Consider the following 72,089-nt stretch of genomic DNA (forward strand, 5'->3'; position numbering starts at 1 on the left):
ACTCTACTCCGTCACCCTCTTTTCATTCTCTGCATGAGGCAGCAGTGGCTTTTGTGTGTGTGTGTGTGTGTGTGTGTGTGTGTGAGAGGAAGATCAGCCCTGTGTTAACATCTGCCAACCCTCCTCTTTTTTTTTGCTGAGGAAGACTGGCCCTGGGCTAACATCCGTGCCCATCTTCCTCCACTTTATAAGGGATGCCGCCGCAGCACGGCTTGCCAAGCCGTGCATCGGTGTGCGCCCGAGATCCAAACTGGCGAACTCCAGGCCGTCGCGGCAGAGCATGCGCACTTAACCGCTTGTGCCACCGGGCCGGCCCAACTCTCTGGCTTTTTAAATGATCCTTCTGTTGCCTGCCTGCCCACCACCACCAGAGTGGAAGCGCCCTGAGGGCAAGACCTTGCCTGTCTTGTCTTCCACTCTACCCCAGTGCCTAGAAGAGAGTCTCACACACAGGAGGGCTCAGGAATGCTCAGTGAATGAACGAGTTCCTGATCATTTGACAGTTGATACTTCTTCAGCCTGAAAACCAGTCCCCAGGATCCTTTTCTCTCTTTGGGACACTTCACATACTGTGAACAAATGGCCCACTACCTGTTCTGTTCACTCCTGGCTGCTGCTACAAATGGTATTACCTGGAATTGATTCAGCAAAGTGATGCTATTGAGGAGTGGTGTGAAAATAGAGGATGAAGGGATGGCTTCAGCTGCCCCAGAAATACTCTCTCCCAGTGGTAGAGATACCCACTGGCTTTCTGACTGATCAGGCCAGACCTTTGGCAAAAGTGGTAATAGTGGCTGGGCACATTTTCCTACCTTATTCCTGCTTGCTCTGTTGTTTTTCAAAGCCTAGGAGTGGAATGGTCATGCTCCTTGCTCAGCTAACCCCTCTGATGGCTAGTTAGTGATAATTCTTGCACAGGTTGGCAAACTGTTGATGGATACTTCTTGTTTCCAGCACCATTGTGACTTTATATCTTTTGTTTGTTTGTTTGTTTAAATGGACATTTAACTATGAAGTTTGGGGAAAGACAAAATGGTGCCACCACAGCCCAAAAGTCCACAGGCACTGCTGTCAATCAAACAAAGGTGATTTTGACATAGTTTTGTATTCAGCTCATATTAAAAATTGGCTGTAGAGAATTGTGTTTTAATATATTCATTCTGTCTTTTCCTTATTTAGTAAACATGACTTTTATAAGAAATGTGCTAATAACATATACCTAGTAGGTAAAATAATAGTTGAAAATTGTTATCAATTGTCCTCCCAAGTCAAGGGCATTTGATATGAACCTCAGTCTTCTCAATTATGGCATGAAAATAATAATAATAGTTTCTAACTCAAAGGTTGTTGTAGAGATCAAATGAGATAATCAGTATAAAACTCTGAATAGAGACTATGACACAAAGTAAGTCTTGGTTAATGTTCTCTAAGATTAAGGTTGATATTATTTTTATTTTCTCTATCCTTAATGTATTGTGTACAAAACGGCAAGAACCATGAGAGCAATATTTATTAAGAGAAAGTTGTTGTTATTTTTAAAACTAAGCTTCTATTATCCCTCATGGTACCTGAGTATGACTAAGGGTGGGTACATTTCTGCCTATGGGTGTGAAGCAATGGAGAATGGACAGAGGTATCTCAGAGGGCAGGCCAGCTAATGGGTCAAGGTGAGCCCATAGAGGGCACTGCCTTCGTGGGTCACCATAACCCAGATTAATCCTTAGCAGATTTACACAGTCATAAAGGGTTGATTTTGTTGGTCCATGGAATTTTGGTCAGACACTCTCAAGGGAAAGAAACCAAAGGTAGGAAGTACCCAACTTTTTGAGTGCGTATTACTTGCAAATTCATCCACTACACACTTTATAAATGCTGTTTCATTTAATTCTAACAAAACTCTTTAAAGTAGGAAGTGGGGAAAATTCCAATAGAGAGTTCCAATAACTTGTCCAGGGTAATAAGTGACCTAATCGGCATTTGAACTCAGGTATGTATGATTTTAAACCCTTGTTCTTTCTATTACACCACACAGTCTCCCTCAGAAACTGACGTATACGAAGCAACTTCACTTAGTTAAGAGACTGGTATATAAACCAGAATGACAATGCATTATTTCACAGTGGGGTATTTAACCTTTCCAGTGAATGGAATACTTAAATTTGCAGTTTAGGACATTCACCTGTGACAACAAATTACTTGTGAAGTAAAATTTCTAATCAGAAGGGAATCTACCTAGTCTGGAGGAATAATTCTTCTAGGCTACCGAGTTTATTGAATTCTGCCTGACCCATGGGCCTCTCCAAATCTTTCTCTAGGTGTTGGGTGTTCCTCTTCAGACAGGTTGGCTATCACTCTGACCAGCCAAGGTCTAGGGAAGGCGGCGTTAGGCACTGAGGCAAATACTTTCTTCCCATGCTCTTCCTCCTTTCCTCTGGTGCCAGGGGGGTCTGCTCACTGTGCCCTTTTGCTGAACTGGGAGGGATAAGATCTGCTTGAGCTGGGATTTGCAGTAGAAGGGACAGACCTAGTAATTTAGCTTGCTCTGGTCAGTGGCCGCTGTGGCCTCTGCATCCTCCACTTGGTCTAGCCTGGCTCACAAGAGTTCTACAGAAGTACCTGGGGGCCAAAGCCCCAGCTCCATAATGGTGATGGTTTGCTTGGTTCTGTCTTCTGAGCTTGCTCCTCTATGGATTCTTGACAGTGAGAGGGGAGTAAAATCTGGGTGTTCCTGGATCTTGGTCAAAGTGACAACACGTGACTTTAATCTCACAGTTGTCCCCAACATCCTTTATACATCTGCCAGATTCCATAATTTTCCCCTCTGCAGGACATGGTTAGATAAACACTGCCAAATCCTTGGTCTTAGATTCCCTAACTAAATTCCACATAAACCAACCTTCTTCTGCTAAAACAATTTGTCTTCAGACAAAATGATATCATTCCAGTGATCTTTCACATCAACCCCATTCTGACAGCACCTTGATGAGATGGCGTTCCAATGGCAACCTTGCTTTTAATAAGACTTCGTGATTTCTCCAGTTTTTCAGCCCTGAACACACAGACCCTCTCTTTCCACGGCTTAAATCTCTAAATAGTTCATTTATCCATTTACCATGTATTGGCATTATTCTTTCAAAAACAGAGCTTAACCTTATTTCCAAATTTGGAGGCAACTAAGTTTAGCCTATTTATGTCTGACTTCTTTAAGTATATTTGTTACTAACAGACATGTGGATTCTTCTAAATGGAAATTTTATTAGCAAACTTATTTTTGAACAGAATGATTGTACTGAATGATTATATATGGTAAGAATCTAGGGAAAACTTTATCTCCACTCCAGGAGCAACCACTGCAAATACCACAATAAACTCGGTCATTCTTGTATTATCTGAACTATCTGAATTATGTGAACAAAATTGTTTCCTCCTCTTCCTAACCTTTGACCCAGGAAACACAAAGTTCTTATGACTGAACTGGGAAAGTAAAGGGTTTTGGAAGAGTAAGACAGACCAGAATCACATGGTCTCATGTTATTATCCAAGGCCTATCAACATAATAATATAATTTCCATACAAAGTTAAACTGAAAAGTGTCCTCCAATGTTCAATTTCTACACACTTAAACACACCAGAATACTGAACTTTAGTTGTTCTGAGTAGACAAAATAAAAATCATTTTCAATTTATTGAACTGAAAAAGCAGGGACAGTATTCCTAAAACCTGTAGGCTTTCTCATTCAGGCTATTTTCCTTCCTCATTAAATGGCAACATCTACGAAGGAGTGCATAGATCCACAGGCAGGAGAATAATTCTATATTTCTGATAGAAGGGGCCGATGGTTCATGGCTTAGGGAAGAACATTCAGTTTGGAAATGCTCTGTATTAGGGTCACTCAAAAGGGAGACATCTGAAGTGAAAATCTCAAAGGTGCTGCTCCAGTGTGGCTTGAACTGGTCTCAAGTTTACGTGTCAATACACCTCAGCAACTTTGGGTTGAGAATTTACGATGATAAATCAAATGGCTTCCCCTCCTCTTCTTCTTCCTCTTCCCTCTCACCCTCTCCTTCCTCTCTCCTTGTCTTCCCCTTCCTCCTCCTCCTCCTATTCTTCCTCCTCTTCCTCTTCCTCTTCCTCTCCTTCTCCTTCTCCTTCTCCTCTTCTTCTTCTTCCTCTTCTTCTGCTTCTTCTTATTCAGTTCTCTTTGCTATTTGGCACATTGATACTTTGAGCTAGAATTTATAGGATTGCTATAATCGCGATATTTGTTGATATTAGGTGGGACACGAAAGGATCTAAGCAATGTCCTTACTGCCAAGCTGTCAGGAGTATTGGGACACATAGGAAATCTTTGCAGTGCTATTGGTTGCTTTTTATGTAGTGTGAGTCATGACAATAAGAACGTGTGTGTGGTTGCTGATTTGGGAGAAAATTACGAAAGCTGTTGTGATGCAAGGTTTAACCAAAAGGAAACTTCATAAAGTCATACACATTTGTTGGTCTTGAAGCATCATTTTACTTTTACTCCCATGATGCTAATGTGCACCATAGGTCATTAAAATTTTCTTAGATGGTGCAAGACAGACCAATACGTGTCTTCACTTTATTATCCCTGAGCCCTCAGAGAGGCCAGAGCTACTAAGGAAAAGTCACTTAACACTTTAGAATCAAAAAGTTCTGCAGAGGCTGGCCCTATGGCATAGTGGTTAAGTTCGGTGTGTTCCGCTTCAGCAGCCCAGGTTCTCAGGCCCAGATCCTGGGCACGGATCTGCATCAGTCATCAACCACGCTGTGGCAGTGACCCACATATAAAGAAGAGGAAGATTGGCATAGATGTTAGCTCAGAGCTAATCTTCCTCAGCAAAAAAACCAAAAAGGTTCTGCAAAAGCAAAGAGCCTTGCTAAAAAGACACTAAATTGCGACTGCTGATCACACCTGCCCATCAACTAATGTGATCACAGAATGTTTCGCAAATAACATTTATCTTAGTCTTTTTCTCATCGAGTTTTCAATTTAGTTTTTACACTACTTTATTTTTCCTGGAAAAGAATTCTGCATTTTATAATGGAATTTAATGGGAAACTTAGCTTTGCTAAGATATACTTATTCCATAAGATAGGACAGATGTACCATGATTCCACAATAAAGGTACCATTACTGCCACTGGGAGTAAAACAAAACCAAGACACACTAAATTTTATATATATATATCTCCAACTACCCACATGTCTAGCCCAAAAGTATACTGTTAATCTAACAGGTTTGTGTATTTAGTTAACTGAGAACTTTCCAATAGTTTAGGCTGGTGCCTCGTGGTTGAGAAACTAAAATCAGTGTTTTCCAACCTCTTTCCAGACTGAGAAAACTAAGCAACTAGGCTGAGAGGTTACTAAATAATGTACTTTAGGTTTGAAAAACCATTTCACAAGATAACCCTTTGATTTATTGTTTGTATATTTTGATAATTTTCTTTATCAAAACTATAGAGCTCAAATGAAAATGACAATGATAGCAGTCATGGTTTAGTAAGAATACCTATTTTGCCATCAAAAATGATCCTGATGAAGGGTACTGGCCCCATGGCATAGTACCTGAGTTTGGCATGCTCCGCTTTGGTGGCCAGAGTTCGCGGGTTCAGATCCTAAGCACAGACCTACGCCACTCATCAAGCCATGCTGTGGTGGCATCCCGCATACAAAAATAGAGGAAGATTGGCACAGATGTTAGCTCAGGGCCAATCTTCTTAACCAAAAAAATATATATATATATATTTCAGTTGTTATTATCTTAGCATAGTTCTCAAAAGAAAAGATTATCGATGCTAGAATGTCCATATATAAATGTAAGTTTGTCTTTTAAATAGATGTTTACCAACAAAGCCTTTAGATCTCATAAATTGTTCACAAGACTTTGGCTAAGGAGGCCCATTCTTTCCTCCAACTGAAGGCGTTTTGAGTCAACAAGGAAGGCAAGGACACTGGCGCTTTCAGGAGATGGATCTATAAGATCCATCCAAGATCTACTTACTTGGAAAAATTGAAAAACACCCTTGTGTGGTACAGGCAGATAACAGGCAAAGTGATTTAAAATAACAAGGAAACATTGAGAGGGTGGAGTTAGTAAAGGGAATCCAAGAAGTGGTGAGTATTAAGTTTTCAAATAGTGTGGAACTAAGATCACTTCATGGTTAATGTCCTCAGAAATCTAAATGTTTTCCCCTTTTAAAAATATTTAAATAATTTTTGAATGTGTTCCAATTTTAGGAAATGCAGCATTAACTCAATTAGCAAAGCTTCTTGTAAGAAAGTCACCCTGATAATAGAGCAACTGGAGGCAGAAAGGCCAGGCCCCTTTGACTCCACATGGGCCAGTGGGAGAGGGAGGGATGGCTCTGTCCCAGGGCTGGGCGTTCAGAGTTGAAGGCAGAGGGTGGACAACGCCCCAGTGCTTGCGTGGATCCTGGCAATTTTCCTTGGGAGAGGTGGAAATAAATTGCTCAGATGTAGCGTAAAGAGTTAGAGACACATGAGGCAGAGTATCCCACAGAGTGGTACCCAAAGCCTAGTTCAGGCCTGTTGTCAGGAATCCACATCTGCAGATACGTGAGACACTGGGCCTCCCTTTCATTAATTGGGGCAGATCCCTGGCCTATTCAAGAGCCCTCTTCTTTTTGACTATGATGCCACTAGTGAGTTTTTATGCAAGACTGGTGACTAAGGAAACCCTCCTGCCACCCCGAGGTAACCCAGGCTTCACTTCTCAGGCTCTTGGGGCAGTTGGGAAAGACAGAGCAGTGCCAAGTGTCTAAGCAGGGAAGGGAGTCAGGGGCCTGATCTAGAGGCCTTTGGACACCGTGCCAAGGAGCCTCCGCTTTCCTTTCAGGCAGTGGGGAACCACAGGGGCAGGGAACCATCAGGTGTGGATTGAGGTCCCACCAGATGTAAAATCCTTCTGGAAGGGAGATATGGCTTAACTACTAACATGGGCCAACTGAAAAATGAAAGGGCACGCACTTCACATGACCTGAATAAAATAAGTGGAGTTCCTTTCCTTCCTCCTTTGAGTGGGGGTGTGTATTGGGGTGGGCAAAGACAAAGATCCAGGGCTAAGGGGAGATGTGCAGTTTGGAAAGGAGTGGGGCCATCCTGTGGGTGGAGAGATAGGAAGCAGGGCAAACAGTGTCCCAAAGACTTGGTCAGGCTGCACCACCTCGAAGGCAGCTGTGACAGGATCCGTCCTCTGTGCATTCCAAGTGCTGGCCTTGGCTGGGCTTCCCTCTGCTCTGTGACTCCAGGAACTGGCAGGGCGTGGGCACTGGAGGTAACAGGATTCAAGACTGGCTTATGACTGACTGACTGACTGACTGACTGACTGACTGACTGACTGAATAAACAGAGGACGGCTTCTAGAAGAAAAGGCCAGGACAAGGACAGAGGGTATAAAGATGTTGTGAAGGCCAACAATGTTAAGAGGCTGGACCTGGGTGGTGGCTAAGGGGATGGATAAGAGGCAGCAGCTTTAAGAACTATTCTCATGGACTCAGGACACTGATTGTCTGTGAGGACTGAAGGAGAAAAATAGGTCAAAAAGATCTCCGAGGCTTCCGACCCTGGCAACTGGACTTTCAGAGGAAGAGCAAGCTTTTGAGAGAGGATAATGAATTTGGTTTAGACCAGGTGAAGCACTTTAGATAAGAGCTTTAACTCCCTTATAGCCAAGATAATCCATATTCATTACAAAAGCAAATATATCAAAGAAAACTCTGAAATGCAATTAAATCAGTTTATTGAAATAATATTAACTGTGAGTAATACAGATTGTTTTCAGTGTAAGATAAGTGTCACACATTTCTCCTGGTAATAGACGATAGATGGATAGATAGATAGATACATAGATATAGAGAGACAGCCAGATGCCACACAAGAGTAGAAGAATCCAGAATAATAAATTTTATTACTGCGAGTCTCCCTGGAGATCAGCAAACCCAATCGCATTTAACAGATGAGGAAGTAAGGACCAGAGAGACTAGCGTTCTCTACTCTACCGATGTGCAGGGCACTGACCACGTGCCGGGCACTTACTTGGTGCTGGGCGCATGAAGGTAAGCGGAACACAGACCCGTACTCAAGGCGCTCACAGCCAGGCCAGTGAGTACAGGCAGTTGACACCCAGCCTAGGAGGCACTGTGTGAACAGCATGCTCAAGCTGCAAGGTGCGCCCCGTCCAGGCTTGGAAGCAGCTCTCTGAAGGCCATGCGTGAGCTGGCCTGGGGAGGAGGGATGGGAGTCGGATAGACAGGGAGCTTGTGACACAGGGCCGAGGAAGGCCGAGGCGAGGGAAAGCCCAGTGCATTTAGTTAATCAAAGGAGTTCCAGTACAAGAGAATTCTAGTCCTGCATTTCAGAGACAAAGTCTCCTGACTCCCAGTTCAGTGCTATTTTTAGAATACTCCCTGTCTCTAGCTCTATGACATGTATGTGATGATTCAGCACATAGATCAATATTCTTGCATAGAAAAAAGGAAGCATATATGGCTCGTGCTTACCCAGGTAGAGACATTAACATTTTCCAAACCCTCTTGTTTAACATGTCTTTTTAGAGGAATTTTACTTTGTATTATAGTTTTTCATTTCCTCCCACCTGGGTCATGCCATACAGCTCTTAAGTCAGGAAGGGATTTTAAGGGATCACTTTGTCAGCAGCCAAGGGAGCATGGGGTGGGGGCAGGAACATCAGTAATAAAATACTCGTCCTTGCCAAGGCGAACTGCTCCTCTGACCCCAACTCCCGTGTGTGCCACTGCGCACGAAGAAAGCTCGCACCCAAATAGGCTACACAAACGTCTGAAGCCCCACGTTAGCCATCTCCCCAGTTCATATTACCACCTATTCCATTCTATTCCCTTCTGTAAACATAGCTTAAGTAGTCAAAATCACATATACAAAAAAACCCACATCAATGTTTATCCTCCTAAAATTATGATATTTATCTCCAATGAAGATTCGCATCTCCTCAAGTCCCAAATCCCTTTTGCGCTGAGACCACTGGCATCTGGTGTCCGTTGCTGTCACCTCTGCGTTCACAGGCTTACCAGGAGCAGTCCTCGCTCATCCTCTCCAGCTGGGCTGTCTGGCACGTGCTCGGGGGGGTAAACACCGAGGGATCTTTAATGCCCAGCTGTACGTCGAAAAACCGCGTGGACAATATCACACTGTAATTTTTGGTGAAGGTTTCCTGGACGGGATAACAATCCTTGACTGTATAAATTCCAATCCAGGTTTCATCTACAAGAGGAAGGGAAGTTGACTTTTTAATATAGATGACTGGCAAAATGCCCGTATTTTTTTTTACAGTGGTAAAACATACATAAAATTTACTATTTTAACCATTCTTAAGTACAGTTCAGTGGCATTAAGAACATTCACATTGTTATGAAACCATCACCACCGTCCCTCTCCAGAACTTTTCCATCTTCCCCAATTGAAACTCTGTGCCCATTAAACACTAACTACCCATTCCTCCCTCCCTCAGCCCCTGGCAAACACCCTTGTACTTTCTGTCTCTATGAATTTGATGACTCTAACTGCCTCTTATAAGTGGAATCATACAGTATTTGTCCTTTAGTGATTGGCTTATTTCACTTAGTATAATGTCCTCAAGGTTCATCCATGTTGTAATATACATCAAAATTTCCTTCCTTTTTAAGGCTGACTAATATTCCATTGTACGTATATGGCACACTTTGTTTACCTGTTTATCTGCTGATGGACACTTGGGTTGTTCCCGCCTTCTGACTATTATGAACAATGCTGCTATGTACACAGATGTACAGATATCTGCTTGAGCCCTTACTTTCACTTCTCTGGGGTATATGCCCAGAAGTGGAATTGCTGGGTCATACAGTAATTTTATGCTTAATTTGGGTGGGGGAAGGGCAATATCATTTTCCACAGCATAACGGCCTGTGTTTTTGAAACAGTTTTGGGGTAGGCATATTGGCAACACAGCAGAGAAGAGCTTCACATCGTATAAAAGCAGACACAACAATGGGAGTAGATCCTGTCACTGAGACTTTGGGAATTGATGGGGGGGAAGGAAAAGGAGGCACCTGATTCTAACGTGTGCCTTAGACAAACACCTTCTATGCCACTGACCCCGGGGTATCATCAAACGTGGGAGCCAAGGCTAGGCCCGTAACAGCCACAGTGGCGGAGAGGTACAGGTGGAGCCGGAAGGCTGAGGTGTTTCAAATATGATGCTTAATCCTGGCGCTACACAACCAGCAGAGTACACGTGGAGATTTTGAAGGGGTTAAACATTTCGATTAAGCTGATAAATTTCCCTAACAACTACCTTCCGTAATGGACTTGAACATTTTTTCCCATTGTGCTTCCTGAGATGCATCACTCGAATACTTTCTTGCACCCTTACATGATCTAGCTGACTTTCTGTCGGACCACTCCTGGACGGTGATCTGCTCCTGGGGCCCCCCTATGGAGTACTGGTCCTCAAAGGTGGAGTTCTGAGGAATATCTAGAGGATCCCAGGGCTCCGTCAGGATGATCTTGGAGCACTGCTTGGTGGCTTGTTCAATCTGAAACATCACTCCATCCTTATAGAGCAAAATGTATTCAAATAACCTGAAAGACAGATGAGAAGAGAATAGTTCAGGACTTTAAATTATAGCCATCATGACTTTTAACTGCATAAAGGCCAGAGACCTTTGATATAAATCACTCTTAAAATAGAAAAAAATCATTTTGCTTGTTAAGCAATCATTTACTTACTCCTAAACACTAGACACATGAGCAACCTGAATATGAAATAATTAAAATTCAGATGTCAAAACTGAATATGCACTGGATACTTATCTATCAAGTACCTGTCATATGCCAGACTCTGTGCTTAGGATAAAAACGTGAGGCAGCCATGGCCCTGGGTATCAGCTGGGTGGTGACCCATCTGTTAGACACAGGACCCGGGAGGATTTGGCCCTTGGCTTGGTTGAGTTCTCCCTGCGGCACTAAGTCAAGGAATTATGGGGGTGTCCTACTGAATGTAGGACGACAAGACCCTGCTGAGGATGGACTAGGCACCTCTGCCCCGTTGTCTCACTGTGGGTCCTGAGGAAAGGGCTTTGGGGAGGTGCGGCTGCACTGAGAACGGGCACCCCTCACATACTGGAAGGAGGCTGAGGCGAGCAAGGACAAAAGCTGAGGGGACCCCAGAGTGAATGGCTTCCCGTGCAGTTTGTCCGCATGCTCTCGGCCTCACCCCGTGCCCACGTGCACACCCGATGTGTGGAGGGAGCCGGAGGCATTCCCAGTGTGTGCCTGGAGTCCACAGACCACCCCGCCATCACCCTGCACGCTGTGTTGTCACCAGTCCTGTGTCTTTCCTAGAGCTAGGCAATCTTGGTGTTGGGTGAAGTCCCCTGAGTTGCTATGCATTTGATTGTCACTCCAAAACGCTGTCCATTGCTGCTGGTCGAGCAGACTGAGGTTGCAGCACTGACCTGAAAAAGCGAAATTTGCAGCACCTGAGAGTGGAGGAGCTTAGAAAAGTGGCTTTTCATGAGCAAAAAAAGATAACTAACAAATTATCTGTGGAATGTGAGACTCACTCCACTCCTCAGCCCCCATGGAGGATGCCTGTTCTCCATCCCAAGTCTGAGCTTACAAATTATTTCCTTCAGGAAAAATTATTATAAATGATCCCTGTCTACATAGTCACAGTAGTACCACTATTAGTATGATGTTTCCATTTTCTGCGAGCTGGTATAAAAATATATACACGGCCTGTTTTATATTTTCAGATATATCTATTCTGCTTATTCCAGAAAATATCTGAAATGGCTTACATGGGTAAAAGCCTAGCACAGACCTTTAGAAGTGGGAGTGCATGTAGAAAGGAAAGGAAGTTCTCATGTTATGCCATATTGCTCCAAAATGGAGTCACCCTCTTACACTCTACATGCAGGGCTCACATCACACCATAAGCCCTGTGGAGGAGTCTGGGGCTGGCTCGTCACCATTTTCTCACGCCCACTTAGATCCCTGGCACGTCAGTTTAAACAGTCGTGGAAGGAAGACAGAAACATTAGCACGAGCTTCAGACCACTGTGCATCCATAAATACGGGAATCTTTGTCCAGATACAAATCCTGTCCCATAATCCTTTTAATGACAGCAAGTCCCCCACAAAACACCTGTACTGTACACCCTCGGGCATGGTTGTCGTCATTCTTCTTCTCCTCACCAGCAGCACCATCCTCTTGTGCTTTCCCAAGTCCTAGGTGTCTAGCTTAGAGTGTCATTCCTAGCATTTGCTGAAACTCCAGTTGTGTGCTTCTCAAATTGCAATGATTGTCCCCAGGAAGAAAGGCAGCCATGTGCAGGAGAGGGGGGTTTCCTTCTTGAGTCTTCAGTACCCGAATCCACAGGATGACAGAAGTGGGAGCCTGGCAACCATGTTTGAGCACATGACCCAGCCACCCTCAGCAGAGCTTACTGGACCAGAGGTGGGCATCTGATCCAGGGCGGGACAATCAGATTCCCTACTTCGGGCGTGTGGAATTGCGACAGAAGTTCCGCTGGCCAGTCTCTTCATGTGGCTGGACATCTCATACGTAGACACAGAACCCGTGGGGGGCTATTTCCCAGCAAGAGAACTGAGTAAGAGTAAAGAATGAAGCAGAGAGAAACGCTAGCAAGCTGGGATTCCAACAGCTGTTCTGTTCATTTCCTGGAGGCATTTCTTTTCTGAGGCCCAGTGCCTGGATATCCCCCTGCAGAGTTATGATAAGTTTCCTTTGTTCTAATAAACTTTCCTTTTGGTGCTTGGAACTTTCTGTGTGACTCATAACCAGCACTCATTTCTAATATAGTTGAGGACTCCACTGTTCTGTCTAGAGCCCCAAGTAACAGCTGCCAACACAGCTGTTCTAGGAGAGGCACAGGGCTGGCTATAGAACCAAGGGCCACTTTTGGTGGTCACAGTTATTGGCATTAATAGTGGGGGGACATCACCTGTCTTCTGATGTGATGCAACATGAAGTACACAGCCTGACCAATGACACGTTCTTTCCAAAAATCTTTAACCCACACCTACTCAAACCTTCAGATCTCATGTCTAGTTTGTAGGAGTGACAGAAGCTAGAGGAACAAGTTAAATGACACCATGAGGAAACTGTCAAAGAAATCTAGAATGTGGAAGATCTCCAAACCTGGAAACTTCTCAAAGTCAATGCCTTGTTAAAAATAAAAAAGATAGGAGTAGTGTTCCAGATTTTCAAAAGAGAAGACACATAACAACCAACTATAATGATTGAACTTTCATTGGATTATGATTTAAGAAACCAGCTTTAACATACATTTTGGGGGACAATCGAATATGGACTAGATATTAGCTAGTATTAGAGAATGAATTTTAATTTCTTAAGTGTGAAAGTCATGGCCAGGAGGCAGAAAGTCCTTGTTTTCAAGAAATATTTAGAAAATAGATAAGGAAAATATGACAAAATGTAACAGTTGTTGAATCTAGGTGGTAGATATAAAGGTCACCATTGTACTAATGCTTCAACTCTTCTGCATATTTAAAATATTTCATAATAAACTAGGAAAAAGTGATTCATAGATCTGTATTTGACTTGGAAAAATATCAAGGACAAATTGTCAAATTTAAAAGGTGGGTTAGAAAACAAATAAATAATATTCACTCATTTTTATAAAATGTGTATAGTACATGTATTGAAAAGTCAATATGATATTTGCACACCTATTCATAGCAGCATTATTCACAGTAGCCAAAAGGTGGAAACAACCTAGTGTCCATCTGAAGATGAATGGAGAAACAAAATGTAATATATACATTCATTGGAATATTATTTAGCCTTAAAAAGGAAGGAAATTCTGACACATGCTACAATATGGATGACCCTTGAGGACGTTATGCTAAGTGAAATAAGCCAGTCACAAAAGGATAACTACTATTTGATTCCACTTATATGAGACGCCTAGAGTCATCAAGTTCATAGAGACAGAAAGTAGAAGGGTGATTGTCAGGGGCTGGGGTAGGGGGAATGGGGAGTTGTTCTTTAATGGGTATAGATAGAGTTTCAGTTTTGCAAGATGGAAAGAGTTCTGGGGGCCGGCCCCGTGGCGTAGCGGTTTAGTGCGTGCGCTCCGCCACCAGTGGCCCGGGTTCGGATGCCGGGTGCACACCGACGCACCGCTTCTCCAGCCATGCTGAGGCTGCATCCCACATACAGCAACTAGAAGGATGTGCAACTATGACATACAGCTATCTACTGGAGCTTTGGGGAAAAAAGGAGGAGGATTGGCAATAGATGTTAGCTCAGAGCCGATCTTCCTCAGCAAAAAGAGGAGGATTAGCATGGATGTTAGCTCAGGGCTGATCTTCCTCACAAAAAAATAAAATAAAATAAAGAGTTCTGGAGATTGGTTGCACAACAATGTGAAAGTACTTAGCACTATTGAACTGTACACTTAAATATGGTAAGATGGTAAATTTTCTGTATTTTACTACAATTAAAACTAAAAATTTAAATTAAAAAATCAATATATTAATTGACACACGCACAGAGTTATTTCTGTAAGTTAGAGTTTCTGGGCAATTTTTATCTCCTTTTCTGTGTTGTTTGAATTTTTTTACATTGAACATGAATCAGTTTTACAAAAACCAGAAACTTATTTTCAAAAGAAATAAAATTTCTGTAGGTTTTCAATGTTTTGGAAAACATGAGGATGGCAGAGACTAATTTTTAGGAAAATGGCTTTTCAGGAAACAATAGAAATTGTCAATGTAGCCTGCAAATTTTGTCAAAAGCAACAAAAATCCTTTGTCTCATGAGGTGAGAGGCAAAATGGGGCGCTGGGCACCTCCTCCACATGAGGTCGTGGGGGAGAGCTCGGCACGCTGACCCCTCGGCTGGGCCTGGAGAACCTGACCTGGCTCACAGCTGAGGCCCTGCGGGGCCTCCCGGGAACCGTGCTTTGCTTGGTGTCTGGCCAGCAAGGAGAAGTTTGCAGGCTGTTACTGACCCTGGGCTGGCCCGACCGCCTTGTCCTGCACGCCCATGTAGCACCTCACCTTGCTTGACTGCACCCCAGGGGTGCGGTTTCTGACTCCTATCCTCACAACTTCCTCCACATCAGAGCCAGGCTTTGATCTCGCCTCCCGGGATCCAGTGTCTGTTGAAGTCAGTCGGTCCTCCGGGTCTCCGCTTACTACCCACACAGCATCCCAGGCAGGTGACTTATTTCAACCCTGGCTGATCTCTGTGTTTTGACCTTCTGGCTCTATCAGGCTCCAGGCCCTGTATCCTCTTTGCGATGGAGAACCTTACATCTTAACTATGAATACACAAGCCACTAAACATACAAGCCACTACAGCATCATGAAAATTTTCTTTTCCAAAACTTCACATGGAGCAGTACTGGAGTTTATATCCACATGGGACTTTTTTTCTTTTTCTTTGGTAAGGAAGATTAGCCCTGAGCTAACATCTGTTGCCAATCCTACTCTTTTTGTTGAGGAAGATTGGCCCTGGGCTAACATCCGTGCCCATCTTCCTCTACTTTTTATATGTGGGACACCTGCCACAGCATGGCTTGATAAGCAGTGCGTAGGTCCATGCCTGGAATCCGAACCTGTGAACCCCAGATCACCGAAGCAGAGCGCACGAACAGCCCACTACACCACTGGGCTGGCCCCTCCGTGTGGAATTTTAAAAAAATGAATTATACAGTTCTATTTTTTTCCCATTAAATTAATACTTTCTGTTTTACTTAAGGCACTGTCAACATAACCTCAATATCAGATTATGCTCTATTTTGTAAAAATTAAATATTTTGAAAACAGAAAAGCACAGAGAACATCATAACAAACACCTGTGTTCAGACCACCCAGAATTAGCAAATGTTAACATTTTGTAATGATTGTTTCAAGTCTACAAATTAAATTTTACTTCTGTGTATGGGCAGAACTAGCCTCAGGAAAGCAGTGAAGTTGACAGTGTTCCTTTCCTGCTGTCCCCTCCTCTTCCCCATCAGGCGGATGCTGGGAATATCCTGTTACCTAATAACTGTCACCTAATGGTTTTAGGTAAAAGCAGCTCCTGAAGCAATGATTCCACTGGAGATTGGCATAATAGTACCAATGGACTAGCAAATGACATCTATCTATCTATCCATCATCACGCTGCACTCTCAGCTTTTTATTTATTCAATGTATGACAAACAATTCAAGTCATTATTCCTGGTGATGCTCAAATTGTTCCAACTTCCATCGGTGAGAGCTCCTTCCAACTGGTCTCTGTGACTTTTGACATAACCTCGTTGGTCTCTGAGTGCTTCCTGGCTTTCAGTACTCCCCTTGGACTTTCCTTGCACCAAATCTGAAATCAGCCATTTCTCTAAGGAACCCTGGAACGTGGTGGGAGACAACTTAGAAACTGACATCAGGGCAGTAGATGTGCTCATTGTCATTGGGATGTCACTGCTTTGAGGCCCTGTCAGTGGTCAGAGTTTCCTACATTCAAAAAAAAAAGAATTTTTTTTTTGTAGTTTAAATTTAACATTATAGGTTTTCCCCTATTGTTTTTGTTTTTATATTTGCATCTCATTTCTCTTAAAATAAAAATGCTTCCTAAAAACATTAGCAAATTCACTTATTTGCTTTATGCTACAATAATTTTGAAATAGCAATAATTTCAACACTATTATAAAAAGATAGAACTGCTGAGTGAAGTTTAAGATTTCGTTGCAGCTCTTTCTGTCCTTAGAGTAGAACTCACTGGGATTTGGAGGCGGTACTACGTTAAAAATTCACTTGGAATTAGCCTCTTTTCTGTGTGGTCATGTTTCCAGATGGATATATCGTTTGGTTCATTTGTTTCGTTTTGCTCTCAATTCCAGGACTTTACATGTTTCCTCTTTGATTTAATTCTATTATTTAAATATGTAAAAATTTTCATATTTCAAAACCCAAAACGATATAAAAAGGCATAGTCTAGGAATTCCCACTCCTATCCGTCCCCTCCCCCATTCCTCGTGCTCCCTATGGACAGCGCTTTTCATTGGCTTCCATGTTATTTTCCTTCATGTCTTTTGACAAAAAATAAGCAAATACACGTATGCATTCTTATTTCCCTCTCTTCTTTACAGAAAAGGTAGCGTACCATATACACTGCTCTGCACCTTGCTTTTTCCACTCTCTATTAGAGATTGTCCTTATGCTTTTTTATGGCAGTATAATAGTTTATTGTGTCTAAGTACCATCGTTTATTTAGTCAATCTCCTACTGATGAACATTGGGTTGTTTGCCTTCCTATGATATTGAATAACCTTGTGCTGATTTGCAACTATATGTTTAGGGTAAATTACTAGATGTGAAACTACCAGGTCAAAAGGTATTTTGTTGAATATTACCAGATTTCTTTCCATAGGGTTGTACACTTTGCACACCCATCAGCAATATACGAGAGTGCCTGTTTTCTTTATAGACTTGCCAACAGAGCATGTTGTCAAACGTGGATTTGTGCCAATCTGATAAGTAAGAAATGTTGTCTGTCAGGTTTTTTTTTAAGAACTTTTTGGGGTTGGGGGGGAGTATAACATACAAACAATAGACTTCATAAATCTAAAGTGTAGAGCTTGAGAAATTTGACAAAGTGAACAATTGGGGAGCCCCACCCAGATCAAGATACGGTGCCCGGAAGCCTCCCTCAGCAGTGCAGTTTTAATCTGCCTTCACTCAGTATAGTCAGTTGAGCATCTTTTCACATGTTTAAGGACCATCTGACTTTCTTCTTCTGTGAAATGACTGTTCATTTCTCTGCACATCAGGTTTTTGGGTTTTTCTTCTCAATTTTCTATAACTCATTAATTAGCTTTTTGTGTCTAAGTTGCAGATATTTTTTCTCTGCCAAGTTTGTTGACTTTATTTAAATTTTTTCCTACAGTACAAAGGATTTTACTTTTTGTTTAGTCAAATTCCTTTTACCACTTCTGGATTTTGTCATATTTAGAAAAACTTTCCTTGCTCCCAGATTATAAAGGAATTCACTCATGTTTTCTATTATCCCTGTATACTTTTATTTTGCTAACATTTAGATCTTTAACCTATTCTGAGTTTATTCTTACGTCTGGTGTGAGCTACAGATGCAATTTTATCTTTTCCCAATTATTCTATCACCATTGATTAAAAAGTCCATCTTTTCCCCAGTGATTTAGGACACCACCCTTATCATACACCAATTCCAGCTGTATGTGGGTCTACTTCAGACTTTAATTTATTCTATTGTTTGTCTATCTATTCATGCACCTGCACCTGTGTCTCTAATTACAGAGACTTAGTATATTTCATAATCTAGTAGAATTTACTAGTCCTCTCATTGTGTCCTTCTTCTTTTCCAAGGTTTTCCTAGATATTTCAGCTTTTTAATTTTTCCATATGAAATTTAGAATCAATTTATTTAGCTCCAATAAAACCCCAAACTTTTTGGCATTTTGGGGGGGACTGACTTCAATTTATACATTAATGTAGGAAGAACGGATATCTTTATAATGTTGAGTCATTGAGTCATCCTACTCCCCCAAAAAATCTCTTTCTATTCTTTCAAATCTTATTTTGTGTCTTTTTGTACATTTCAGGAGTGTTTGAAATTTTTCCTATACAGATTTTGCATATTTCTTTTAAATTTATTCCTAAGTGGTTTACCTTTCGTTGTTGCTGCTGCTGTTCTAAATGGAACCTTCTCTTCCATTGTTCTTTTTAGCAGACTATCGTTTGTATATATTAAGGCTATTGATTTTTCATGTTAATTTTATATACAGCTACCTTACTGAATTCTCTTATTGTTTAAATTAGTTTTATTTTTTAGGTCTTCTGTGTTTTCCAGATATACTGCATCCATATCATTGGCAAAGATAGTTTTTATCTTTTCTTTTCTCATTCTTATGCCTCTAATTATTTATCTCTCTGATTATATTGGCCAATAAATCCAATACTATATTAAATAAAATGAAGATAATGGACATCCTTGCCTCCTTCTTGGGTTTAGTGGGAAAGAGGCTATGGTTTCAATATTAGGTAAATTAAGAACTATACAGATTTTAGTATATTAAGGAAGCATCCATCTATTCCTATCAAAAGCTTTGTATCAGAAATGTTTATTGAATTTTATCAACTGGCTTTCTGGAGACTAAGGAGATGATCACATGATTATTTTCATAGATGTTTATGGATTCCCTAAAATTGAATCATCCTTGCATTCCTGGAATAGGCCTCACTTGATCATAATGTATTCCTTATTTTAGTGTGCTGTTAGATTCGCTTTGCTATTTGGGAATTTTAAATCAAAGGTTTTATCAATTTTCATAAATGAGATTGCTTTACCATAATTTTAACAGGTGCATATTTCTCTTGTATATATGTACCATGTTTTGCTTCAGTAGTCCGCTACTCATGACCACACAGACTATTTCCACAATTCGTTAATATTAACAATGCTGAATATAAATTGGAGATAAATCCTTTTGTATCTGTGTTTATAGCCCTATGAAAAATTTATAGACTGAGATTGTTGAATTCCCATTTTATATTTTATGAGATACGACTGTTTTCCAAAAACGAACGCTGGAATTTTTAACCAGATGTAGAGCTCCATTAATTTCTTTCCATTAGAAAAGGAAAAATAAATAAATAAAAGTTTACCCAACTATGCTAAGACAGGACAAAATCTTTCTGTCTAGTTTTCCTATTTCAGGCTAAGGTTTACCGATAATGTGAATGGCATTTTAAAAAAGCTTAGATCAAGGAATCAAGCTTCCCAGTCTACCATGGGTGAGCTGTATGATCATAATTTTAATCTCCGTATTTCTCAAACATAAAGAGAGACCAAAATTTTGAAGCTCACAGCTTTATTATGAAGATGATTTGAGATAATAGATATAAAATTGTTATGTAAGTGCAAGTAATTATAGCTTTGTAGGAAAGTCTGATCATAGTTGTGTTTACTATCATCAGTAAATGTTTAACAAAGAAACTACTCGTTTAACTTGTACACATAAGACTTGATCTACTATGTAACAAAGACGGATTAATTCATCCAAGTGAGATGGAGAAATGAGGGCGAGAACATTCTTAGTGCTATGTGGGTCCCTTTGTGGAAGACCTGGCAGGCATTCTCACCCTTTCTCCCTTGCCTGTCTCTCAATATAGAGGCTGAGAAAGTATACATATATACTTATTTCCTTAGTCTTCTTTGGAGCTAGGAGTATAATTGGTTCTGGCCTTGGAGATCTAACGAGAAGTCTATGGGGAGAGGGAATTCTCTGGAAATTTCTCTTCTCTAAAAAAAGAAGAGGAGAGTCCCTATCCCATTCCACTTCCTTCATTTTCTATCTTTGAACATAGTTGGGTAAGGATATAATGCTTGGAGTGGAGGCAGCCATCTTGAAGCCATGAGGCAACAAGTCGGCCTGCCATCTTGCAACTATGAGCCAACATTCTAAGAATGGCAGGGCACATGAATGGAGAAGAACCTGGTGCCTTGATGATACTGTTGAGTTAGACCTAGGAACATGTATCACCAGAATTCTGAGGTAAACAACAAGCATCATTATAGTTTAAACCTCTGTTAGTCAGATTTTTCTGACACCTGCAGCGGAAAGCACCCTAAAGGGAATAAGTAAAAACCACTACTTTACAGGCATCATCTATTGGATTCTTTATAACAACTCTCTGAGAGCCTTCCCTTCCAGAATGAGCAGGGCCCAAGGATTTGGCTAATCCTAGAACCCAAAATATCAGAGCCTGGCCTGGGCATAGATGAACCTGACTAGCTACAGCCTTTATAACCAAAAGGCAATCGTTTTTCTGTCCTGAATCAGGGTAGTGAGGAAAAAAAAAAAAAAAAAAAAACAGTCTAAGGCAGAGGTTACACACTGGCAAATTCAGCTAGCTGACATGTTATTAGCTTTTTTTTTTCTTTTTTTAAACAGATGAGAAAATATGAAGCTCAGAGCATGAGTTAGTAGTAAACAATGGTGATAGGATTGGACTCAAGGTCTGATCTTCCACCAAACTCATTCTAATTCACAGCCACCCTGCTCCCTCCCTCCCTCCACAGGGGGAAGGAGTGACTCTTCCCATCCACGTAGAACTGCTTGGCAGTTCTGTATTAATATTCTGTAATATTAAATTACAAAAAAGGGAGTGACAAATATTATATTGGGATTACAAAAGGACTTTGGCTTTTATGGAAGAAATTGGACAAACTTTGGATTTGTTTAATATGCAATATAATAGATTAGTAATACATGCTGGCTCTCTGACTCTTAGCAGGAGGAACTAAGCTGCGGCCACTTGCCATTCTGGCATACACCAAGATTGAGTTACACCCTACAGAAATTATGAGACATAAAAGAAAAACACTATTTCAGAATTGTTGTGTTAGACATAAACTCATTGTGTAGCCTAATGCCAACCACTTATAACAAAAAGAAAATTAAATTACTTGAGAATGCAGCCCCAGGAAAAATAAAATCAAAAAATAATTATGTGTGCAATTTAAGAAGCTGTAAGGTGATGGGCCTCCACTACTTGGATTCTAGCTCAAAAGAAGAAAGGGTGCTCAAGAAAATGAAGAGATTTTTTTTTTTTTCCAAAAATGTATCTGGATGAATATTGGTGATGTGTAAGCATAAATTCTTTCATCTGATGGAAGATAATAAAAAGTTTCTCAGGAGACAATAGTTCAGGCTGACTTTTTTCCACACCACTAAAAGAAACAGGCTCATTAGTATTGAGATGCCATGTTGCCATGGTACACAGTGATTTCTAGAACTACATATCACGGGGTATTAAGGAGGTGGGGAGTGTACAAGGATAGTTAGGTTCATACAGTCAGCACTATGCTTTTCAGTGGAAATATATCAGTTCCCACCATGTTGAAATATAAACACATATACCATTCCAGAAAACAGTTAATAAAACTAAACTAAAGAGCCTGCTCCTGTGGCCTAGTGGTTAAGTTCAGCACGCTCCGCTTTGGCGGCCTGGGTTCGGTTCCTGGGCATGGACCTACACCACTCGTCTGTCGGTGGCCATGCTGTGACAATGGCTCACAGACAAAAAGAGGAAGATTGGCAACAGATTTTAGCTCAGAACAAATCTTCCTCAGCAAAAAAAAAAAAAAGTGTACATATATATATATCCATCTTAATTTTCACTTTCACTGGGATTTTGGATGATACTGCATTTAATAAAAAAGGAATAATGTGTGACCACAAAGATAGCCTTCCAATGAAAAACATGATAATCAAAATAAAAAATGCAGTGGAGGCCGTGTAAAGCAGATTGGCTATGGGAAACAAACGAACAACAAACAAAAAACAGAAGCAATGAATTAAAAGGTATTATTCCAGGACTCAGGTATTATTCCAGAACACTGTAAAGTGTTGAAAAGGCTAATGAAAAGATAAGAAATTTGGGAGACAGATGTAAGAAAACCAATACATGTAGGTAGAAAGAGATTCTATAAGGAACAAAGAGAAAAGACAAAGTATCAAACCTCCAGAAATAGTAGATGAAATTTCCTTAAAGCTGGACATAACCGGAGACCTTAGTAAAGTTCAAGGATAATGGAAACAACCTACAAAAACTTGGGCAAGTTCAAGGATAATGGAAACAGCCTACAAAAACTTGGGCAGAAAAAAATTATTAAAACTAAATCAAAATTAGTTTGGGATCAGACTTCTAGAGCTCTAAATACCATAAAGATTTTAAGTAAAATACTATTATTATACAATGAAATGTATACACCCAAAGATTATCATTATGTAAAACAGCAATAAGTAGATGTTCTCAGACATTAAAAATGTTTGAGATGAATGAATGTATAACACTGCAGCACCATCTCTGAAGAAAATTAATTGAATACTTTCTCTTGCTGACTGAAATATGAATAAAAATAAAGGATTCAGGTAAATAAGAATATTAGTATAAAAGAAATTGCAGTGACTAATAAAAAAGTAAAATAATTTGTTTCTTTTTTAATAGAAGACCTTGTGGCAAAGCTACTTCGAATTTGTACAAACACACACTATAAAAATTCCTCTGTGTTTTAACAAGTGAAGAAGTTGACCTTTTGGAGGCTTAACTCAGCATGGTGAAAGAAGGAAAGACTAGAAGCCAACCAAACACTTTAAATTCTTTTCAACATACTAAGTGGGACCTAAATAAATACTTGTCCTTTACAAAAGAAACTGTGTTCTGGCATCAAAAAGCTGGATTCCCAAGCTTCATTCTCTAACTCCTTAAGGAGAACTGAGACATCAGGAAGATGGCTCCTCTGGGGTCCCAAAGGTAAACAGACTACCTGGAGCTGGACCAGGAGGAGAATCACTGTCCAAAATACAGAGTGTGTGAGAAGGGGGACAGGTAGAGGGCTCAATTTGGAGATGAAGGACTCCCACATCCAGAGGAAACACATAAACCACACCAGAACACAGCACCTGACATGGTATTACAATGGATATTAAATCTGGGATAGATTCTCCTCCCACCGTCCTTTGCACTCAAGGGTGTGAGATGGTAGAATTCTCCACTGGTCCACTGCCCTGTTTCTCCTGAAACGAGAACATCAATCCTCTCATGCTTTCTCTACATTTGCTGCCTCTACCTCCCCACTTCCACCAGGGCCCCCTGCTAAGAGTTGTCCTGGGGATTCTGAAGCAAGTGCTGCTTCCACTTGACTTCAACAAGCTCAGATAGTTCCATGGCGGCCCAGGCATCTTCCTCAGAGGAAGGTCTGCCTTTTTTAACCTGGACATCCTGGATCATCAGTTTCTTGGCGAGACACTCTGGGCAGTAGGCCTTACGATTCCAGAGGATGTAAGAGGCGTCTCAGTAAGGGACTAGGGAGGAATATTGTGGAAGCTTTGGAGTCAATCCAGATGGTCTGGCTCACCACAGTCTTTTCTACAAGTATTTTCAAGCAACCTCAGAGGGCCTTACATTCATCAAGGCTGCTCCCAGATGCCACACCAACTAGCCTGGTAGTTCATAATGCCACATATATTTCTCATAAGTTATATCTCACCTGTAGCCAACAATGCTACATCAGATCAAGGAACTAATGATCCTTTTGGTCCTGCCATCTTTCCATCTGCCATCATCTCCCCTGGCAACTTCTGAGATGCTCTAGAGCAGTGGATTATCTGGGTTCTATGATCTGAATGTTTGTGTCTCCTCCAAAATTCATATGTTGTAACCTAATGCCCAAGGTGACAGCATTAGGAGTGAGGACTTTGGGAGGTCATGAGGATGGAGCCTTCATGAATGGGATTAGTTCCCTTATAAAAAGAGACCCAAGAGAGCAGGCTGGCCCCTTCCGCCATGTGAGGATACAACAAGAAGTCTACGACCTGGAAGACGGCCCTCACCCAACCATGCTGGCACTCTGATCTTGGACTTCCAGCTTCCAGAACTGTGAGAAATAAATTTCTGTTGTTTACAAGCTACCCAGTCTGTGGTATTTGTTATAGCAGCCTGAACGGACCAAGACACTGGAAGAGCTTGGGGAGTTGCTTTGGTGCCTCTTCAAGGGTAGGCTGATGGCTCTCACTCATTGGCAGAGCTCATACTCTGGAACTTTCCCACTAGATCTAACTTTAGCCACAATAAAAGTAGCCTTTTTGTGCAGGGGCAGCTGCCTTCTTCTGTTCGGGGGGCCAGCTGTCCCAAGAGTTTCTCCTCTCTGTGGAGGGTCTGAGGGCAACATAGGCACCCTGCTGGGGGTCTGATTCTTTGGACAGCCTCTTGATTCTAAGAGGCACTGCTTCTGAAGGAAATCATTGGTTCTGGGGGAACTTCCAATGCCCATATTGGGGGAAATTGAGATTGAGGAGCAAAAGAGACATTGAAGACAGTGTTTGAAGAGAGAATAGCTGGGGAGTGGCTCATGGATGAAAGCAACCTGGGAATCCATTTCTGGAGGTTGTGGTATACCCTCCTAGAGAGGCTCACTACAACCTTGCTTAAAAACTTTTCAACATATGGGTAGCCAGTGAAATTTGATGTCAAAAATTATTATTAACAAAGGAGATATATGATGTAAAATATAAATGAATGATAAACCATAAAACCATTACATAAATCTATGAATTTATATTTAAAAATCTAATTACGAGAAAAAACATAGAAAATACAAACATAGAATATTGGGAAGGAAAAAAGAGTATCAATAGATAAGGTGGAGTTATTTAAGAGTTAAGACAAAATCATGTACAAACCTATGATGATAAATTCAATCTCAATGAAATTGAAGATTTTCTAAGAAAATATAAATCACCAAAATGGACTCAGAATGAAGCAGAAAGTTAAGTGGATCAATAATCAGAGAAAATATCCTTACAATGGCCTCTACTGAGAGTAATCTCACATCTTTGAACTTTGAACTTAAAAAGAGATCACAGAGTTACTTCTTCAAAATGAGTTGGGTCCAAATGGTTTCATGAATTAGTTTTTTTCAACCTCAAGGCCATAGAGCATAGAGAAATACAGAAAGCTTCCCAATTCTTCTATAAAGCTATGAAAAACCCGACATTAAAATATAGACAGCACAAAAATAAAAGTTACAGATCAAGCTAAATTGTGGCTACGGATTAAAAACAAATCTTAAAATATTAGCAAATCAAATCAAGCAGATTATTAAAAGAATAATATATAATAAATTAGAATTTATTTCAGGAAAGCAAAGATGGTTTAATGTTAGGTTATCTATTAGTACAAATCACCAGGTTGGCAAAGTTTAATATCCATCTTAATTAGAATAAATTATTTATAAAATAGGTCAGAATAATATTTACTGAACATGATAAAGTATCTTTGTTAAACCAGCAGCCTGTAGGAGACTTAACTGTGAAATATTGAGACATTCACATTAGAGTGAGAATCACAAGGGGGTGGGGTGACATCACTGCAGGTATGTCATTTTGCCCTTGCGTTTCTTGTTTATCATATTAGAAATCCCTAAAAATAATTAGGCTCCTCATAGGTGTGAGTGTGGGAAACATGGACACTCATATTCTGTCCGTCAAAATATTAGTTGGAACAAGCTTCCTGAAGGGCAAAGTTGTTAAAAACTTTAAAATGTGCAAATCCCTTTTCTATCATTTTCTTATTTAGGAATTTATCCAAAATATATTAAAAAGTGGTACACATAATTGTACTCAAATACAAAGTTATACACACAGTTGTTCATGCTAGTGAAAAATAGAGGGCAAAGAAACATAACTGTACCATAATAGGGACTGCTTAAAGAAACTATGTTCTATCCATTAGCTAGAATAACACACAGTCATTAAAAATGATTCTGTTAAAGCTTACTTAGTGGCATAAGAAGTATTTTGTTAAATAAAAAAATTGCATAGCATGTTTCCATTTTAATTTTAAAATTGTATATAGAGGAATAGAAAAAAATCCAGAGGCACGCATATCAGGGTTATTAATCCTGAATAGCAGAATTATGAACAATCTTTACTCTACTTTGCTCTTCTGTGTTATCTAGATTTCCACCTTGAGCATGTATAATGCTAGCAATCCAAAAGCCATAAAAATGGCTTTATTTGCTCAACACACATTTACTGAGACTTATATTGTGCCAAGCACTTCCAGGTGCTGGAGATCTGGTGGTAAACCAGACTGATAACATTCTCCTCTCACTCGAGGGAAGAAAGACAGATAATAAACACCAGACAAATGAACTGACAAGACAAGGTCACACAGTGATAGTGTCCGATGGAAAACAGAACAAGATGTGATGGAGAGTGGCTTGTGTGGAGGGGTTCGCTGGATGGTCACAGAAGGCCCCTCTGAGGAGGTGATGAGCTGAGACATGAATGAGGAGAAGCCAGGAGTTCAAAGATGATAGAAATAGACTTGTCAGTATGGATAAGCTTGCACAATGTATTGTTAAATGAAAAAAGCCCATTATGAACCAGTATGTGCTATAGTTTGTATATTGTGCAACTAAAAATCTCCCAGGATATTCAGAAGATGTTAACAGTAGTCATATCGGTTGGACAGTTTTGGTAATTTTACTTCTTTCTCTTTGCATATCAGTATTTTAGATATCCTTCTACAATGAATATATGTTATCATTATTACTCATTCACTTATTCAAAAAAATTTAGTCAGTCCCTGTTCTATGGTGCTGGAGATACAGCAACAACCAGACAAAAATCCCTGACCTTACAGAGCCTTACTTTGGGAGAGGGGAGGCTGGGAGATGAGGGAACAGACTTAACAAATATGAAATAGTATGTTAGTGGTAAGTATCTTGAACATATAAGGCAGTGAGGCAGGATGCGTGAGAATGTGGAGAAGAGAGACAGTCTAACTTGGGAGTGAGCCATACAGCTTTTTAGGGAAAAGGCCTTCTAGGCAGAAGAAACAACAATACAAATGCCAAAGGAGTAGGCATGCTGAGGCCGTGGGCTGGAATGAGTGAGCTGGTGATATGGTAATGGACGGATGATGGAATGAGGAGGTCAGAGACAGGATGTGGAGGGATGGAGGAGCAGATCTCATAGGGTGCCCAGGCCCTTGTAAGGACATTTACTCTGAAAGGTATTGGAGGGTTTAGAGCAGAGAAGTGACATATACAACATTTTTTAGCAGAATCACTCAGGCTACTACGGTGAGAATAGACCAAAGAGGGCAAGGGCAGAAGTAGGGGCACCTGATGGGAGGCTACTGCAAAAACTCCAGGCAAGAATGATGAAGGTTCGGACCAGGATGGCAAAGGGGGGTCAGATTCTGGATCTATATAGAAATTAGAGTCAATAGGGTTTGCTGATGGATTACTTGTGGCAAGCGGGAGAAAAAGAAATCAAGGATGACTGCAAGGGTTAATCCTGAGCAACCGGATTTGCTATTAGCTGAGATAAAGAAAACTGCAGGCAGAAGAACTTTTGTTTGTTTGTTCGTTTGCAGGGTTGGCATTAGCTTTGGACAAACTGAGTTTGAAATGACTATTAGAGGTCCACATGAAGAACTCGACTAAGCATCGGGACATACTCATGTAGAGGTCAGGGGAGAGCTCTAGTCTGGAGACACACATGTGGGAGTCCTGGTGTAGGGATGGCATTGAAGCCATGACCTAGAAGAGATCACCAAGAGACAGGTACAGACAAAAGAGTAAAGGGCTGGAAAGCCTGAGGCTTGGAACATCCCACCATTAATGGTCCAAGAGAAGAGGAGGAAGAGCACAGGAGACTGAGAAGGAGAGGAGATGACGTAGAAGGGGGAAACCAGAAGAGTGCGGTGTCCTGAAAGCCACGTGAAGAAAGTATATCAAGATGGAGGAAATGACCAAGAATAAAATGAGGACCCATCAAAGATCGCCCGATTAGCAACGTGGAGCTCATCGCTCTTGGCCACGGCAGTTTCGGTAGAGCTGTGGTGGTAAAAGCTTGATTGCAAGGGGTTCCAGAGAGCATGGGAGGACAGAAATTGGGGTTTCTATGAGATTTTCTTTAAACAGAAGGGGAGCATGGGGTTTCAGCTAGTAGGATAAGGGGAGGATTTTTTCTTTAAAGATGGGTAAAATAAAAGAAATTATAAAGGGGAAAAATAGAAGATTTTTACTGGAATTGGGGAATATAAGACTATCACATTTATTCCAGGAAAAACAAACCACTAATTGGTAGAATATTTTCAGATCTTTGGGCACTTTGCCCCTGACCACCCCCTTCGAGGTCAGAATCAGAGAGAAACAGCTCAAGGTTATTGGAGAGAAGGAAAGATGTTTTCAGAACAGTATGACGACCACCTCCAGCTTCTATTTATAAGTGAGTCTCATGCCCCACCAGTCCCTCTACTCCCTTGGGCTCCTCTTCCTTGGCACTTAATTTTCCTCACTTCTCGCTTCTCCCTCCACATTCCAGCATCAACCCTCTGAAGTCCAGGGTCAACAGACCCACCGAATTAAGACTCTTAAAGCAAACTTTATGTACTTCCAAAAAAATCTCTTTCTTGAAGAAAAACTCAGTACTGCAAATCAGCGTGGTTTATTTTTCGAGGATCAAAAGGCCACAAGCAGTTAGACTTCCTGAGCGAATAAAAGCAAATGCTGGCTTCAGCCATCAGAGATCAAGAGGAGGGAGTAAAGGCAAAGGAGGCATTCTCCTGAAATTCTGATAGTCATGATTTCTCGAAATGAAAGCCCAATCCACGCCAAACAGGGTTCATGATCAAATAAATTTGCTGAACATTTCATACTAATTTACCTCCCCCAGCAGCACAGACACATTCTGAGGATTTATCCTGAGAAATGATGTTACTCTGAGAAGTCCAAAACAAGCATCTGAAAAAATGTAACCTAACCTTCCCTTTCTCTCACTAAACAATTTAGTCTACAGCCATTAGGTAGGGCCGAGCAAGACAGGCGTGTGCATGGCCTGGCCTGGGGTGCAGAGCCAAAGCGAGGTGAGGAGGGCATCTATGTAGGGAGGGGGCAAGACTGGTTACCTACTATAATTGAATAGTGGGAGCCAGTTAACTGTCCGAAAAAGGAGTTACAAAAACGAACAGGAGAAAACTAAAATGAACCATGTGGTGGTGGATTAGAATCGGAACTATTGGTAAATAGCTTTATGGGTTAGAATTGGAAGCTTAGAAATAAATATAGATGTAAATGTGTGTATATATGTGTGAGTGAATGAGTGACTTGTGTGTGTGTGTGTGTGTGTGTGTGTGTGTGTGTTCAAACCTATATCCCCTTGCTTTGTCCACTGAGAGGTCTGGGAGAAATGCCACCCAACAGCCATGAGTGCAACCAGAGCAGAGATCTTGGCTTCCAAATATTATACTCCAGTAAGGGTAACCAGAGCTTCTCGAGAAATGGCTTATCCCAAGACTCTGGCGGGGAAAGTACAGATGATCTTGGAATATCTTGTGTGCCAGAAAGCAGGGAAGTGCTCAGAGAATAAGAGAGACATGTCAAAGAGGTTCCAACTGGCCAAAGCTGGGACAATTTGGACATCAAAATAAACAATGAGAGTAAATGCAATACAATGAGAATCCCTGAGTCCATGCTGACATAAATAAATGAATAAATTGAAAGTTTAATGAAGAATGGGATATGTACATGGTTTTAAAATATCTCCCTACAAAATACTTCCTAATTACAAAGTAAAAAAGTGTCACTTCCCACTGCAGAAACCTTGCAGACATCAGTTAATCAAGTGATCAAAGTAAATATCGGGATGCAGTAAGAACAGAGGATTACCTCTGTGATGTTCCTACCATTGGTCGATAACTGGAATCTAATTATGAGGAAACCTCAGACATCCAAATCGAGGAACATTCTACCAAATAACTGGCCGGTAATCTTCAAAAGTATCAAAGTGCAAGAAAGACTGAGGAACTGTTCCAGATAGAGACACAACACCTAAACACAATGTGTGAATACAAACTGGGTCCTTTTGCCATAAAGAATATAAAAAGAACAACTAGGGGCTGGCCCTGTGGCTTGGTGGTTAAGTGCGCGCACTGCAATGCTGGTGGCCCGGGTTCGGATCCCGGGTGCGCATAGAGGCACCACTTCTCCGTCCATCCTGAGGCCGAGTCCCACATACAGCAACTAGAAGGATGTGCAGCTATGACATACAACTATCTACTGGGGCTTTGGGGGGAAAAAATTAAATAAATAAAAATCTTTAAAAAGAACAACTAGCAAAACTTGAATGAGATCTGAATTTCAGGTGGTAGAAATTGAATCCGTGTTAATTTCCTGATTTTTATGGTCGCGTTGCAGTTATGCAAGACAATGTCCTTGTTTGTTGGAAACACACACTAAAGTATTTGGGGGGGGGTGGGGATATCAGGTTGGCAAGTCACTCTCAAGTGGTTTAGGGAAAAAACAGCTCTTTGTACTGTAATTGCAATTTTTCTGTAAGTGTGAGATAGTTTCAAAATAAAATTATATATTTGAAGAAAAAAAAAGCCTTATCCTGATTCTCAAACACATACGATCGTTGAAGTTTCCTACTGTGATAACATCCCTTGGAATTAATCTTCCACAGCAGACACCTGGAGGGGCACTTCTGTGAGCAGTCCTATTCAGTCCCTTAGTGTACAGGCAGGCTCCACGGAGAGGAGAGCCGTCTGGGTTTGCGGCCAAAGCATTTAAGGGTAGCCTCTTCTTTTCTCTACCCACGAACACAAGATTAGGTGAAGAGGAGAAGGCAGAAAAAGAACTTTGAATTTATCTACACAAAGAAACAAGTTGAGAAAAATTTTAGAATCTATGTCAAGTTCACTGCATCGTGGTAGAAACAAGAATCAGACTGATATAATAAAAGCGCAGTTAGTGCTTTTGTGGTATCATTTAATCTTGTCTGTACCCAGCTTTAAGAAGGCCTAAATATTATTTAGTATCACGTTGTAGATACCATTAAAATTAAATTAAAGGATGAAAAACACTGACATTCTGAGAAGTTAAGGACGTTGCGGTGGTGAAGCCAGGATCAGCAGCCATGTTTTGACATCCCATGACTGTCTGAATGGATGCCCATGCTTTCTCCACTACACTAGGTGTTTTCTGTGAAAATAGAGAGGAGAGATGATATTCTGTTCTCCAAGAAATAGAATACTCTGGGAAAACCGAGACAAACATGAACTGATCAGAATTTGAACAAGAATCCACTTGCCATCCAGTTAAGACATTTTTTCTTCTCATCTCTTATCAAACAATCCCCAAACAGGTAGGATTGGAAGTTGAACAGTCTTCTGAGATGTTATCCCTGATTACTAATGCATATTCTCTTACTGCTGCTCTGCTCACTCTACATCAGTGGGCTTCATTAATTGCAACACCCAAGCTTCCTTTTGTAAGTGGGAGTGGTAAGTTATTGGTGGCCTAACAAAATTCATTCAGTATCTACATGCTTCACCCTAAAGTTCAACATGTTGACTGAAATATGAAAATAATCTTCTTGCTTTTCCTTCGGTCTTCCAACTGTAACACTTGTGAGTTTAATCAAGGAGTCAGGAACGATAGTTGGAACCAGAAAACAAAACAGTATCAATTACTAATATTTCTCATTCTCTGCTAAGGCTTGTCTTATCTGAAGCTTGTAAAGTCATTTAATCTTTTCCATCATCTCATGGAAAAGAAAGCCTGGAAAATTCTAGTCATTCACAGTAACTATCAGTGAGATTTTCCATAACTATCTGGATGCAAAATAAAAATCTTAAGAAGTTGATCCAATTCTAAAATGTACTTCTCAACTTACTAATAAATGTGAAGAGACAATCCATCCATATTTTCTTCAAATAACATCTGGTTTCCTGGCCAGACCGCTAATACCTGAAAAAGTTTCTGAGTTTGTTCCAACAAATCTACATTTAAAGAGCTTAAAAATGCATTTATGCACTAAACATTCTTTTCTGCATCTGACATAGGGCCAGAGATGGAACTCTGAGACAGAACGTTGCCAAGAAGTTGGAAAGAAAAGGAATAAAATTGCCTTCTAAAAGTTAAACTGTGAAATCGACACTTGATGGATCAGCGCAGAGAAATGAAAAATCACCACATGGGGACAAAAAAGCTTCTAGGCCAGAAAGATTTGGCCATGACCTTACTAAAGATATAAGCCCCACATCTCAAGACCATATTAATTGATCATGGAAACATAGAAGAAGGGTTGCTAAGAGAGACCTGAGCAGTACCCACCAGGGCTCTGTGCAGAGGGAGGGAGCCTGGACCAGCCACATTGGCACAGCATAGAACCAGTGACAAGGCATGTCTGTGGTGAAAACGAATGCATCACGTTATCTGGGCCTGATTACCCTGGGCTGGCCTGTCTCATTCACGATGGAAAGCTCAGCAGTGAGTTTACAGCCTAGCCTAGAGCAGGCAATCATTAGATTCAATGAATTTGCTCCAGCTCTTTGCTCACAGCCTCCTGATTATAATTTGGCTGCCCACATAGTTCTGCCTACGGGGAGAGAATGACCTCGTCTTGTGAATTTGAGGATTCTAGACCCCATGCCAGCTACAGCACTCATTGAAATATACAGTTTGGCACCTGACCTTGCTTACTACAGAGTCAGCTCCCAAAGGAAGGGCCCTTGAGCATGAAGTGTCTGAGCCCCAGGGCTCGCAGCCAGTCTCTGGGCTGTGCAAAATTCACCAGGATGGTGATGATGGCAGTGGTGGTGGGGACAACTGTGGGACGTGTTGAGCACCTTCTGCACTGCGTCAGACACTGCACTGTGTGCTTTATACCCTTGAACTCATTTAATCCCACAACAATCCAATAAATTAGGCATTATGAATATTCCTGTTTTGTAAACGAGGAAACTGAGGCTCAGAAAGCTTTAGTAACTTACCGAAAGACCCACATTAGGAATCTGGATTCAGACCCAAATTGGTCTGACCCTAAAGCTTAATCTCGTAAATTGTGAACATACTCCCTCTGGCAGATGAACCCTATCCTTCTCTTGGCCACACTACTCTGCTTCCGCAGTGTGCTCTGGGCCATTCCAGTCCCTCTGCAACACGACTACTCATCAATTCCCCACGACTGCACCAGCCTGCACAGCAATGACACAAAGAGCAGCAACTGACCCCTCATCAGAAGTGCAGAAAGCCAAACCCTATCAAAGGGAACAGCGTCACCATCTATTCCAGGCCATCAAAAGCCAAAGATGGGAGCCTCCTCTTCCACCCTTCCCTCTCCCTCACCACCCCTGCCACATACCACCTAATCACTTGCACGTCCTTCAATAAACCTCTTCAATACTTCCTTGGGCATCCCTTCTCACTATCACCCATCTCTCACCTGGATCCCTACAAAAGTCTCCTGGGTCATGTTTTTGTTTCCATTCTTGCTCTCCTTTACTCTCAACAACACATCCAGTGGTCTTTACATTATCCAATCATGGCATTCCACTGTTTAAAAGTCCTTCAGTGGCTCCCCCATCCATCATACTCCGTGCTTCAGTCCGACTAGTGATTGGCCTGCAGTTCTTGGCATACCCAGCCCTGTCTGCGCCAGGATGTGCTGGAATACACCCGCACCCCCTGGACCAGTCTTCCCTGCACACCGCCTCTGGTCAGCTCGTGCAGGGGCTTTGGGGCTCCCTCATGTTTCACTTCCTCCAGGAAGCCCGGGTTAGGCGCCCATCTGAGGTGCTCTCATCACGCCCAGCTCAGCCCTCATCTCACTGTATGGGGAAGTTTTATTTACGTTACTGCACTCCCAGACTACGACCTCCCTGAAACCCAGGACCCCACTCTGTTTAGGCACAATGCCTGACACAAAAAAATGCTTCTTAAATGAGTGAATGAATGGATGGATGGGAGCCTGGTATGTCATAGGTGTCAGAACCCACCCAGCTTCCTCATGTCCCAGCTGTGTGACCTGGAGAAAGTTGTTAATCTCCCCAGACCTCAGATTCTCTGTCTGTAAAATAGAGATCATAAAACCTACACTAAGTGGTGGTTGTGAGATTTAAACCAAATTATCTAACATATGGAAAGTCCTCAGCACCACACCTGGTATATAATAAGTGCTGAAACGTTGGCTGTTGTTATTATTATTATTGTTATGTTCTTTGAGACCTAAGCAGAAGCATTCATGTTCCAGAAAGGCCTCACGGATACTCCCAGTCGCCCGTGAGGACTCAGCTGCTTCGGGTCTCCTCAGCACTCAAGGTTTACTTTCCATAATGTATTATCTTGTGCTCTTGAATACATTGCTTTGAAAGATTCTGACACTTCCATACTTTCTTCGAGTTGCCTGATACTTGAACAAATGCTTTTAGGTGAAACGATATCAAGATTTGCTGCAGATCTCACTGCCCACTGAGCTTTAACCTATGGACATTCACATGGCACCTCCTAATGATGCAAATACCACACCCAGAGGCAGCACAACCCTGAGAGGAAACACACAGAGAAGCAGGAAGGCTGTGGAACTGACAAGTGGTGATCCCAAACAGCAATCAGGTCTTGAAGGGGTCAGAAGGAAGATGAGGTCTCAGAAAGAGGGTGTTCTTTGTCACAACAGATGTGGAAAGGTGAACTATCAGACCAGTGGTTAAAAAAAAAAATAGCATAGCCGGCCTATGGAATATTGCAGCCATTAAAAACAGATACGGGGCCAACTAATAAAATGGCAAATAAGAACACAGAAGCTGTCAAGTTATATAAAAAACACACAGATAATATATGTTTTTTTGATCACAGTATGCAAAAGTTGCTTTAAAAAATTTTAAGGGTGGGCCGCCCCGTGGCTTAGCAGTTAAGTGCGCACGATCTGCTACTGGGGGGGGGGGGGGGGGGGGCGGCGTTCCGATCCCAGGCGCGCACAAACGCACCGCTTCACCGGCCATGCTGAGGCCGTTGCCCACATACAGCAACTAGAAGAATGTGCAACTATAACATACAACTATCTACTGGGGCGTTGGGGAAAAAAAAAGGAGGAGGATTGGCAATAGATGTTAGCTCAGAGCTGGTCTTCCTCAGCAAAAAACGAGGAGGATTCGCAGGGATGTTGGCTCAGGGCTGATCTTCCTCAAAAAAAAAAAAAAATTTAAGGGAATAGACCAAACTTTTAATAGTTGTAACAGGGTGATCAGTTTGTGGGTAACATTTTCTTTGATCGATTCCCCACACCTTTTGTAGTGTCGTCATATTCCTCTAAAATGCAAAAAAATAATTGTTAAAAAATATATATACTGCGTGCCTCCCTGGCAGATGGCTCCTGGAAGAGCGAAAATAGTGCAGAAGACACGCCCTAGGCTGAAGGGGGCTCCACCAGCCGCAGGCCTGACTCAGCAGCGTGCGGACCGGGGCGAACCTGGGTATGGGGGCGCCCAGAAGTGCGATCCCGCCCCTGCCCCATTCTTTACTGGCCACCTCGCTGGGTGTCACAGAGTGCCCGCCGGCCGGCCGTCCCCAGTCCCCGACCATGCTGTCCCCCAGCTACCCTCCTTGCACAATTTCTCTTTGGCAGCGAGGAGGCGCCACGAAGGGCTGGAAATCAAGTGCCTTCGCGCAGCGCCTGAGACCGCGCCCTACCGGGGCCGCCCGGCCGCCCACCCGGTGCCCGCATACCTCTTGCAGGGGATCAGCGCCTTCCTCTCGTCCAGCACCCGCACGCGCTGGTTGAGCCCGTCGTAGGAGAGCAGGGCGCGGCTGTTGCGCCCGCTGCTCTGCCGGTACAGCACCTGGCGCCCCTCCCACTGCTGCGGCGCCTGGCACGGGCGCGGCGTCCCCGGGGAGCCCTCGGCCCCGACCCCAACCCCGGTCCGCGGCGCCGCCGCCGCCCCCAGGCCGCAAAGCCCGCTCAGCGCCCAGACCCAGAGGTTGCCCAGCAGCCAGGCGCCCAGGGCACCCCGGGCCACGCGGAGGGGAGCGCGCCCTGGCATCGCGGTCTGCCGCGCCCGCCGCCCCGGGAAGGCCAGCCCGAGCCCGAGGGGGCGCTGAACCGCCTGGGCGCAGGGCGACCCAGGCGCGGGTGGTGCGTGGCTCCCCCGCACTGTGCCGGAGTGTGGTCCCCGAAATTGCTGCCTGTCCCCGCGGCGGCCTCTACAGCTGTTGGGATTAGAACGCGCGAGGCCGGGAGCGGGCCCAGGGGCCTGGGAAGGCTCTGGTGAATCGCGAGGGAGCTACTTCTGCAGGGGGCCGCTGCCCGCGGTGGCTTCTGTTTCCACTTGCTCTCTGCTGCCAACAGGAAATGCAGTGGCAGTGGTGCCACTAGCATCCTGAAGGGCATCCGGGTTTTAAAGGGAGAGGGGACGGTGAGAAGGGATATGTTTCTCTAGGAACAGAAGTGTTCTGTTCGGCAGGTAACCACACTGGGGGACGATTTCAAGGTTGAGATTGGGAGAGCAGTGCTGCTGCCCTTGCTGTGCCCACAAACCTTGCCCCTTTGTCAAAATTACCACCTTCTTCCTCCAAATTAAAAATGGAAAGAAGAGTCCCTTCCTGAAGAAATGATACCAGTCATTCATCACGGCCATTTCCCAGCCCCCACTCCCAGTATGGAGCCTAGGGGACTAAGGGATAGACCCTTGTCCTTGGGTGTAGGGCTCAGGGACATTGCATTAAGGTGATACTCGCAGTGAAACTGCTCCCCTCACCCATCACCTGCCAATACCACAAGCCTAGAGGTTCGTGTCTGGGAGTTCAGCATCTTCAAGGATGAAGTTATTTGGGTTTACGCTTTTGTAAGGTTAGGATCTATAATATGGAATCAAAAAAAATGAAGGCAGTTGTTTAAAAAATGACTTGTTTTCCAAGTTTATTGTTTTTTTTTTTTTCATTTGATCTGCATTTCAAGGCTGAGGAAGAATGAGCCAGGGGAAAGTGGGAGAGAACATTCCTGGATGAAGGACACGAGTTCAAGAGGAAATGGGTATAGTGTTGGAGTTCAAGTACAAGGCAGAGGGTAATCGGGCCAGATCACTCAGGGCCTTGAAAGCCATTTTAAAGATTTGTTATTAATACCAAGGGCAGTTGGAACCATGGATAAATTTAAAGCTAGGGAGGGGCGTCATCAGATATATGCCCTAGGAAGCTCACTCAGCTGTCAGTTTGGAGAATGGGTAGGGCAAGGCAGAAGGCACGGAGGAGGAGGAGGAAAATGCTGTCCTAATCCAGAGAAGAGATACTGACTGTCTGAGCTAAGGTGGTGGTAGTAGCTATGGAGAGGGTGGAACAGAGTTGGGAACTACAGAGAAGGATTTAGACTCAGTGGGAGACGTTTCTGGTTTGGGCCACTGGGAGGTCAGTCCTGAGTGAGGAAAGAAGATAAATCAGTTTATGATGGGTTGACTTGGAGATGACTGTGGGATATGCTGGTGGAAGTACCCAGAGGATAGTTGGATAAACACTTCCAGAAATCAGCAGGGCTAGGGGTCTGGGTTTGGAAGCCACTGGCATCTAGGTGGCAATTGAAGGCAAAGAGTAGAACACTGGTTCTCCACCTAGGGTGATTTTGCACCCCCCCCCCCCCCGGCCCGGAGACAGTTGGTAATATCTGAAGACATTTTTGATTGTCACAACTGGGTGGAAGGGAAGCTGCCGCTGGTGTCTAGTGGGAGGAGGCCAGGGATGCTACTAAACTTCGCACAAAGCACAGGACAGCCCCCTACCCAATAAAGAATGATCAGTGTCAATAGTGCTGAGGTTGAGAAAACCTGGAGTAGTGGGGAGTGCGAGAGGAGGACTGAGGATGGAGCACTAGAGAACTCCAGACATTTAAAGGATGAGCAGAGAAGCAGGCCCTTGAGGAGACTGAAAAGGAACCATCAGAGAGAAGCCGCGGACCAGGGGAAATTCCTCAGTTACATGAGCTTTTGGCAAATCAATGTTAAGTATGGGGTAATGGCTTGAGTGCAAAAGCAGAGCATAAAGAGCGAGGCTGGTGGACAGAATCTCCTGATGAATCCCTCAGTAGAAACACTAGGGACGGACAGCCAATGGACCTGCTGGGCTAAGTAAAGAGCTTTATGGAGAAGGACTCAACTTCTCCTCACGCTTTCTTAAAGGACATGCCATCTGAGCATCAAGCACCTGAAATGTTGTGACTTGGTACTTCACAGTTAAACAAATGCAGCAGATTCAAACTGGCTGCAAAAGTTTGAGCCCTCTCCAAGTCGGCCCTCTTCAACCAACTCGCAGGAGAGGGGTAGGGAATTCAGCTGTTCCTCAAAACTGTATTTTTCCTTTGTAGGAATTCAGGCTGAAAATATTTTCCACTTGGCCGGGGGTTTAGACTCAATGGATTTTACTGCTGGAAATGGCTCGAGATGTCGTCTGGGCTATCCCCTTTGCTTGATGCTTCACTAGCCTGGCTTGGCATCATTGGAACTCGAGATCTGTTCTGTGGAAAACTGGAATACCTCTCTAGTTGACCTGACTGCATTTGGATGCCCTGGGCTTGCCCTAAATAGAACTGGACTCCTTGGGTGAATCCTGAAATGTATTTGTCTCATTTATCCTTTTAACTTACCATGTTTAATCATGTTCCCTAAAAAATAAGACAAAGCATGTGAAGCAGGTAGCAGCATGCCTAGCCTATTGTAAATGCTCAATAAATGTCAGTTGTGCTCTTTGTTCCGTGAGCTGTTTTCATCCTCAGTCCTGATCAGGGTCAAAACTAAACTAACTTTGTGGGTCTAAGCTTTAGAGAGGAAAAAATCTGTCTGCCTTAAGTTCAGATTTCCAGAAACTATGTTTTTTAAAGATTAGCATTCAGAGAACATGTTTTCATATTCTAACACCCTAAGAGAATATCATATACCAGAAATCTTACTGCCTGAAGACTGATGTACACTTGCAACAATAAAATCTCCCTTTTCTGTGGATAGCTGAGCCAGCAGTTGGTTTTACTATCTCTTCCTAACAAAAATAAGATAAATGAAAAAACAAAACATACATGGTTACTTTCCATGGTACCCAGCTTCTAAGTCAATTTAAATAACAGTTTCCAAGCACATCAAAAATCGAGATTTTAGGCTGCTGGGTTGGAAATCACTTGGCATGAAGGGGAGAGAAAATCTTTCAGATTGTGTTGTCCAAAGTTTTCTTTGTTTTCTCCTAGTTTCATTCATGTTGGAGAGAGGAATAGGCAGTTAGAAGAAGGAAGGAGTAATGTTGGTTGATGGAAGACATTTCTCAAACTAGAAGGTGCTATTGCAGTTCTGTTCCTGGAGCAGGTACAGACCAAGTGCCATTCTGGAAAAACTTGAGCCCAAACTAATGTCTACTAGCCACAACAATAACAAAAACAAACTCCAGGGCCGGCCCCGTGGCTTAGCGGTTAAGTGCGCGCGCTCCGCTGCTGGCGGCCCGGGTTCGGATCCCGGGCGAGCACCGACACACCGCTTCTCCCGCCATGCTGAGGCCGCGTCCCACATACAGCAACTAGAATGGATGTACAACTACGACATACAACTATCTACTGGGGCCTTGGGGGAAAAATAAATAAATAAAATCTTTAAAAAAAAAAAAAAAAAAACAAACTCCATACAACTTGGGGTAGGGTGGAGGGTGGTTTGCTTACATAATGTGTCCATACCGTTTCAACAGTTACTGCATTCTCTACCCCGGCCTCACCCAATAGTCTCACCACTCAGCCCTTCTCCTGCCCCCTACTGGAGAAAGCAAGTGTGTTTCCGAATTAAAGGGCAGCAGAAATTTCCATTTCCCTTCAACTCCATACCGGAGGAACCTATAAGGAAGAAGGCGCAAAGTTCAGCTTTGCCTCAAAAGAGCGTCCTTCTCTCTCTTGAAATTCTCCCTTGGATCCGGTGACCAAAATGACTGCCAGAGGCTTTTTTTCTTGATCCGAAGAAAAAGGACTGGCCAGACTAAAAAGGAGGGACTTTGGTGGAATGCAGGATTCCAGCCCAGGGCTGTGGCCCGGAGGAGATGATGTCACTGCTTCTGCAAAGTGAGGGCTGGGGGTGGGGCAGCCGAGGGGGAGCCCGCGCCGCGCCGGCAGCTGCCAAGGGAGCGTTTGGAGCCCACGTCAGGGGAGGTGTCGGAATAAATAGGGTCCCGCAATGGCCGTGGTTGGCTGCGCTCCGAGCTGCCGGGTCCAGGACTGGAACTGCCAGGGCGGGTTTGCGCCCCGGAGGCTGAGGGCTGGCGCTGCTCGAGCTCTGTACGCCGAACGGCGGATATCCCCGGCCGGCCCCCGCGGCCCCTCATTGTTGCCGACGGGAGTTTGGGGAGAGAACCTCTCCTGTGCCCTAAAGGACTTCCTCCTCCGAGAAGAGAGAGCGACTAGGGGGCGGAAAGAGAAGGGCCCTTTCTGCCTGTCGGGGTCGCGGCGCAGGAGGGCAGTGCCATGCTCCTCTCCGTCCTGGCCGCGTTGTGCCTGTGGCTGCGCCTGGCGCTGGGCGTGCGCGGCGCGCCCTGCGAGGCGGTGCGCATCCCCATGTGCCGGCACATGCCCTGGAACATCACGCGGATGCCCAACCACCTGCACCACAGCACGCAGGAGAACGCCATCCTGGCCATCGAGCAGTACGAGGAGCTGGTGGACGTGAACTGCAGCGCAGTGCTGCGTTTCTTCCTCTGCGCCATGTACGCGCCCATCTGCACTCTGGAGTTCCTGCACGACCCCATCAAGCCGTGCAAGTCCGTGTGCCAGCGCGCGCGCGACGACTGCGAGCCCCTCATGAAGATGTACAACCATAGCTGGCCAGAGAGCCTGGCCTGCGAGGAGCTGCCTGTCTATGACCGAGGCGTGTGCATCTCGCCTGAGGCCATCGTCACTGACCTCCCGGACGGTAAGGCCCAAGGAAGGACCTGGGGGGTGAGGAGGCACACTTGGCTGTCGCCGCCACGTGAGAACCCGGCGGCCACACCTACAGCTGCCATCGGGTGGTCTGTCAGCCTCCTATCCCACTTCGGAGGGTCGGAGAAGTTGGTAGGGGCTGGTGACTTGACTTCTGGAAGAGTGTGGTTTCTCTACAGGAATTTCCGGGAGCTGAAGAACACCGTGTCCCATAAAGGGGGGGGGGGGTGCCTACAAAGGGAGCCATTGGGGACGTTTTCATTTACAGTAATAACAGAATAATAATAGCAGCAGCAGTAAGCAAGTATATAGGGTTTTTGGGGGGCTCTGAGCCAGTGTTAAGCACTTTACATGTATCATTTAGTCCTTACAACAATCCCGCCAGGATTCTCCATCTAGTGTTAGCTCTTGAAAGCTCTTTCTGAAAAAGCAGTCGAAGTCATCACTCCCCACCAGGAGTGCAATCTGTAAATTTAGTCACCCTGGAAAATTGGGATGTCTGTTTCATGGTCTGACCAGGAGCCAACGTCTGCGGCATCTTAGTTAACTGGATCTCAGCTTCCGCTTCCTTCTTTACTCTTTAGTCATTTTGCTGCTTTTCTGGGAAGAAGGAGCAGGTTTAAATCCACTTCTTGAAGTGAAACCTAAGAATATTTTTGCATTCTCTTATCCCTGACCCAGGTTGCTGTACATTTAAAGCAGTTATGGTGTTGCTTTAGTGTGGTTTCTGAAGTTATACCTCAGACCATTGCCCAAAACATGAAGGAGGAGAAGTAAAGTGAAGGGGAAAATCAAAACTCCTCTCTAATTTGGAGTTTTAGAAAAAACATATTGTGGGCCAGCCCCGTGGCGTAGCGGTTAAGTGCGTGCGCTCCGCTGCTGGCAGCCCAGGTTCGGATCCCGGGCGCGCACTGAGGCACTGCTTGTCAGACCCTGCTGTGGCAGCGTCCCATATAAAGTGGAGGAAGATAGGCACAGATGTTAGCCCAGGGCCAGTCTTCCTCAGCAAAAAGAGGAGGATTGGTATGGATGTTACCTCAGGGCTGATCTTCCTCATCAAAAAAAGAAAAAATATATTTATTGCTTAGATTATATAAATGATAGAGAATTCTGCTTGTTTGGGGTTATGGAGCTGTGGACTGTTTCTGCACTGCAAAATATGAGGTGGGGATTTGGAAATGTTCTAGTTGTTTTGTGTAAACTGTCAACCTGGAAAATCAACATTTTAAAATGGATTTGGGAGGGAATGACGTAATTTATCTGGGTTGCCTGTCTGTATCAGCCAGGTTAAATGGACGTGCGTTCACATCGGTCTGTGCTAGATAGGCAGTCTCACCCAAGGCTTCTTTGCTAAGCCCAGAGATGTCTATATGAAGGGAGCAGTCGACAATCACATGCCATTTCTACCATTTAGTATTACTTTTTGTGATGCTGTGTTAGTTTATGTCTCCAGAGGGTTCCTTATTCCAGCTGGGTGAACAGACCAAGTCACTGACCACACCCACGTGGCCCTATGTGTGTTTCAGATGTTAAGTGGATAGACATCACGCCAGACATGATGGTACAGGAACGGCCCCTTGACATTGACTGTAAACGCCTAAGCCCCGGTGAGTTCTTTATCCTTAAGGCTCCCTCGCTTTCTTCTCCCTAGAGTGATTTCTGAACCCTTTTCCAACTTTTTGGCTCTCTTTTGTCTTCTTTAGACAAGTGCAAGTGCAAAAAGGTGAAGCCAACCCTGGCGAATTACCTGAGCAAAAACTACAGTTACGGTAAGTCATCTGATGACACATTCACTTGGGGACTTGGCACACTGCAAAGCCAAGTCTGCTGGTCATAAAGTAAAGAAAAGGGTTGGTGATTTTTCTAGTTAATTAGTGGGTCCTAGATGGCACAATAACAACTGTAAAACTTCTTACTTTTCTTGGTAAATCAAGTAAAAACAAAGTAAATTACCCAGGTGAGAACAGTGCTGTGGGTCAGATTAGAAGTTTGACATCATTTCCTTGTCTTGGTGAAAGGTGCTGCTCAGGCAGGAGGGCACACCTCACCCGTTCTCTTCCTAAGATTTCATTGCTGCAGGAAGGATGGGTGAGTGATCCTCGGAGCTGATTATCTGAGGCCCAGAGGCCAAGGCCTTAAGACCTGCCCACGTATATTTTTACTTATAAATAGCTATGAATATTTAACGTATTAAAGAAATTGTGGGACTATGTGAATCACAAGACCCTACTACTATAAGTATTGACATAGCTTAAATGCCCTCTTCTTTCTTATTTGAAAGAACGAGTCAGCACTTTTTTCAAAGAATAAGTCAATCATGCTATTTTGAATGTTTTAAGTAAAATTAATTCTGTCATCATTTGAAAGTAAATTTAACTAAAAATATGTTCTTTTAAATTATCTATTAAGGCTATTTTATGTTTCTTTGCATTTCTTAAATTATTTCTGCTGAAATAACAGAAACGCTTTTGGGAAAAATGTTCATTTTATTTGCTAACTTAGTTTTCCATATTTCAAACTGAAATCTTATATGATAAGAACCTTTATATTATATGTTACACATGAAAATAGGAAGATCATGGCAACATAAAAGTCTGAAAAAATAACCTCTAATTTAAGTTGTCAGATTTAAGAATCATACAGAGCCAATGTGGGTAAGTCAACCAAAAAAGAAATACACTATCTTTTCTAGTCGCTTTTGGCTGTTGTGTTTTTAAACCTGTTCTATATAGATATCATCTTAATCTGATCTACTTAGTCCCTCATCTGACACTCTCTGGTCTTAGTTACTAATCTGAGTGTCACTGTCATGCTGTCCTCTGGGGCATCAATGCCTCGTAACTACTTTGGTGATGAAACGATTTTCTATTTAAATCCTTTGGCTCCTTCGTAAACCAGCTTCCCCGGATGGAATCCAAGGGAGATCCGTACTAGGCTGATTACAACTCCACAGCAGGCAGTAATAGCAAGGGACCAAAAAAGCCAGAATTTAAAGCGTGACCAGACACACTGACATTAACAGCCATCTGTAATAACAGTCTACCTCTCCTCACCACAGACCTCGCTTTGACAGTCTGGGAAATTAAAGGATTGAGAACAGTGATCTTCAGAGACTCCTTCCAGTTCCAAAATGTTATGACTCTATTAACTTCCTCTGGAACAGAGGAAGTTCAAGCACCAGTACAAACTTTAAGGTGGCTTCTGAATCTGAGAATATATGATTCTCACTTCAAATCATCACAAAGCAGAATATAAACAAATATTTGTTTCTATGAAATTTTTATTGACATTCTACATAACTAAATTTCCTGGTATGTTTTTGGCAATAACAACAAAAAGCTAATTTTAGAATTATAGAATTTTAGGGCTGAGAACCCTACGGCCGTGAAAATCCTATGAATAGCAGCAGAGCGCTGTCTGAAATAGCACTGGAAGGTAAGACGATGGCACAAAAGACGGGGCAGGATTCTGCTCTGCTGTACACAGTCTGTGGGTGTTGAAATGGGCTCAAAGGCACTAAGAACAACAAAGGCTGAGGAGGATTCTCTGTTCAAACCCTATTTGTAGCCCAGTGAGGAGCTGTGAACAACCCAAAGGCAGAACCCCGACTAAGCGTGCTTGTCCATTTGCTTTCCTATCCAGCAGCCTGATTCAGAACCTTTAGGACAATGTTGACAAAATGGGAGGCTTACATTTAGCGTATGATTGTGTGGGCTTTTTCCTGCATTTGGGCAGCTTGGACATGACCATAATTACAGGAGTGATTCTTTAAGAGAGGCTCAGGAGTTGGCATGAATACACCATCCTGATTTTTCCCCAAAGGCTTCAACAACACTTATATCGATTTTTAAATTGCAGTCATTCATGCCAAAATAAAAGCGGTGCAGAGGAGTGGCTGCAACGAAGTGACCACAGTGGTGGATGTGAAAGAGATCTTCAAGTCCTCTTCTCCCATCCCTCGAACTCAAGTCCCGCTCATTACGAATTCTTCCTGCCAGTGTCCTCACATCCTGCCCCATCAGGACGTTCTCATCATGTGTTACGAGTGGCGCTCACGGTAGGCACCGAGGGACAGAGGAAACTGCACATGGCTTACTAACATGTGAATCCCATTCCACAGTCATGGTTTAAAAAAAAAAAGACACTAGCGTTTTAAAAAGCAGTTTTAGGGGCCGGCTCAGTGGTGTACCGGTTAAGTTCACACGCTCTGCTTCCATGGCCTGGGGTTTGCAGGTTCAAATCCTGGGCACGGACTGATGCGTCCCATAGACAAAAAATAGAGGAAGATGGGCAGAGATGTTAGCTCAGAGCCAGTCTTCCTCACACACACACAAAAAAGCAGTTTTAATAGATGCCTTTGTTGGAATATCATATATCCTAAACATCAATTAATTCTTCATAGAATGAAGGAAAAATAGAAGTATGAACATTTGAATGGAATCTTTAAAAATCAATTTCAGAATTCGTTAAATGATTTCAAAAACTTCTAGGCAGATAAATTACTTTGAGTGAAATCAGATCATTCAAATCAATCTTAGTGTGGCAAATACTGAATTTTTTTAAGGTCTCTTTAATAACTTACAGATCAAGTAAAGATAGCCATTTGAGACTACAGTTCCACACGTTTTCCTTATATACACTTAGTTTACAATGTTTGTTTGCTAGAGTATTACACACACACACGTGCACACGCACACATACTCAGATCTCTAGTTACGAGTGAGTGTCTCTCCACACCTCTTTCCTTGGCTTCTTTTCATATATCGGTACATTCTTTATAACATGAAAATCAAACACTTCAGCGCAGCTTCCAGGAGGAGCCTGATAACTTGCTGTAATACACTTCTCTAGCAGAATTACTCATTTTTATATAACAACTCTTCCTTTTGATTCTCTGCCATTAATGCTCATCTGTTTCTTCTGGATGTAGCTCAAGACTATTTCTCAAAAACTAAAAACAAAAAACCACCTTTTGAACTGCAGTCGCTTGAATTCTTCCTTGTTCTGTGCCTCTCAGTACTTGGGTACCCTCCTCACACCACATCAATCGCCTCGTGTTCTTGGCTTTACAGCTGTTCTTTTACTTACATCTCATCTCTCCAAAGCAGCTGCATGAGTGAATGTTGAATGAATGTTTCTGGGCTCGTCTCTTCCATGGTGCTTGTATCCGCTGCGGTACTAAATGCAGTTCTGGGGATGTACCAGGTTGCTAGTCATTAAATTCTATTTGGACAGATAAATGGATCCTAAGTGAATTAAATAACAGCTTTCCTGTCATATTTCCCACGTTAGTTTATAGATTTAATGTAATTCTCATCAAAATCCAGGAAAAATTTTTTGGATGATTAGTATTTATGTCTGCACAAATGATGCTAATGATCATTTGGAAGAATAATCTAGTAAGAGCATGTAAAGGAGATTTTGAAAATAAGAGGTGTGAGAGGAAATCTGCCTACTGAGACATGCAAAACTGGTATAATGCTACACTTGTTAAATCCATGTGGTCAAGAGTAGACATGTAGATAAATAAAACAGAGGAAAAGTCTTGAAACAGATTCTAATGCATAAAAGAACTTATATTATGAAGGAAATATGGCAAATCAATAGGAAATGAAAATATTATTTGGTAAATGTTGCAAATATTTTTATTTGGAAAAATAGTACATATTTTAACCTTATACTGTACTATAAAATAAATTTCAAATGAATTAAAGAGATAAGTGTTTTAAAAACTTAATCAAAGAGGATAAAATTAGGTAAATAAATATGTGATAACTGAATGGCAAAATACTTTCTAAAGATACAAGCAATGTAGGAAATTATAAGGGAAAATATCAGTATGCATATTTGATGACATAATATTGTGTATATAAAAATCGCAAATAGAAAGAGAGATACAAATAAAAATACTTGCAACAGGTATGACAAAACAATAGTAATCTTACTCTATGAAGAGTTCATATAAATTAATATTTAAAACATTAAGACTACACTTAAGAAATACATGTGCATAAATCTATACAGACAAATTCCAGAAGAAGAAATACGGATAGTAAGTAAACATTAAAATATTCACTTCCTTAATTCTCCAATCCAAATAAAAACAAGATTCCATTTTTACCTAGTCTTAATGTTAGTCAACTGAATGAAGAGTCAACCATTTGGAAACAATTTGACACTATGCATTGAAAAACCTTAAAAAAAAAATACATACTCTTTGACTCAGTGAGTCTACTTTCAGAAATCTGTCCTAAGGAAATAATAAGACAGTGCTCACCAGTATACACAAGGATATTCAATGAAACACTGGTAATAATAGCTAAGCAAACGAGGGAGGTTCAACAGTAGAGAAATTCTTAAATATATTACAGATATCCATAGTTGTAATATTATATGATATTAAAATTATATTCTTTGAATTATTCTAATTATATCAGAAAATACATATAATACAATGATAAAAGGAAATGTATAGTATGACTAAATATACAATGTGATCTAAATATATGTATACAAGTACAAGAAGGAATGAAAGGAAATGTCAATAAAACAGAAATAGTTGGTTGTGGGGCTAAGGGTCATTGAAGAATTTTGGTTTTTATAATTTTTTGTATTTTTAAACTTTTTGCCTTCATAATCAGAAGTTGCTTATTAAGACAAATTACTTTTTTTCAGGATGATGCTTCTTGAAAATTGTTTAGTTGAAAAATGGAGAGATCAACTGAGTAAAAGATCCGTAGTAAGTATAATTAGCAATACTATGAATGTGGATTTAAGTGCATGTAAAGAAATTTTATAGAATTTGGGAATTCTTCACACTCTTTCATCTCTGTGCTGTCATAAGAGCCAGCAATAACAGTGGAATTTGTCTTTTGAATAGGTAGTTAAGGGTATAGCTATTCTCACTTGGAATTTTTAACTTCAAAATCAATTTGGTTGTGTTCAGTACTGATCTACTGGTTATTTCCAGATTAAATTAGTTTTTTGGTTTCTTTATTGTATTACATTTAATTTTTTTACCCAACAGTCAGATACTTGAGCAGAATTAATAGTCAGTGGGATTAACACAGACACATACATGTAGGGGTGTGAATACCTAGCTCTGCAACTCACACTGACACTGTACAGAGCAGAATCTTTCCCTGTATTTAAAATAATTTTAAGGCTTTCGTCAAAATAAATAAATTAAAAGTAATTATTTTGTGGCCAAACCTATAGTTTTAGTGGTAACATCATAGAATTATTGGTAATTCAATTAGAGGAGTTAGAATAATCTTTTGCCCAGAGATGTGAAATCATACTGGAACTAAAGAAATCAGGTCATTGGTTTGAAATTTTTAAAGCATCCCCTCTCCTGAAAATATGTTTAGATTTATTCAGGAGAATTTGTTTTTTCAGATTTATAAGAGGCACTGCTATTACCTGTGTTCTCTTAGTTTGCATGAATAAAAATTCCTGGGCAAGAGGAGAGGGAATATTGATACTGACTTATGGGGAAGGTAGTTTCAACACAGCCTCTCCTAGTCAGTGCATTTCTGAATAACAGAACCAAACACGACTCTTAGATCTGAGCTAAAAACCCATGAGCTGCTCAGGAGCATGCTCAGTCTTACTGGGCAGAAGATTCTAGCAGGATTGGTTATCTGGTTTCCAAGACTGCAGTAGATTAGAAGCATCAATGTAGAAGGCAAGTCCTGAGATTGTTGAGAGGAAAGAAAGCTTTCCAGAATCACAGTTGTTGGAGCCATTCACTTTTGCAGCAAATACTCCAACATAAGAATATGAAAGTATCACCATGTGTTTGCAATGTACAGCAATGAGTTGATTATTTTAGAGCAGACTGGAATTGTGCCCCAGGAGGGTGGGGACAGTGTTTTTTATTTCATTGTATTTCTAGTGCCTAGAACAGTGCCTGGCCTGTGGTCATCCTCAAACTTTTTCCTGATTGAAATATACTCTAACAAAGTGGAGACATATGTGTTATAATAAAAAGCAATGTCTATTCAAGTGCACTCACTTTTTCATTTTTTTCTTATATGCAGCTATTTAGAAAGTAAATCTTTTTCTATCAGAGAAACTTGACTATCCAGAATGACTCATTTTCACATCAGTTTTGAGTAGCTAACTCTTGAGGATTAGTAGATGTGGGTGGGGCTTCTATCTTCCTCTGGATGTAAGAGAATTAGGTGAACCCATGAGTGTGGTAAGACACCCCTGACTTCCTAGTGAGGCTGAATAAATTTCTGCTTTTGGCCATGTCAGAGCCTTTCTAGAAGGCTTTGCTGTGTGGGAATGTTGCATTATAGGGCCCGTGGGAAAAATTGCATGGTTAGGGCCTTGGGCTCTGGAGTCAGACTGGGGAATTTGAATCCCATCACTGACAGTCATCAGCTGTGTGACCTTCTACAAATAACCTCCGTGTGCTTGTCTCCTGGTCTTGACAATGGTGTCCACCTCGAAGGGCTGTTGTGAGTTTCAATGAAATGAATGCATGTCAAGGCTTCATCATATATTACTGAGCACTTTCCAAATCGTCCAGTTCATGATAAGTGCTCAACAACATAGGGTAGCTATTATAATTGTTGTCATGATTAGCATATTACAGTGAAAAAATTAATTCGGATATTGGTTTAACAGCATAAGGGGTGAGATGTATTTGATAGTCATGTTTACAAATTGCCTCCCAGCAGTGGGAAGAGAGGCTGCAGGAACAGCAGAGAACAGTCCAGGACAAGAAGCAAACAGCTGGGCGCACCAGTCGTAGTAATCCACCGAAACCAAAGGGAAAGCCGCCTGCTCCCAAACCAGCCAGCCCCAAGAAGAACATTAAAGCTAGGAGCGCCCAAAAGAGAGCAAACCCGAAGAAAGTGTGAGCTAACTGCTTTCCAAAATGGAGACTTCCTCTGAGGATGAGGCCAGGCGTGGCCCAGACCGCCTGCGGAAGGCCACACACCCCTTGCCTTAACAACTGCGGTACTCTTCCTAGACACATCTCGCAGCATTTTTCTTAATGATACGCTTCAGTTTTTCTTTTTAAGCCACCACAAGCCATAGTGGTAGGTATGTCCTCTGGTCGGGAAGGTATAGGAAAGCTAGTGGGAAAGCTTACTGCATTCAGAGTAGCCTGTGTGCATCCTCTACGAGACCTCCATGTGGGGAAAATGTGCTTTTGTTCTACAATTTGACCTAATATGTGCATTGTAAAATAAATGCCATATTACAAACAGAACACCTAACTTTTTCTTTTACAATATATTTTACTTCAGTTTTGACTTCTGTTGTTAGAATGTTAGTGATATTTTAAAATGTGATCAAAGATATAATGCTTCTAGGGAAGAAAGCAAGAGGAATGAATGTTTAAAAGATCTTTATGTGTTTACGGTTGGCAGGAGAATTTTTGTGACTAAAGGGGATTTCTGAACAATCTAGAAAAGTAGGATATGGAAAATTGTAATGAGTTTTTTTACAAAGAAGCCTTTCTACTCTGTTTTCAGCTAGAAAACTCTAAAAACTAAAATAACAATGATAAAAGAATAAAAGGGAAAGGCACACACACAGTGCCTAAAGACTTGTTTTTGGGTAGAGATGCTCTGATCTTACACTCGCGATGCTTCTTGTCAGTACCCTTGAAGTGGCACCAGAAACAGAGGTTGTTTCTCCTTTATGATTTGGGTATGAGTTAGTCAAACCCCAAATATTTTACACCTGTCCGTTTGGTGCTCATGCTACTTCCCAGGACATTCTAGGTATCTTGATGCCAAACCTGAGAGAATTTTCTCTCTGCCGATGGCTGGTGCTCACAAGGGTGCCATGGGCTGAGGCAGGAGGGCCAGGATCCAAATCCCCTGGTCTCAGCCGGCTATGGCACCGCTGCCACACACCAGGTCTGTGCCCGGGAAAGGTGACTATGGTCACCCACTATTCAAGGATGTAGAGGAACAATCTGAAAGCTTCAGAGTAATTTCTCCTCTAGATTTACCATTGTCCCTGCTCCTCAGAGAAAGGGTAAGTTACATGTTGCAGTCACACAAGATAATTAAACAAATAATTTCATTTCATCTCTGCAGCCACTGGCACATAGAAGTGAGGTGTGTGGGTAAGCCAGGGGAGAGTGGAGAAATAGGGTTAATGAGAATGCTGGCACAGGCACCCATCTCCTTCTGAAAGTGTAACTTTGTCTGCATTGCTACCCCAGGGCAGTGGAGTTAAAGGAATCCAATAGATGGACCCACACAAGCGTACCAATAACATACCCTGTGTGTGTTTCTGCTGTACAGAAGCCAAACTTCTTTGGCCCTTAAGGAAAGACAGATAGGTATTAAGCATAGTATCTAAACTAAAGAAACTTAGGAAAGACCATTAAAAGGCACTGGTAGCCTAGCTTACCTCCTTAGCGTAGTAGGAATTCTTTGTGGGAGGGGAGTTAGAAATGGAACTCTCCACAGAAATGGAGGAAAAAACATTTAAGTAAAATCTTTTTTTTAAAGTGTGAAACAATGTAAGAAGAGTTTGGAGATGACTTTACAAATTTAAACACTATTTACTTTGAGTATTTAACTGAAATCATATGCTGAATATTACACAAAAACTTAATTAGGCACATTCATCAGTTTGATTAATTGATAAAAGATTAACTAGGCCACTGTTTGGTTATTTATTATGAAAAAGTTGGAAATGAACATCGGCCCACACTGAGTTATATACTAACTATGGAAGTGGCCTTTGTGTGAGAGCCAAAAATTTATTTTTCTTACCTAAATATTTTCTCCACTTAAATACATGTGAGAGGAAGTAAATAAAAATATATGGAAGAGAAAGCTAAGGTTCTATGTCTGAAATGGGAATTAATTGAAAGTTGAGTTACTTTAATGAGAAAAAAATAATTTATTTTGCAATATGTTTATCAACACATTTTATAATTGAGGACAACTGGAGGCCTTTATTTTTTAAAATGATTTTGTTGGTCTTTCAATAATACAGTAAATGTGTTTTTTCTACAAAGTATTCAAAAATGTATAAAATAAAAAATAATACAATTAAAATCCTACCTAATCCCACTCACCACTCTGCAGAGGTAATCACTGCTAGTATTTTGGTATATAATTTTTCAGGCGTTTCCTATGCATTTATATAATGATTTGAAAAAAATAAAACTACGGGCCTATTATACATAATTTCAGAACATGCCTTCTTCACTCGGCCCTTCATTGAGATTAGTTCTCACATCAATAAAGCTGATGCAACCTCATTTATAATGGCTGTGTTGTATTCCATGGTATGCATTACTAAACAAACCCTGGTGTTATTAGGGATTTAGGTTGTTTCTTAACAGAACATACTGAATAACTGAATAAACATCTTGATGGCTAATATCTGTGCACATCCATAATTAGTTCTTTGGGATACATTCATTTAAGTAGCATTGCTGGGCCAAGTATGCCCAGCAAGGAAAGTTCTTGATCCTATTGTCAATTATCCTCCAGAATGCCTGAGCCATAGATGTAGCAAAGTGCTGACTTTCCAACTCCTCTTTCCCATAGTTTTTATGAATTTCAGCTGGGAACTGGATGTCATCTTGGGCAAAGCTCCGGTCTTCATCTGTAAGCCATCACTGACAACATTCTTCACACGCCCAACATTCCAGGCAGCTGGGGAATGAATGATTGAGCACCTCAAAGGGTGTATAGTCAATAGACAGATAAATGATAGATAGATAGATAGATGATTGATAGACAGATAGATAGATGGATAGATGATAGATAGATGATAGATAGATATAGATTGATAGACAGATAGATGATAGATATATAGGTGATAGATAGATGATTGATAGCTAGGTAGATAGATGATAGATAGATAGATAGATAGACAGATAGATAGATAGATGATAGATATAGATTTTTTGACTTCTGGGGAAAGCCTGTGCAACCTCCTCAGTGTTTTTCAATGAGTCAAGTTTAATAATATAACTGATCAGCTAGAGAAACCAAAGAATTTGGATGTAGCAGAAATGCCAATAGATTTTCTCTCTGTCCAGGCTTCCTTTAAGACACATGAGAACTTAGATAAATAGCCTTAGTTTCTTACTTTCCGGTTTGAAACCAATGCAGTCTGACCATACTTTTGGTTTCTGGCCTTGGATGCTTATAAGATTGTCTATTGCAAACTTACAGCAAAACTCCTTTACTTGAGCTAGCTCGAGGGGGCTTCTGTTTGGTGGAACCAGTCTCTGAAGAAAAAAGAAGGGCACATATTTACCACAAATCTCTACCTGCTGTTATCACCCACTCAAAAAGCAGAAATGGTTATTTGGAATCATGGAATGAAGAAGTCGAATGGGATCTCAGAAGTCATAATCTGGCGTGCTGGAGAAAGGCTGCGTGAGGGCTTGTCTAATGTCTCACAGGTAGTTAGAGAAAGAACTGGGCCCCCAGAGTTACTCACTTTTGGTTTACCAGGCCAAAGTGCCTGGTTTTTCAGAAACATAAAACCGGTCTATTAGAATATTCATTTATCACCACAGAAAGAGCAATAGGAGAACAAATTTCTGCTCCTGGGTGTAGTCTGATAAAAGCTAGTACTGACTGTATTTCTTCATGGGAAAACTTTTTTTTTTTTTTTTTTTTTTTTGGTGAGGAAGGTTAGCCCTGAGCTAACATCTGTTGCCAATCCTCCTCTTTTTGCTGAGGAAGATCGGCCCTGGGCTAACATCTGTGCCCATCTTCCTCTACCTTACCTGTGGGACGCCTGCCACAGCATAGCTTGATAAGTAGTGCATAGGTCCTTGCCTGGGATCTGAACCCACAAACCCCAGGTCGCCAAAGTGGAGCATGTGAACTTAAGCACTACACCACTGGGCTGGCCCCAGGAAAACAGTTTTTGAAAAGCATTTTACCCTGAGAGATATGTCACAGTGACAGGCATGCCAACCAAAAATTTTAGTTGATGGTCAACTTTGTGACTTAACTGATAAGCAAGCAATGTCATGTTCTCCAGATCAATGGAGCACCTAGAATAGGGTATCTACCTTAACATCAGTACCCCAAAGGAGACACTTCACCTCAGGATGGCAATGAAATAGTCCCCCTTTTTATTATTCAAACAACAGAGATAAACAAAAAGAAAAAATGAAAACAAAAGCACCCAAAATGTCAAAATTAGCATTTTGGTGTGAATCCTCCCAGGCTTTCTGCTTGGGTGTATGAATTTAATAATGCAGCATGAATATCTTTCCACATAAATAAATACATCTGTATTTTCATTCTTCACATCTGCATAGCAGCATGTATCAGAGTTTATTTTGCCAATAACTTTGGGAATGAACTTTTAAATGTGGTTCCGCATGCCAGGGTAGGACAGATTTTTGTGACACAAATAATTTTCTACTATTATTGAATTCTCAGGACCAGAAAATAAAAGGAGCACAAAAGAGTGCAGAGTGCAAGACATCAATGCTCTTCTGTATTTTGTCTAATGAGCATGTGTTACTTTTATAATTAGAAAATACTCCAAAAATATTATCAGAGACAGAGAGAGAGATGGAACGTAGTATGGTTTTAAGCCATGCAGATATGCAAACATGAAAACTATTTCATTGATTATTTGTGTGTTAGTCTGGGTCCTCAGAGAAGCAGGTGCCAAAATGGAATTAAATTAAATGTGGAAGGATTCTATTAGAGGAAATGCCTGTGAGAGAGAATGGGCAGGGAGCTCAATAAGGCTGAGAGAGCTGTCAGAGAGACGGAAGAGACGAGGGAAGGAAGGTTGGGTGGAAGCATTTCAGACTGCCTCAATGTCTAAGGAAAGTTTGGCAAGGCGATGGGGGAGCCTGAGCCAAGCCAGCCATCAAGGAGTCCATCGTCTCCCTCTCTGCCTTAATATAGCGGCACACTCAGTCACCGACTGGGAGCAACTCATGGGCAGCCTGGTCTTGGTGCAAAGGTAGCAGTAGATTTCAGAGCGTAGTGTCTGGATATGGTCTCTGTAGTTAGTCTGTGACTCACATCCTTATGGCCATCACAGTATGACAATCATAAAAATCATAAAAATATTGAAATTTTACCATTACATTGTCAGCACAACCTATAAAATGGTGGTGTCAAGCAGCAAAATGTCTTTGTCAACTTCTGTAATTGTCATCAATACACTATTTGAATCCTTAAATCCCCAAAATTTCTATGTCTTCATGTCTTTTCTGTTTTACTTCAAATGTATTTAAGAGAAAATGTGCTGATTACAACTAAAGATCTTGCGGTATTTACTCTTCCACCTAAGAAAGGTCTCTTTCTACTAAAATGTAAGGAAACTTTTTTTAAGAGGTAATTAATGGCAGTAACAAAGTCCATGATGTGTAATTTTGCCTTTACAGGGTCAGACAGCATAAGTCTAATACATTTAGCTGCAATATTTGTATGAGATTAGTTTTATAACTAGATAATCTTAAAATATGTAGCTATAATATCTAGATGAGAACCCCCTTTATAATGGCAAGTTTGGATCCCATTAGTGATATATTTTGAAAAGAGCATACTATATTAGCGATTAATTTTAGCTAACTGACAAGACTCATATCCAGAGGGCTGATCCCAAATATCACAAATTATAATAATATGAATAATAAAATGAGATGTAGAAAACTGAGGTTAAGCAAAAAATGGTATTATGAATAAAATTCCATCATGGTATTGAGGGATATCTAAAATTCTGTTGTTAAAGGAATGGGTTTTTAAAATTCATTAACATTTTTAGTCTTCTAATAATTTCAAATATTTGTTATGTCACTGAAATACTTCAGCAGCTGAAAATCACATGGACAATTGCTTAGTCAACTTTCTCACTTTATTAAAGGTGTAAAAAATTGCCTTTGGAGGTCATCCAAAGTAGCTTCCAAGGGATGAGAAAGTGCAGATACAGTTCAGGGAAGCATCAGTATTAGCGGATCCACTTCAGTGGAAGGAAAGGGCACCAAACGAGTCCAGGAAGTGGGCCATAAAATAGAGCAGAGCATATTTTGGGAAATCTGTCCATTTCCTGCAGGGCATGTGCTTACAGGGAACAGGATTCAGGGAGGGGATGCTGGAAAGCATTAGGATCCAACCAAGAAATCTTCAGGTCTCATCTTGGGAGGGGGATAGAGGGCCTAAGTAGGGCAATCAAAGAAACTCTGGCTTCAGGGCCAAAGTGTGTGACCAAGCCAGTCCTACAGGATGGGGACTATGTGGTGGAACTCATTAAGACACAGACCTCAGCCCCAGCTCTGTTTGGCTGCTGGGATAGAGGCCCTTCCCTCACAGGCTTACCATTGCCTCCCTTCCGAGCCAGTCCCTGTATTCAGACCCATATCCCCCCATCATGTGCTTATCATCATGCCTACAAATCTCAGCTCAGAGCTCCAAGCTGTGCCCACTGATTTTGCAGTCCTCAATTGTCTCAGTCACCATGGCCCGGGACATGCGTTTTCTGCCTAAAGTCCAGCTGAGATTCAAGATCAGCCATCTAGCTGGAGCGCTGACAACTTTTTAGCCTTTTCTAACCTTTCTTCCCCAGGGGCAAGAAGATATTTCCAAGTACTGCCAACCCCAGCCCCTATGCCTGTCCATGCTGCTGTGTCCTCCCCACTAAAGTCAGTCCCCCCACGATCAACACCAGCACAAACTAAGGTTTACTGGAATGTATCTCTTTGGACATTGATTATTCGATTTCTGACTACTTACCTCAAAGCTAATTCTATAATCTGAAAGAAACATCCTATCTCTGTGTCTTACTTATAAAACCTTTGTTCAGAGGTACACATATATAGACAACTGAGTGAGGCATGCCATCTGCTGTTAAAATGCAATATTAATTTTAAGAGTTTGCTGTTTTAATGCTTTTGAAGTTCTGGACCATTTCTGAGGTAATAACAGTGAGCCACTTAACACTGTCATATTAGGAATACCCAAATACTGTCAGGCATGTAAAACAGCAGATAATAGTATTCGATTTGAAGGAGTGGGGAATGCGAAGGAAGTGAGGAGGTGGATATTTTTACTATACTTATTTCTCTGCACAATCCAAAGAAAGCCAATAATTGATTTACCCTAATTAAAAAAAAATGCATTCTGAAGAAAAATTGAGAAATATCCTTACTGATAATTCACATCTAACTAGATTTTGTACAATTTAACAATTCAGATGAATGTCCACAGGTGTGTTTCTCAAACATACTGTTAGAACAATTGAGTTTTGAGGTGAGTAATGTGTTACTAATACTAAACGATCAAGGGGTGACGTCAGCAAGATGGAAGAGTGGGAAGCCCTGTACCATCCTTCCTTCCACAAACTCACCAACTCAGCAACAAATTCCCTTTGTGAGAAATCCAGAAACTAAGTGAAAAGCTCCTGTACTCTAGATGACTGTGAAACCAGACTCAGCAAAGCTGGTAGGAAGAGTCAGGACACCCTCTCGCTTGAGTCCCTGCCCCCAGCACAGCACTGTACAATCAGAAAGAGATCCTTTAACTCTCGGCTTCCCCTAGAGGAGGGAAGGAGCTGGTGTGCATGTCCAGTGCCCCAACTTTGCTGAAGGGGATCCCAGAGGACTAACCTCTGTCTTGTCAGTCTTGGAGCTTAAATGGATCCACCACAGCTTAGCAGCCTGGAGGAGAACAGAGACGGCAGTTTGGATTGGCAGACACCATAGCTCCCCCTCTTGCCCAGTGCAGAGACCAGATGAAAAAGGAGAGGTCTTGAGAGAGGGCCCACATCGCATATGGGCAGTAGGGCTATATGGGGTCTGGCTGTAACAACCTATCCAGCTTCCACATCAGGGGCACAGTATGGGCACCTGCTTGTCCCAGTCAGATGGTCAGGTGGGTGGGAGTGGGCTCTGGCCAGACAGGCCTAGATGGCATGGATGCCTGGGACCAGGTGCAGGGGAGCAAACTGCACATGCACGTGGCATACAACTCTCAGCATTCAGAGAGGCCAGGGTCCTGTCCTCATGTCTAGGCTGTGTAGACAGAGGCTGGGTCCTGGGTGCAAGTACCTGGGGGCCACACTGCTCTGCCAAGGTCTAGCTCACTCAAAAACAAAGGCACCTAATTCGCTGAAGTCAGATCTTGTGGGATCTCAGAAGGCATGCCATGCTCTGTTGGACCAGGGAATTGCAAATGAGAGACCCAGGAGCCCTGATTATCAGAGAAGTTCAGATAAATCTTGTACAGATAGCAGGGCCATGGTGGAAAGAAAGAGAGAAAGAAAGAGAGAAAGAGAGAAAGAAAGAAAGAAAGAAAGAAAGAAGGAAAGAAAGAAAGAAAGAAAGAAAGAAAGAAAGAAAGAAAGAAAGAAGGAAAGAAAGAAAGAAAGAAAGAAAGAAACTGAGCCCAGGTCTCAGCTTCTCCCTGGGGGAAGAAAAGAGTAGACCTGTGTGTATAGAGCCCCAGCTTCTCCAAGGGGGCTCTCCAGAGGACTGACCTTGGTCCTGCCAGTCTTGGAGCTTGGATGAGTCCACTCCATCCTAGCAGCCCAGAGGAGAATGGAGATGGCAGCTAGGTCTGGCAGAGACCATAGCTCCCCCTCCTGGCTCACCACAGAGTGACTTGACAAAAAACACAGCTGCCTACTTCTCCCTCAGGAGGTAAAAAGTTGGTAAAGGCCCCCAAATCTCTAGCCCAACTGATTTGTGGGCATCATGTCCTATATGAGGCCAGTCTATGAAGACCAGGAGAGGTGCCTGCTTTGTCTAATGCACAAATATCAAACTAGAGAGTTAAGGAAAATGAAGAATTAAACAAAGATGTTCCAAACAACAGAACAAAAATAAATCTCCAGAAAATGACCCTAATGAAATGGAGTTATATGATTTACCTGAAGAGAATTCAAAATAGTTGTTATAAAGATGCTCACTGAGGTCAAGAGAATAATGAATGAACAAAGTGAGAATTTCAACAGAGAAATAAAAAATATTGAAAAATGCCAAACAGAAATTAGGATACAGAATAAGACAGTAACTGAACTGAAAGTTTTACTAGAGGGGTTCAACAACAGACCAGACCAGGCAGAAGGAAGGATCAACAACAAGAAGCATCATCACAAAGATTCAATCAGAGGAACAAAAAGGAAAAAGAATGAGAAAAAAGTGAAGACAGCTTAAGAAACTTATGGGATACCATCAAGCAGGGCAATAAACATATTACAAAAGCCCCAGGGAGAAGAAAAAGAGAAAAAGGACCAGAAAGCTTATTCAAAGAAATAATAGCTGAAAACTCCCCAAATCTAGAGAAGGAAATGGACATCCAGATCCCAGAAGCCCAAAACTCATGAAATATAATGAATCCAAAAAACCACACTGTGACCCATTATAATCACATTGTCAAAAATCAAAGACAAAGAGAATTTTGAAGGCACTAAGAAAAAAGTAACTGGTCACAAACAAGGGAATTCCATAATATTATCAGCAGATTTTTCAGCAGAAACCTTACAGGCCAGAAGGGAGTGGGATGACATATTCAAAGTGCTGAAGACACAAAACAAAAAACAAAACAAAAAAACCTGCCAACCAAAAGTACTATACCAAACAAAACTATCTTTCAAAAATGAAGGAGAGATAAAGACAGAAGATCAATAAGAAAACGGAGGATTTGAACAGCAATATAGACCAAATGGACCTAACAGATATATACAGAACATTCCACCCAAGAAGAGCAGAATACATATTTTTCTCAAGTGCACACGGATCTTTCTCCAGTATAGATCACATGTTAGGCCATAAAACAAGTCTCAACAAATTTAAGAAAATTAATTATACAAAGTATCTTTTTGATCACAATAAAATGAAACCAGTCAATAACAGAAGAAAAATTGGAAACTTCACAAAAATGTGGAAATTAAACAACAGACTCTTGAACAAGCATGTGTCAAAGAATAAATTAAAAATATACTAAATAAAAATAAATAAATAAATAAATCAAAATTAGAAAATACCTCAAGACAAACAAAAGTGAAAATACAATATGCCAAAGCTCATAGGATGCCATTCTAAGAGGGAAGTTCATAGTGATAAATGCATACATTAACAAGAAGAAAGAATGGTAACTATGTGATGTGATGAATGTGTTAACTAACCTTATTGTGGTAATCATTTCACTACATATATGTATATCAAATCATCATACTGTAATGTTCAACTTACACAATGTTATATGTCAATTATATCTCAATAAAGCTGGGGAAAAAAAGAAGAAAGACCTCAAGTAAACAATCTAACATTACACCTCAAGGAGCTAGAAAAAAACAGAACAAACCAAGTCCACATTAGCAAAAAAAAAAAAAAAGGAAATAACAAAGATTAGAGCAGAAATAAATGAAATGGAAAATAGAAAAACAATAGAAAAAAATCAACAAAACTTAGAGTTCATTTTTTGAAAAGATTAACAAAATTGACAAACCCTTAGCTATACTAAAAAGAAAAAAAGAGAAGTCTCAAATAAAATCACAAATGAAAGAAGAGATATTACACCTGATGATATAGAAATAAAAAGGATAAGAGACTACTATGAAAATTATATACCAACAAACTGGACACCTAGAAGAAATAGATAAACTCCTAGAAATATACAACCTATAAAAACTAAATCATAAATAAACAGATAGCCTAAACAGACCTATAACTAGTATGGAGATTTGGAGATTGAATCAGTAATCAAAAGCCTCTCAACAAAGAAAAGCCCAGGATCAGATGGCTTCACTAGTGAATTCTACCTAACAGTTAAAGGAGAATTAATGCCAATCCTTCTCAAATTCATCCCAAAAATTGAAGAGGAAGGAACATTTCCAAACTCATTGTATGAGGCCAGCATTATCCTGATACCAAAACTAGGTAAAGACCCCACAAGAAAAGAAAAACTATAGGCCAATATCCCTAAGGAATATACATGCAAAAATCCTCAACAAAGTACTAGCAAACCAAATCCAACAGCACATTAAAAGGGTCATGCACCAGGGGCCAGCCCGGTGGTGCAGCGGTTAAGTGCGCACGCTCCACTTCAGTGGCCTGGGGTTCGCAGGTTCAGATCCCGGGCGTGCCCTGATGCACTGCTTGTCAAGCCATGCTGTGGCGGCGTCCCCTATAAAGAGGAGGAAGATGGGCACGGATGTTAGGCCGGGGCCAGTCTTCCTCAGCAAAAAGAGGAGGATTGGCAGATGTTAGCTCAGGGCTGATCTTCCTCACAAAAAAATAAAATAAAATAAAATAAAAGGGTCATGCACCATGACCCTGGGATACAAGGATGGCTTAATATACTAAAATCAATTAATGTGATACACCACATCAACAGAATAAAGGATAAAAATCACAATTGTCTCAATACATATGGAAAATGTTTGACAAAATTCAACACATTTTCATGATAAAAACTCAAAAAACTAGGAATGGAAGGAAAATGCCTCAACATAATAAAGGCCATACATGAAAAGCTCATAGCTAAGGTCATACTCAATGGTGAAAAATTGAAAGCTTTTCATCTAAAATCAGGAACAAGGCAAGGATGTCCACTCTTACCACTTCTATTTTACACAGTATTGGAAGTCCTAGCTAGAGCAATTAAGCAAGAAAAAAAAAAATAAAAGCTAATCAAACTGGAAAGGAAGAAGAAAAATTATCCCTATTCGCAGACAATATGATCTTGTATTAGAAAATCCCAGACTCCATAAAAAAACTGTTAGAATTAATAAATGAATTCAGTAAATTTTGCAGGATACAAAATCAACACACAAAAATCAGTTGCATTTCTATACACTAACAATGAACTATCTGAAAAGTTAATTAGGAGAACAATTCCATTTACAACAGCTGCAAAAAGAATAAAATACTTAGGAATAAACTTAACCTAGGAAGTGTTAGCTTTATATACTGAAAACTACAAAACATTGATGAAAGAAACTAAACAAGACATATGCAAATGAAATGACATCCTATGTTCATGGATTGGAAGACTTAATATTGTTAAAATGTCTGTACTATCAAGGTGATATATAAATTCAATGCATTCCCTACCAAAATCCCACAGACACTTTTTTACAGAAATAGAAAAAAAACAATTCTGCAATTTATATAGAACCACTAAAGACCACAAATAGCCAAATCAATCCTGAGAAAGCAAAACAAAGTTGGAGGCATCACACTTTCTGATTTCAAACTATATTACAAAGCTATTGTAATCAAAACAGTGTGGTACTAGCATAAGGACAGGCATATAGACCACTGGAGCAGAATAGAGGGCAAGAAATAAATTCGTGCATATATGGTCAATTGATCTTTGACAAGGATGCCAAGAATACACAATGGGGAAAGGATAGTCTCTACAACAAATGGTGTTGAAAAACTGGATATCCACATGTAAAAGAATGAAATTGTACCCTTATCTAACATCATACCCAAAAATCAACTCAAAATGGATTAAAGACTTAAACATAAGACATGAAACTGTAAAACTCCTAGAGGAAAACATAGGGGAATAGCTTCACTACATTGGTATTGGTAATGATTTCATGGATGTGACACCAAAGACACAGGCAACAAAAACAAAAATAAACAAGTAGAAATAAATCAAACTGAAAAGCTTCTGCATAGTAAAGAAAATAATTAACAGAGTGTAAAGTCAAGCTATAGAATGGGAGAAAATACATCTGATAACAGGCTAATCTCCAAAATACATAACTCCATAACAACAATGAAAAAACCTAATAACTCCTTTAAAAAAATGGGCTAAGAACATACAATGGAGAAAGGAAAGTCTCTTCAATAAATTGTGCTGGGAAAACTGGACAGCCACATGCAAAAGAATGAAAGTAGACCATCTGCTTTCACCATTCACAAAAATTAACTCAAAATGGATCAAAGACCTGAAGGTGAGACCTGAAAATATAAAACTCCTTGAAGAAAATATAGGCAAGACACTATTTGACATTGGTCATAAAGGAATATTTTCAGATACCACGTCTACTTGGACAAGGGAAACTAAAGAAAAAATAAACAAATGGGACTTCATCAGACTAAAGAGCTTCTACAAGGCAAATGAAACCGGGATCAAAATGAATAGACAACACATCAGTTGGGAAAAAATATTTGCAAAACATATATCTGACAAGGGGTTAATCTCCATAATATATAAAGAACTCACACAACTGAACCACAAAAAAACAAACAACCCAATCAAAAAATGGGCAGAGGAAATGAACAGACACTTCTCCAAAGAAGATATACAGATGGCCAATAGGCATATGAAAAGATGTTCAACATTACTAATCATCAGGGAAATGCAAATCAAAACTACACTAAGATATCACCTTACACCCGTCAGAATGACTATAATCACCAAGACAAAAACCACAAATGTTGGAGAGAATGTGGAGATACAGCAATTCTCATTCACTGCTGGTGGGAATGCAAACTGGTGCAGCCTTTATGGAAAACAGTTTGGATATTCCTCAAAAAATTAAAAATAGAAATACCTTATGAGCCAGCTATCCCACCACTGGGAATCTATCCAGCAAACCTGAAATCAACAATCCAAAGAGGCTTATGCACCCCTCTGTTCATTGCAGCATTATTCACTATAGCCAAGAAGTAGAAGCAACCCAAGTGTCCCTCGACTCATGACTGGATAAAGAAGATGTGGGATATATATACAATGGAATACTACTCAGCCATTAAAAAAAGACAAAATAGTCCATTTTGCAACAACATGGATGGACCTGGAGGGTATTATGTTAGGAGAAATAAGCCAGAGAGAGAAAGACAAACACTGTATGATCTCACTCATATGTGGACTATAAACCAACATACAGACAGAGAGAACTGTATGGTGGTTACCAGGGGCAAGGGGGTGGACAGAGTGGGCACAAGGATTGAAGGGAGGCATTTATATGGTGACTGATAAACAATAACGTACAACCAAAATTTCACAATGTTATAAACTATTAAGACATCAATAAAAAAAATGAGCTAAGGACTTGAATAGACTTTTCTCTAAAGAAGACAGACAAATGGCCAATCAGTATACAAAAAAATGCTTATCATCAGAGAAATGCAAATAAAAACCACAATGAGATATCATCTCACACCTGTTAGGATGGTTTTTATCAAAAAAACAAAAGGCAACAAGTGTTGTTTAGGATGTGGAGAAATCGGAGCCCTTGAACACTATTGGTGGAAATGCAAAACGGTGCAGTCCCTATTGAACAGTATGGAGGTTCCTCAAAAAATTACAAATAGAACTACCATGTTATCCAAGAATCCCACTTCTGATTATATACCCAAAAGAATTAAAATCAGGATCTTGAAGAGATATTAACATCCCCATGTTCACTGCAGCACTAATCACAATAGCCAAGATGTGAAAACAACCTGAATGTCTACTGACAGATGAATGGATATAGCAAGTGTGGTTATATACATACAATGAAATATTATTCAGCTGAAAAACGAAGGAAATTCTGCAATATGTGACAACATGGGTGGACCTTGAGGATATTACGTTAATTGAAATAAGCCAGACACAGAAAACAAGTGCTATACGATTCCACTTATATGAGGTATCTAAAACAGTAAAATTCGTAAAATCAAAGACTGGAATGGTGGTTACCAGGGCCTGGACAAAGGGGAATATGGGGACTATTAATCAATAGGCATAAAGTTTCAGTTAAGTAAGATGAATAAGCTCTAGAGATCTGCTATACAACATTGTACCTTCAGTCAACAATCACTTATTGTACACTTAAAAATTAAGAGGATAGATCTCATGTTCAGTGTTCTCATCACAAGAAAATTTAAAAATACTAAATGATTAAAGTTTGTGAGTATCTTTATTAACTACAAATTAGGATGGAAAGTTAATCCTACAAGAATATCATTCTCACTCACTCACATTACAATATGTTCTTCTGAGTGGAATGAAAAGGAAGGTTGTCACAGCCAAGGTACTGGAAATCACATAGAACCCTGGCTATAAGCTTAAGAGTGTATCACTGTTGTAAACATCATTCAAATTACATCCTGAGAAGGGAAAATGCCAAAAACAGTGAATACTTTGGTTAATCACTGTCTCCTATCCCCAGAGAGATTTGCATTATTTTACTATCAGGGAGCTAGGTACCTGGCCTACACTGTCCTGTAGTTAGATAGTAAATTATATAAATCAATATGTCACCTTTTCAGACTTTTCTGCTGGAATGCTTAGAGTCAAATTTTTGGCCAACTCTAAATATACCTTAGGGCCTTGCAGTATGCATTTCGTATATAACTTCACGCCTGGCTTCATTAAATTTATTCTCCTCTCTTCTTCCCCATATTCCATGTTCCTCTCCAATTATTTTGTTGAATCTTGTGTACATTTATATAAGCCACCTTAAATCCTCTGAAAAAATAGGGTAAAAAGAAACATTAAGATTTGTTGGGGGTTACATTTTTTTATTGTTATTATGCATAGCCGCATGTTTTTCACATGGTTGAGTTAAGTTATTAGCTTGAGGTAACATTGAGTTTTCCTCCAAAGAATGTCTTTCTTATTATTCCTCCCAGGAAGCAATGCCACATAGTTATGTGTTGATGTGAACTTATATGCATTATCTTCTCAAAGTTCTAGGAAAAGAAAGACTACACTTGGTGAGACACATCACAATGCTATATGCTAATTTTAAAGCAGCTGTGAGTTTCCATCTTGCACACAAATCTCTGACGTGGTATAATCACAGAGCTTAGGAGACGGTCGCTTTTCTTTACCTATATACTGTCTGATTTAGCAAGCAAGGAATCAACAAGGATGAACAAACCAATAAAGTTAATGAACAAACTCTTATGACAGGGTTGAAAATATTAACTTGTGAACATTCCTGGCAGCAGATATGGAGGGGCAATCTGGGGGCTGCAGCATTACAGCATCCCCTACAGGCAGAACAGGATTCTCAATTGAAGGGGAGCTTAGAGATCACCTCACTCAAACCTTTGCTTTAAAGCCAGCGGTCAGTAGAGAACCTTGCCTGAGTATCTGCTGACTCCTGAAAAGGCTATTGGTCAGTTATGATCCCAGGATAAGACCAAAGTTCAAAAGCATTCCTGTTGATATACCAGTCAACATTTTTATTAGCAGTTTTGGATCCATTCAAGAGACAACAATGGACTATAGAGTAACATCTTCCTGAGACAAAAATGGAACAATCCCAGGCTGAAGCTCCCTGGCGATTTTCAGGGCTTAGATGCACTGACAGGGGATCCCACATTGCACAAGTGTCTGGAGACCTAATTTATTTTTTGCAAATGAAAAAACTGCCAATTTATATGATGTAACATAGGAAAACATCCTCTTTATTTTGGGGGATGGAGATGTCCTTGTCAGCATGAGGTTATCTATTCTTTTCCACGCCCTTTGAACTTGACTTTGTTTCCCATGCATACAAAAAGTTGCAAGATGCAGCTTAAGAGCTTTGTTTACACAACTGATGATTCATGATTTATCTGGCAGTCAGGGAGTCCTTTCAGTTAGAAAAAATTGCCTTGCCTCAATTTGATACTAAAAAGGAAGATATTGAATATGGTAACTGTACAAAATACTATGAAGGCACTGGCTACTACACATATGTAGAAGTCATCTTCACCCTAAGGAGACAGATGGGGTTTTACATGATGGGTGTCTATGTCCCGACCCTGCTGATTGTGGTTCTTTCTTGGCTTTCCTTCTGGATCAACCCAGAAGGTGCTGCCAGATGGCTCCCCTGGGTATCTTCTCAGTACTCAGCTTGGCCTCTGAGTGCGTAATTCTTTTTCTTTATTTTGTGAGGAAGATCAGCCCTGTGCTAACATCTGCCAATCCTCCTCTTTTTTTGCTGAGGAAGACTGGTCCTGGGCTAACATCCACATCCATCTTCCTCCACTTTATATGGGACGCCACCACAGCATGGCTTGCCAAGCGGTGCGTCGGTGCGCGCCCGGGATCGGAAACGGCGAACTCCGGGCTGCCGCATTGGAGCGCGCGCACTTAACCGTTTGCGCCACTGGGCCAGCCCCCTGAGTGCACAATTCCTGCTGCTGAACTTCGCAAAGTGTCCTACATTAAGGCTCTCGATGTATGCCTCCTGGCTTGTCTTCGCTTTGGGTTTGCTTCACTGGTGGATGCTGTTGTCCAGGTGATGTTGAACAACCCCAAACGAGTTGAAGCAGAAAAAGCCAGAATTACTAAGGCTGAGCATGCAGATGGGAAAGGCGGAAATGAAGCTAAAAAGAATACTGTGAATGGTCCAGGGACTCCTGTGCACATTAGCACTTTGCAGGTTGGAGACATCAGATGCAAAAAGGTTTGTATTTCCAAGTCTGATCTGAGATCTAATGACTTCAGCATTGTTGGAAGCTTACCAAGAGATTTCGAATTACCCAATTATGACTGTTATGGAAAACTTACTGAAATCAACAATGGACTTGGAAAATCTCAGGGAAGGAACAAGAAGGTGCCCTGCCAAACCCGTTATTCCAACAGCAGCAAAGTGAATTGATCTTTATGCAAGAGCATTGTTACCTTATTGCTTCTTGCTCTTCAATGTTATATATTGGTCTATATATTTACAATAAATCTTTCCCATTTGTATAAAATAAAATCCCATTTCATTGTGACCAACCTTATTCATAAATGCCAATCTACGAAATATTTTTCATTTTCGTAGGTACACATTGCATTTTGGATGCCATTTGATTGTAATAAAAATGTGGCACCTTAATTTTGAATGGCAGCACGGTCTTGTAACATCTGTGCTCTAGTAATGATATATATATGTAGAGTAAACATATTGCTTTAGGAATAAATGAAGGATAATCATACTACATAATATAAATCCAAACAATTCTCTTCACTTACTGTAAATTGCAAATACTTCAGATAATTCTCATAAGATGATATGCACACTAAATACCGCTATGGTCACCATTCTTATGTATGTAGTACGTCAAATTTCCTGCCTTATGATTTTCAGAGAAAGCCATTTTATTCTTGTATAATTTTAGATGGTATCACAGATTCAGCGAAATTATATTACATATTGTTTAAACTTTGTAAGTAGAAATATATCACTTATAATTATGTGTCCTCTGTGGAGAAATAAAGTTCAAAAAATTACTAATTTGTAGAATCAGCTAATTTTAAAGTGCGCTCATGTTGTCAAAACGCCAGATAATAAAACACAGTAAGCCTTTTTAAACAAAACAAAATATTAACTTGTGAGTAACCACAGTTTTTCTACTTTTGAAGCCTTTCAAGGCTTCAGAACTGCTGGTAAAGCGAAAGGTGAGGAAGACGACTGGAAGGAGCTGAAAAAGACAATAGGACTGACTGTGCACCTGTTTAGTTATCATGGTGGAGAGGTGCGAGTGGGAAGGGCAGGGGAAGTGAGGAAGCAGCTGTGGGGCCAGGGGGACTCTGAGGACAGAGATGCCCACTGAAGACTTTTAAGAATTTGTTGTTGTTATATTTTGTTTGAAAAAAAAATCCTTTATTTGGTATCTCTTCAAGAAACTGTGTTAAAGGCTTAATTTTATTTAAGGATTTTGGTATCAGGATTACATATATTTTCTTTTAAATGTGCCATAAGACTAGCCTAATTTTGTATCATTTTAGGAGGAGCTTTGGAGAACTTTGTTGTGAGCAATTTTTGTGACTCCCTTTTTTACTATTTTTATTAAGGTAAAATATATATAACAAAATTTACCATTTTAAGTGTAAAAATCAGTGACATGAATTACATTCACATTCTTTGCAACCATCACCACAATCTATTTCCAAAATTTTCATCACCCTAAACAGAAATTCTGAACTCATTAAGAAATAACACCCAATTTCTCCCTCCCTCCAACTCCTACAAACCTCTAATCTGCTTTCTGTCCCTACCAATTTGCTTATTCTAGGCATCTCTTATAAGTGGAATCATACAATATTTGTCCTTTTGTTTCTGGCTTATTTCATTTAGCATAATGTTTTCAAGGTTCATCCATGTTGTAGCATGTATCAATACTTCATTCCTTTTTACAGCTGAATAATATTCCATTGTATATATATACACCACATTTTATTTAACCATTCCTCTGTTAATGGGCACTTGGGTTGTTTCCACTTTTTGGCTATCGTGAATCATGTTTTTATGAACATTGGTGTACAGACATATGTTTACATCCCAGTTTTCAGTTTTCTCAGGTATATATCTAGGAATGGAATTGCTGGGTCAAATGGTAATTCTACGTTTAACCTTTTGAGGAACTGCCACACTGTTTTCCACACATCTGCCCCATTTTATATTCTTACCAGCAGTGTACAAGGGTACCAATTTCTCCACATCCTTATCAACAATTATTTTCCCTTTTTTATTATAGCCATCCTAGTTAGGTGTGAAATGGTATCTCATTGTGGTTTTGATTTGCATTTCTCTAATGACTAACAGTGTTAAGGATCTTTTCATGTGCTTGTTGACCATTTGCTTATCTTCTTTGGAGAAACATCTATTCAAGTCCTTTGTCGATTTCTGATATTAAAGCCTTATCAGATATAAGATTTGCAAATATTTTCACCCATTCTGTGGGTTGTCTTTTCACTCCCTTGACAGTTTCCTTTGGGGCACAAAGTTTTTAATTTTGATGAAGTCCAATTTATCTATTTTCTCTTTTGTTGCCTGTGCTTTTGGTGTCATATTTAAGAAACCATTGCCTAATCCAATGTCCTACAGATTTTCCCCTATGCTTTCTTCTAAGAGTTTTAGAGTTTTAGCTCTTCAATTTGGGTCTTGATCCATTTTGAATTAATTCTCATATATAGTGTAAGGTAATGGTACAACTTCATCATTTTAAATGTGGATATCTAGTTTTTCCAGTACTATTTCTAGAAGAGACTATTCTCTTCTCATTGAATGATCTTGCCATCCTTGTCAAACATCAACTGACCATGAATGTGAAGGTTTACTTACAGGCTCTCAATTCTATTCTGTTGGTCTATATGTCTGTCCTTATGCCACTGCCACACTGTTTTTCACTATTGTCACTTTGTAATAAGTCTTGAAATCAGAAAGTTGGGGTACTCCAACTTTGTTCTTTTTCAAGATTGTCTTGGCTATTCTGAGTACCTTGAAATTTCGTATGAATTTTAGGATGAGTTTTTCCATTTCTGCAAAAAATACCATTGGGATTTTTGTAGGAGTTGCATTGAATCTATAGATCACTTTGGGTAGCATTGTCATCTTGACGATATTAAGTTTTCCAATCCATGAACACAGGATGTTTTTCTACTTATCTATGTCTGCTTTAGTTTCTTGCAGCACTGTTTTATATTTTTCAGTGTTAAAGTCTTGCATTTGTACACTGATTAAATTTATTCCTAAATATTTTACTCTTAAATGCTATGGTAAATTTAATTAATTTCCTTTTTAGGTTTCTAATTGCTAGTGTATAGAAACATAAATGGTTTTTGTATGTTGTTTTTGTATCCTGCATCTTTGCTGAATTAGCTCTAATAATTTTTGTGTGTGTCTGTAATTCTTTAGGATCTAATAGATACAAAATCATGTTATCTGCTAATAGAGATAGTTGTACTTTTTTCTTTCCTATTTGGATGCTTTTATTTCTTTTCCTTGCCTAATTACTCTTGTTAGAACTTCCAATACTATGTTAAATAGGAGTGGCAAAAGTGGGGATCCTTGTTTTGTTCCTGATCTTAGAAGAAAAGCTTTCTGTCTTTCACCACTGAGTATGATGTTAGCTGTGGATTTTTCATATACGGCCTTTATCATCTTGAGGAAGTTCTTTTCTTCCTAGTTTATTGAGTGTTTTTATCATGAGAGGGTATTGGATTTTTGTCTAATGCTTTTTCTATATCAATTGAGATAATATCTGTTTTTTCCTTCATTCTATTAATGTAGTGTATTACATGCATTGATTTTCATATATTGAAATACCTCTGTATTCCTGGGATAAATCTCACTTGATCATGCTGTATAATCCTGTTAATATGCTGTTGAATTCAGTTTGCTAGTATTTTGTTCAGGATTTTGGCACTGATGTTCATAAGGCATATTGTTCTGTACTTTTCTTTTTCACGTAGCCCCTTTGGCTCTTGTATCAGGGTAATACTGGCCTCATAGAATGAGTTAAGAAATGTTCCCTCCTTTTCAGTTTTTTTGAGGAGCTTGAGAATTGGTGTTAATTCTTATTTAAATGTTTGATAGAACTCTCCAAAGAAGCCATCTGGGCCTGATCTTTTCTTCGTTGGGAGGTTTTTAATTACTGATTTAATCTCCTTATTGATTATAGGTCTATCCAGATTTTCTGTTCCTTCTTGAGTCAGTTTTAGTAGTTTATGTCTTCCTAGGAATTTGTGCATTTAATCTAGGTTTATCCAATTTATTGGCATACAGTTGTTCATAGTATTCTCTTATAATCTTTTTTATGTCTGTAAAGTGGGTGGTAATGTTCCTTTCTTCAATTCTGATTTTAGTAATTTGCATTTTCTCTTTCTTTTTTTTTTAGTCAATCTAGCTAAAGGTTGTCAAGTTTTTTGATCTTTTCAAAGAATAATCTTTTGGTTTTGTTGATTTTCTCTATTGATTTTATATTCTCTATTTCATTTCCCTCCACTCTAATCATTATTATTTCCTTTTTTCTGCTAAGTTTGGGTTGAATTTGCTCTTCTTTTTCTAGTTCCTTATGGTGTAAATTTAGTTTATTGATTTGAGAC

The 72,089-nt window shown here is 40.8% G+C and overlaps 2 protein-coding genes and 1 pseudogene across 2 annotated transcripts; 2 read left to right on the plus strand and 1 right to left on the minus strand.

Moving 5' to 3' along the window:
* Nucleotides 1–7,767: 7,767 nt before the first annotated feature.
* Nucleotides 7,768–36,768, minus strand: EPDR1 (ependymin related 1). Its single transcript, XM_004439267.3, has 3 exons — nucleotides 36,156–36,768; nucleotides 10,431–10,639; nucleotides 7,768–9,283 (listed from the first exon to the last, which is right to left on the minus strand). The coding sequence occupies exons 1-3, from the start codon at nucleotides 36,467–36,469 to the stop codon at nucleotides 9,087–9,089; spliced, it is 720 nt and encodes a 239-aa protein (XP_004439324.1). The 5' UTR covers nucleotides 36,470–36,768; the 3' UTR covers nucleotides 7,768–9,086.
* Nucleotides 36,769–40,567: 3,799 nt separating this feature from the next.
* SFRP4 (secreted frizzled related protein 4) lies at nucleotides 40,568–50,907 on the plus strand. The gene is made up of 6 exons (XM_004439268.3): nucleotides 40,568–41,344; nucleotides 42,879–42,959; nucleotides 43,056–43,121; nucleotides 45,211–45,409; nucleotides 48,028–48,091; nucleotides 50,040–50,907. The coding sequence occupies exons 1-6, from the start codon at nucleotides 40,900–40,902 to the stop codon at nucleotides 50,223–50,225; spliced, it is 1,041 nt and encodes a 346-aa protein (XP_004439325.1). The 5' UTR covers nucleotides 40,568–40,899; the 3' UTR covers nucleotides 50,226–50,907.
* A 15,483-nt stretch (nucleotides 50,908–66,390) lies between these two features.
* Nucleotides 66,391–67,951, plus strand: LOC101397284 (glycine receptor subunit beta pseudogene; annotated as a pseudogene).
* The last annotated feature ends 4,138 nt before the right edge of the window (nucleotides 67,952–72,089 follow it).

This window comes from Ceratotherium simum, chromosome 1 (genome assembly GCF_057802395.1).
Source record: "Ceratotherium simum simum isolate JZ-2026a chromosome 1, ASM5780239v1, whole genome shotgun sequence".
Classification (NCBI taxonomy): domain Eukaryota; kingdom Metazoa; phylum Chordata; class Mammalia; order Perissodactyla; family Rhinocerotidae; genus Ceratotherium; species Ceratotherium simum.

What these genes read in the sequence shown, in the direction of transcription:
- EPDR1 (XM_004439267.3), bottom strand. Translation starts at nt 36,469, where the DNA reads ATGCCAGGGCGCGCTCCCCTCCGCGTGGCCCGGGGTGCCCTGGGCGCC. An exon ending in GCGCTGATCCCCTGCAAGAG is followed by an intron (nt 10,640 to 36,155) that starts GTATGCGGGCAC and finishes TCTGTCTTTCAG; the next exon opens with GTTATTTGAATACATTTTGC. An exon ending in CAGAAAGTCAGCTAGATCAT is followed by an intron (nt 9,284 to 10,430) that starts GTAAGGGTGCAA and finishes TTCCTCTTGTAG; the next exon opens with ATGAAACCTGGATTGGAATT.
- SFRP4 (XM_004439268.3), top strand. Translation starts at nt 40,900, where the DNA reads ATGCTCCTCTCCGTCCTGGCCGCGTTGTGCCTGTGGCTGCGCCTGGCG. An exon ending in CTGTAAACGCCTAAGCCCCG is followed by an intron (nt 42,960 to 43,055) that starts GTGAGTTCTTTA and finishes TGTCTTCTTTAG; the next exon opens with ACAAGTGCAAGTGCAAAAAG. An exon ending in AACTGAGTAAAAGATCCGTA is followed by an intron (nt 48,092 to 50,039) that starts GTAAGTATAATT and finishes ATTGCCTCCCAG; the next exon opens with CAGTGGGAAGAGAGGCTGCA.